Consider the following 71797-nt stretch of genomic DNA (forward strand, 5'->3'; position numbering starts at 1 on the left):
CTGTGTTTTTTTCATGTATAGACACAAACAAGGCATTCAAACGCAGTGTGTCATACATAAGTAGTATTAATAAAGTTGATATTCTTAAATAAATAATTTTTCTTATGGTAGTGATATTATGCAATATAGAGAAACTGTTAAATGCTTACAGTTTCCAATCCATTTTTATGTTGTTTAAAAATATATAGATACCAACTTACAAGGCAGATGTCGGGTGACAGGACTTGAACTTGTTCTGGGCACCACCAAAATTATATAAACCTAGCACCCATGCTGGTGGTGATTTGTCCCACTCAAAGATATGAAGAAAGGCAGGAAATCATTGAGTATTTATTGAACAAATATCAACAAAACCATTCAGTTGTTGACACCCAAAGTTTGGCATAAAGCCAGGGACTCCAAAACAAGATAGATAGATAACAAGTAATTCAATAACTCAGTACATCACCATGTCTTGCAGACACAGAAATAGAATGGACCTCAGACAGGAACCACAAGAAACACTGGGATATAGTCCTTAAGATTTCTTTGAGACAGCACACGTGACTAGGACTAGTGACGCAACAAGGACAGGATCAGAAACGTAGGCAACAGGCAGGTAAATTGGAATCCTCATCTTCTTTAGGGGTCACATGGACACAGATAATATGCATGGGCAAATGGCACTGGGTTGCCACTGGGGTGGACAGCCTTTGGTGCTGGTCTCACAGTCCTTTTATAACCCTCCTATAGCCGAGCAGACTTTTCGATGTCATGTGACTATTTCCAGCCACAAGTTCACATCAAACTTCAAAAAAAGCAACACCAGGATTATAAAGAAAGGGACAAAGAGGAAACAGCTTAAGCAAAAGAAAATGGTGAAACAAGCCAAGAAGGTGAAATTTGCCCTATAATTCCCTGCTTGACGAGTTGATGATTTTTAATGATCATGTTGCCACATTTCTTATTAGTAGGCTTACATGGTGGCATAATCTTGGTCCTTACTGGTGGCAGCCCATGCTTCCTTATAAGGTGACACTCCATGCTTCCTTATAACTGGGAGGACTAGAGTATAAACTTTCCCACCAGTGTGCAAAAGATGATTCATACCCATATTCTCTTCAAGAACTTTTCTGTTTTTGCAAGGGGTAGTGATCTGAGAGATGGCCTTCTTTGTTCTGGTGTTCTAACTCCTTTAAGTGTTTCTTTCAGTCTAGGTGTCTCACCAACTGCTTTAACACAAATATATTAACTCCTACATTTATTGGTTCTATATGTTGGTATAATACAAAATGTGCATGAATATTCTGCATGGTTGCATTATGTAACATGAAGTCAATATCACATCTTTATATACTATATATATAGAACATAGGAATTATGATCTATTCTGTAGAAGAAATTTACCAAAAATTCAGTACACCAGTTATGGATACATTAATAATTAGCATTCATTAAAACTATTGCTGAGTGACTGTTACCATTGGCCTGGAAGCAATAATGGCATTACCTTGGTGGAAGTCTAAACAAACATGGGCCCCTTCTGTGCTTCCAGATGTACAGGAGTAACCAATAGCTTTTTCTCATGCACACAAATGTAAGTTGACACTGCTATATCTTTTGTCAATTTTATAAACCCATTTTAGGGATGTCAATGGGAGTCATCATTGAACCATTGACGTTGAGGACCAAGGGAATTAGAGGGTATAGCCATTTATGATGGTAAGTATATTGGTGTTCTGGTACATCAGGGCCAGGGAGTAGTGAGAGAGTGCTAGAGGAGAGATATGTGAGCACTAGGCGAATTAAGGCATGGTTCACTATGGACTAGGGAAGGCTAATTGAAGCACCTGTAACCAGTTAAGGCCCTGTCAGGAACCTAATTAGAATGCTGTATCACATTAATGTGTGACTCCTTGTAGACTAGTGAAGGTTACTGCAGGCCAATTGAAGCACCTGTAACCAATTAAGCCCCTATCAGGAATCTAATAACCCCTGGCCCGTGATTCAAGGCAGACAGTGTGGAGTGAGGAAGAAGAGAGCACTGGAGTTTGGAGCTGTGTTGCTGAGACTTAAAAGGAAGGAAGACCCTGTCCCAACACATTGGGGGATTCCCTCCGCCAGCCTCAAGGACAGAGGGTAACCCTAATCAAGGGGGAAGAGAATAAGAAACTTGCAGGGATTGAGAGGGGCTGAGGCTCAGACCCAGACTTTTTCCTTGCTTCCCTTCTCTACCACCTTCCTGTGCCACTAGCTGGGACATTAGAGCAGGGACAATGGGTGATAACCTAGCCCCGCACCAAAAATAGCACAGGAGCCATCATACTATGATGTTGAGGGTGAGATTTTTGTGCTGAGAATATAACACAGGGTAGGTCATGACCAATCTATCCCCAAGCTGGAGGAATGGTCGAAGCACTGGTGCAAGCCACCACTACCCAGCAGGAGACTGTGCAGCACCAGCCAGGATCAGGCCATACTATAGGAACTAGTAAACCAGGTAAAGGATGTTAGAAAGATGAGCCGTGGCTATGAAGGGATTATACAGGCTAGCTACTGTCTACAGAAAACAACACAGGAGGAGGAGGTGATGGGGCACTTCCTGACCTCTGAGAGAACAGCCTTGTGGTTGGGCATCCTCACCCCCTACTTGTGCAGGGAGGCCCAGAAGGCGTACTATGATATGACCACAGAGGAGTTGGCAGACTACCCCCCCAGCTAAAGGCAGAGATTCTGGCCAGCTCCAAGGTAACGACAATTGCTCTGGTTGGTAGGCAGCACCGTCAGGGAAACTGCAAGGTAGCACAAACCGGTGGAAACCTAGAGACAGCTCCCAGCGCAAGCTGAAGTATTCCAAGGTCTGGAGGGGAGACCAATCCAATAGAATCAAGCCAGGTCAGTCCTGCACATGAGTGTTTGGGTGGGACTAAGCCTATGACCACCCACTGTATGCTAATGCCGTATCATAGTGATCTGTTTGGGAGACATTTAGGAGCAGCTAAGACTGGGTAGAGTCCTAAGGAGATTATACTGGCTGGGTGCATAAGCAAAAGTCCAGGCAGTGTTATTAGACTGAGGCAAAAGAAAGGAAAGACAAAGAGCATGGGGGGGAAAGTACACCTGTGGGAGGCAATATGACAGCAGGAATCAACATCTCAGGTGCTGTTTGGGATATAGATAAAACCCTGGTGCAAGATCTGAGGGTTTTTTCTGCAGCCATCTTAGGAAAGCAGCAGCCATGAACAAAGAAACAGGAAGTGACGTCCTCACATTCCATCTGTCTTAGTCAAGGTAGCTCTGCCCTTTGCTACACGGCTGTGAATCTGTTGTTATAAAGGTAGCTAAAAGCAAATCTTTAAACTGCCTGGTCACCAGTCGCTGATAAGACTATGGGCTGTGTTCATTTTACTCCATGTTGTAAGGGAAAGTCAACACCTGAGACAGAAATCATATTTTCTATATTTTGTATTCTTTTCTCTCCCCTTTTGTGTATACATTAGTTCAGTTTTGGTTTGAAGGAAGCAGGATCAGATTCTAGCAACTTCAACTAACTTTTCCTCCTTTCCCCCAAAAGACATTGTTCCCATTGTTAATACCACCACTGTCAGATGAGGGAGAGGGAGAGGGAGAGCTTTCCTTATAAAAAGTAGCTACAATGAAAGGGAATAAGCAATATGGTTAAAAGAAAAGTCTCACCAAAGGCCAGGACTATGCTAATGGATTACTTTGCTGTAAATACATTGCTCAGGGATATGAGAAATCCCCACCCTGAGCAACAAAGTTACATTGACCTAAGCGCTGGGGTAGTGTAGCCAGATAGAACCCCCCCCCCTCCCCTTCTCCCTCTGACATCCTTGGGAGAGAGAATCCTTGAGAGTGAAACTCTGTCTTCAAAGGCTCCAGGGCCTCCAGAGGTGACAATGGCTCTGGATGCTAGAAAGGAACCAGATAAACAGGGCAATTGGGCCAGCAGGCGATCGGGGCCTCGAGCTGCCCTTGGCTGGTACCAGTATTGATACGCCTACACACACCGTCCCAGAAGAGGAATCTGCTGCCCCATCAGAAAGAATGTCCAGCCCTAATGATTTAGTTACCTCCACCTCACAGGTGCAAATTAAGCTTTGGACCCCCTGTGGGAATGGGTGTCACAAAGACGTTCCAACTTAATTGGCATTTTAATGACAAGAAAAGCGTCTACGTGACCACAGGGGTATAAAGTTGGGCCCTGTGCTCCACTCTAATTGGAGATCCACCCATATACCTGCTGGTCAGGCGGTCTTGGATCCCTGAGACTTTAGAGACTCCTTCATCTCATATCGACTGCTTCCCATTGGGATTGAGAGAAGCGCTGGCTTCACCAGAGTAAGGATTGCAGGGGTGAGAATATACCTGCTAGGTGTCTATTTTTGCGCACATTCAATAAGAGCTCAGAGAAGCAAAAGGGTTCCATGGTACCTTTAAGTGACTGTTATTGTATTTTCTGTCTTGTCTTTGTAGTGGCTGCGTTATCTGCAATGCAGCAGTAACATTTAACAGCTAAGCTTGCCTTGTAACAATAAAATAGTAACTGTTTAAGCTTTTAACCTGACTCCTCCTGTTGCTGTAACAGAACCAAACACAATAAAAAAGAACCATAGCCGGTCAGGGGTAAATGCAGTAAGAGCTGAGCGTTGAGTTGTGCCGCCTCCACAGGGCAGACTCTTGGGGCGCCCGTCAGCCTCCCTGGCTGCCCGCTGCAAAGTGACTCTGTCCTAGCAGTCAAAGACTCGGGTGTGATAGGACTCACAGACCACTCATTATCCCGGCCACCGGCTAACAGGTAGACAGCATTATGTCAGTAGGAGAGCTTCTCCCACCAACATGCCTGCTGCCTCTCGCAGGGGTGGATGAACTGTGCCGACAGGCGAGCTCTCTCCCATTGGCACCGAGCATCTTCACTAACATGCTGTGGAGATGCAGTTGCATCAGTGTAGCTTTGTGGATGCAGCGTTGCAAGTGTAGACCTGCCTTCCCGCTTTTAAATTTGAAAAATTGTAACCAATCTTTTCCTCCTTTTTCTGTGCTTTCAACAAAGCTTGCATAGAACTGCTAATTACAGGTGACCTGCATAAAGTCTGGAGTTCAGTCTCTGTTCAAAAGCCTCTCAAAGTTCAAATTCTTGTTTGAAGCTACTTTGAAGCTTCTGTTATCTACACAAAACACGTCCTCTAAACAGACTTCAGCAAATTCTTAAACTGCTGGCTAGTCCCTGAAGATCCTGGAGAGAGAAAGCTGGTTGCTGGGCCCTCTTTCATTCTCACCCAACAAGACCTCCCAAAGCAGGTCAAATGTGGCAGCAGAAGAATAGTAAGGCTTCCTCACATCTCTTCCTCTGGGATATGGATGAAGAAGCAATCAAGGTCCTTCTCTGAACATCGAAGGAAGATGTGGCTCAGGTTCTGTTCTCAAGTTGGACAAAATTGGGGGTTAATTCTGATGTTTGAGACATTTACTTTCCTAGTCCCTGCAAGTTGTCCCTCAATCTTGGACAGAGTACCAGATTCACTCCGTTCACGTGTGTGACAGAAATGAGACGTGTCACAGCGAGCAAGAGGAGGAGGGGACAAGAGGTGCAAGGGCTATGCTGACACACTGAAAGACTGCTGATCATAATAGAACTTCATCTGTCTGGCTAGGAGCTTTCTTCACGCAGGGATAGTTTGGAGCTAGGATTTTGAAAATGAGCATTAGGGGGATTTTATTAGCCAAGTGCCTGGTGGTGTTATTCTTCTGTGTAACAGGTGAGTTTGCACCGGCTTTTTGCTCTTTCAGGCTGGCTTTGCTTAAACTTTGCACTTCAAAGCATTTTTAACTGCAGTAGATTAACACCCATTCCTTGTACCCAGAAAAGGATGCTGGACTTCTTAACAGGGTGATGAATTAGACCCATCTATGCCACAATTCTAATTGACTCTGGGATCCAGTTACAATATGACCACTTTTTTAAGTTGGATGGGACCTATAACTGGCTCCAGGGGTTTCACCCAGTTATGAGAATTTGGGGTCACGGCATATTTGAAGCCTTTTCCCCTGACTCAGTGATAGTTCATGAGCAAATTATTACCAATATATTTTAGATTATTTCTTCAGTATTGTTTTTAATATAGAAATATGTTATCAAAACTAAACATGACTGATTCCTTCCTCTGCCAAACACCCTCTATATAATGCTAAATAGGGAAGCTTGGGGCAGGACGGGTGATCCGATAAAAATGCTTCGCTCTAACTTACATATCATGGGCCACATTCTTCCCCTGGTATAACTCTGCCGAAAGCAGAAATGAATTTGTCCCCTGGTCTGTACGAGGGTATTGCTATTGTTACAGCAAGTGCAGGGCAAATAAATCATTTAAAGGGCCCCCCCAAACTGTACTTAACCCTTGTGAAGATCAGATATTTGAGGACCTGGCAATGGGGACTTTTAGGGTAAAATTCTGGCCCTGATCCTTTGCCATTGACTTTAAGAGAGCCAAGATTTCATCCTCAAACCCTTAGGGCTCAATACAGCCAAGTTATCAGTACTCTGTCCCCAGTCCAGGCAAAGCGCTTAAGAACATGCTTCACTTTAGGCATGCGAGTTGTCCCTTTGACTTCAAAAGAACTATTCACGTGCTTAGATTGAAACATGTACTCAAATGCTTTGCTGTTGGGGACAGAATGCTCAGCTCCTGGTAGGATCAAGCACTGCCCTAACTTTTCCCAATGGTAAAATGGAGATAATGATATTAACTTACCTTAGAAAAGTGCTTTAAGATCTTGTGACTATTAGTATTTTATTTAGCCTTCAGTCCATGGGAACCCATAAGCTATGGTTGCTATTATAATTTTTGTAATAATACACTGTAAATGATTTTATCTCCAAGTTAACAATTCTTTGTAAATGATTTTATCTTCAAGTTAACAATTCTTTATCTGATAGGTAGGTGTAAGCATGGAGTTTTATCTGATGTCCTCAGTGAAACACTTTTTTGCAATCCTCTTCAAGAGAGACTTCACTGTGCATCATGTAGATCTGTTGCTCTTTTCTAGAAAATAACATTTCATTAAAGAGAAACAAAATTGTAGACAGTGCAAGTATTTTTACACATGAATGTTGATAGAAAGGATGATATATACAAATAATTATATAGCTCAGTGGAGTTAATCTTATTTGTAAGTTACATTAGGGACATACTTATTGGTATTTAACCTTTTAAAAAGACTTGGATCTAAAAATGTAGTTGTAATTTGTAAACTAAAATCATAACAAGAAATAGTGGATCCAGTACACAAGAATCATTAATGAATGATGTGAATAAATCCAACAGTAGATTATTTATGATGGCTGTTTAATATTTTCTATATAGAATTACTAGATAAATAGGGAGTATGTTGTTGCTATGGACTTAAAACATATATTTCCTTGAATGGCTTTATTTGTTTCAAGTGCTTGACACTTGAAAAGTGAGTGCTTCTTTTCTCAGACGGGTAAAGTTACTGTAAGCACTGCTCCTTTTAGTTTAGTGCATATGCTACAAAACTACAAGAGAGCAGTTTGTAGCTAGATTCTCATCACTTGGTCCTTGGCAGAAGTATTTCAGTTGGCATGATCACAAATATTGTTTCATTGTCCAGACAGATGACTTACTGTTGTCTGGGATGTTCAGGCTTCTGTTCCAATGATATGGGAGACCAAGCAAACTTTAAAGCAAACTTTTAAAGACCTATCAGAATTGTCTGTCAATTAGAATACCATTTGAGCTTTCCTTCCTCAGGATTTTGATCAACCTTTTCCTCTTTGCCACATGCAAAATATAAATATATTATTATAGAATTTGAAATAGAAATAATGACTAATAATCACTCAAATCTCTGGGAGTAATTCTGAGGAATTGCAAGTATCTAAATTAAATGTATGTTTATTTGTTTAAAAAAAGTTTTACAAAGATTTTTGGTGCTCCTGTTAACACTTATTGGGGAATGAATAGTATTAAAATAGTTCCACTTCCAGGAGTGAGTGATTTCTGAATGTTCCATTAGGAATGCCAAATGCTTTTTAAGAAACTTGATAGCACAATAATAGCTTACCTTTGAGATGGTGCATGCATTACAGGAAACTCTTCAATGTCTCACAGGCTGTCCCTCTCATTATTTTTCTGCACAATCATGTATTCTAATTTTTTGATTTGACTCCAATATTACTATTGAACAAAGCAGTGATTATTTTTCAGTTTTCATCTCTTTTATATATTTTATCCTATCCTAGATATAATGAAAATTGTATAATGAAGGATTATATATTTATAATAAAAGATTTTTATAGTTTCTCTCTAAGGGGGAAAGAACCTAGACTATGTAAAAATACTTCAGCATAGCTCACTATGTCTATCAGTACTGTATAGCTTCATTCCATAGATTAGAGAGGAATAAGCAAATGGAAGATAAAATAATCTCTGGTTATGAATGAAAGTTTTGCTGCTAACAAATGTATCTGAAACTACAAGCATGTATTTAACCTATTACTGATAATTTCAGTATTTTTAATCAACTTGCTTATCCAGTATGGACTAAGAATCTACACAAATGTCTATGTGGTGTCAACTTCCCGTTTGAAGCCATCTTCAGGCTAAATCTGTGTTCTAAACTCCCAATCCACTATTTTTCTTCAGTAGTAGTGGCTGTGATTCCATTTGAGATAAATGGGCATGAGATCTTGTGACGAAACATACCAGGGGAAGAGAAACACTTCCTTATCAGTAACAGCATAAATAATTTTATGCAGCCTTTGCCTTTCTTAATAATACCTATAGCTAGCCCTTCTGTGACATCTAACATCTTCAAGTAATGAACAGCCACTTGCAGTAGCATCCTTGTGATCTGTTTTGCACAAAGGGAACTGAACTCAAAGGTGGCCTAAAAAGAGTGAAAAACCTGCTTTTGGGCCCATGTTTATCAGGAGAAAGTGTCAAATAGAGCTCTTGGAGAGAAGGTGTGAATGCTGGGGTCACAGCTATGAGGGGGCCAGGACCTCTTACTCCCACCTTTGTCACTCATTGGGTGTGAAGTTTAGGCAAGTGGCTTAGATCAAGGTTTTTAAAAGTGACTAATGATTTTCAGTGTTCAACTTGACACACATTTAGGGAGGCTGACTTTTTGGAAAACCCTGAGCAGCTGATCTTTAACTTCTCTCAAGGTCAAACTGAGACACCCAAAATCACCAGTCACTTGAAAGTCCTGGCTACATCAGAAGTGTATTAAGTGATTTTGGCTGCCTCTGTGCTGGGTGACCATCTTGAGGCACATACAATAGAGCCTGATATGCAGAGAAAATGCACGCTCCTTGACTTGGCACTGCAGGTGCTCAGCACCTTTGAAAATCAGGCCCAAGGGGGTCTTAAAATGACCATCTCCAAAACCTTGGCACCCATAATCCCACAAACCCTTTCTGAAGATTTGGCCCTTAGCTTCTCCATTGTCTCAGAATTAAAATGGGGGTGTTGGGAGGCTTAACTAACTAATGTTTGGGGGTGACTTTGAGGGCCTGAGATGAAAGCAGCGACATAAATGCATACCTCGTTAATGAGATGTGGTTTGGGTACTAGGAGAGAAGTGGGGAGTTAATTCTCAGGTCTGCATTTGTAATCAAGATACTGAACTGTATTGTTCTCTCTCCTGTTTGAAGGTTCTTCAGATGAAGTCTATAAAGTTCTGGATGATTTTGCTTTTTTGACCATTTCTGACTTCTCTATACAAAAGACAGATGAAATAAGATGGTACAAAGATAATTCGGTCATTATGAAATTAAAAAATAACGACATCACAAATTATATGAAGAAAGAAGCATATAATATGTCCCAAAATGGGACCCTGCAAATTCAGCGCCTGGTGAAAGAGGACAGTGGAAATTACAAAGTGCAAGTGTACAATGTTGAAGGAAAACTGAAAATGGAGAAGAACTTCCGTCTGATCATTCAGGGTGAGTCACCTTCCACATCCTTCCCAACTTAACTGGGTCAACCCCTTGTTCCCATTGTCTCCAGCTGAACAGGTCTCCATCCTGTTTTCCATTGGTCTCAAATTTTACAGCAACTTTTCATGAAAGGGTTAGCTCTTCTGTGTCTATTTCCTTTCCCTGGTCCTGGGTAGGTTCCTCTTCCCCTCCCCCGCCAGGTGGGTCTCCCTGCTCTCTTATTTCACTCTGTTCCTGCTGCTCAGTCTGCCTTCTGTCTGATTTTGTCTCTCTCACATCAGTCACGAACTCTGCTAAGCAAACAGACCTGTGCCAGGATCTATGAACAATGAAGAAGTTAGTCAGGTTTCACTGAGCCTTAGTTTTGCCACACAAAATATCCATAAACAGTAGTGCTATATATACGCTTGAGAGGGATGGGAGGCTGGGGTGTAGCTTGGGAGAAAAAAATAGTGCTAAGACTCTTCCCAGCTCCTTTCACAGAATAGTAGTCCACTTAAGACACCAAAATGAGATGTCACTCACAATGGATTGTGGAGGTGTTTGAAATGTTTGAATGCTCTGCTGGGTTTGGCTCCCCCTATATTTAGTGTGACCATCTGTTCTATTTTGGCCAGGACAGTCCCTTTTTAAAGCCCTGTTTGGCCATCCTCTTTTTGGGGGGCAAAAGTGGGCATTTGGCCTGTTTGCTGTTACCAATTTAATATGTTGGCAAGTACAAATAGCACAAATACCTGCTTTTGTTGAAAAAGTGACATGCAGAGGACTGTGCAGGATAGTAAACAATGATGCCAACCCCATACAAGGGGGCAAGCCAAGTTGGGGGGGAGTAGGTAGGCTCAAGTGACCAGTGACAGCCTTGCATAGAGGAAAGAAAGGGCTTGAGGGAGAAGTGACCCCAGGCTTGTGTGGTGGGAGAAGTAGGGGACAGGGAGGGGTCTGGTGAGTGGCTCAGGCCAGCCCCATGTGGTGTGGAGGTTTTGGACAAGAGGGAGGGCCAGTGGCTGGGGCCAGGCCTGAAGGAGAAAGGAGGGTTTAGGTCAGCCCCCGGTGGTGTCCCATTTTCCCTTTAGTAAATATGGCCATCCTACCTAAGTGAGGTTCACTTATATCCATGGACTCTACTAGGCTCCTTAAGCTTGTGTTCTTCTCCGTAAGACACACGTTCTGCAGCCCAAAAAGACAGCTCATGAGAGTGTCAGAATGTGTGCTGTTGCCCAGTTCAAGCCTGATTTCACTACAGACGGTAAAACCTTCCTTAAGCAGCCGTTCCGGGGACTGCTAGTGCTAGGCTGCTTAAACAGGGAGCTGTGGGGCAGAACTGTGCTCTGCACATTTGGACTATGTTAGGTGGTCTCCTGAGACAGACAGCTGCCTAAAAAACTTGGAACCTTGCACAAGTTTCTGTAACATGAACATTTTCCTTTATTTTGTTGTCATGCCTTTTTTTTTAAGCTACAAGTTTGCTACATCCTGCATTAATATATTGATCTGTTGCATCAGAAGCCTAACAATTAGTAAATGATTCAATAACTGGCCTCCTATGTATTTGTAATTAATTGGAGTCTACTGTTTACTATTCGCCTGGTCCATCCTTTATGACCAGGTCTGGTTTAATTTTTTTGTAGATACAAATTTTGACAGAATTTTGAATGAAAAAATAGAGAAAATGTTTGGAAATCATTTCTTGTTTATTGATCAATTATTAAAACTGATTGGAATTTTCTGAATTTCAAGTAGTTGATGAAATGTTTTAAATAAAAGAAAAAAGGAGATTTAAAAATAAATAAAAGAAAATGGCTATAGGATTCATTCCTGATTTTTCTACTAATTCGACTTATAAGCTGATGGAAAAAATTGCAGAAATCTTTAATGTTTTCAAAGTTTTTCTTGGTTGGGATAATTGCTGTTTAGATAGAGGTGACCAGCGCCAACTCAGACATCTTTGACAGCATGGATGACACTCTCCTAGTAGAGATTCTTGTGCCTGAATATATGTTAGGATAGTATAATTGCAAAATGAGGCACTTAACGAAGGCACCTCTTTGCTCTTGGGAGTAGCCTCAAAGTGTTTATGGTCCTTTCTGACCCTAAACACTATTAATAGATTTTATGCATTAATCCAGCCCTGACTAAAATCATACAATTACTTAAGTGTTAGCAGGATCAGAGCTATACTTTGTACATACACATACACTGTATTCAATAGATGGATTACAGTGTTTTCTTGATAGTTAGCACTATCGTTGGAGAGCAGTGCTCTGAAAAAGGACTGACTTTAAACTAGCATTACGGGTTTCCATGCATTTTGCAATGGCTGATTTAATTTGTTCAGTGCAACAGTACAAAGATGTTTCTCCTCTTCCCACTCTCCCTCTCATCCCCACTCGCCTCCCAGCTGATGTGCCTGCAACTTCAACTTGGACTCAAAGTCAGAATGCAGGTGAGCCAACAGGCTAGCAGGGCCTGTGGGCAAGGTTTGTGTATGTGTGTGTGTGGGAGGGGGGGAGGGTCCACTTTGTGGTTCTGGCAAGTGCAGGACCTTGGGCAGAAGGTGAGGGCTGGACAGTCAGCCCTCAGCACCACCCATATTCTGCCCCTTCAGCACTGCCCAGAGCATGCTGCCCAGGGCTCAGTGGCAATTTAAAGGGAGCCTTTGAATTCCTGGGCCCCGGGGCAGTTCCCCACACTGGTCAGCCAGCCTGTCAGTGTGGGCTATTTCTGGCTAATGTACCATCACCAGTAACAGAGGTTCTGCAATGGGAGAGCCATTACCAATTCATGCTGCATAACAGGAAACAGAAAGCAGCTTATTCATTGCTTCATTGCCTCTGTAGTACCATACACTTATACCATCACAGCGAGGTCAGGCAAAGATGTAATTTTTTTAAACTGACATATCTATGCCAGGATAAGCCCAAGAGCAGGTGTACTTGACTGGCATTAAAGTTCTTTTGCTGTTATAGCTTATTGCAGGACTGATGGACACTGTACTGGCAGAAACACTTCTATGTTGATAGAAGCTGCATTTACATCCCTGCAAAACTTTTGACTTCGAAACCGAGATCACAGTGATAACATTGCTTGTAAAGTTGAAAAATAAACTTTTGATGATGTTGATTATACAGAGAGGGATGCCATGTGCCTGCAGAATATGCTATAGGCTGAACCTGTGAATGGTATCAAAAGTCTTCTCAAAGTCTTTGAAGCTTCTGTAGAGTTGCCGTTGCCATGCTAACCATTGTTCTATTATGTTTTGTAGCGTGATGATCTGGTCTGTGGGGCCATGCCATTTCAGAAAATGGGAATGCTTTTTTCTGAGAAAAGCTCTCAACTGCCTCTGATATATGCTGCCCAATTATCTTACTTTGCTTGGTACAGACAAAAGTGAGACCACACCAATTATTGCAATCGCTGAAATTCCTTTTCTTTGGTTTTGTAGGATAAACTGAGGCAGTCCATGGTATTTTGCTAAGAACCCCTATTTGATCCTAAATTTGAGACAGGCCTGGGAACATACAGCACAGACAGCTAACAGGACCCTGGTCACCCTGGCAACCACATTCCAAGGGGCCGCATCCAGATAAGACACTGGCTGGTACCAAAACCTTAACTTTGTTAAGGTTGTTCTCAGTGCCCAAGGGCTATGCCAACGCGAAGCAATATCATTCTGCAGTAAACGCATCATAATTTGAATAGACATAATTGCCATTAAAATGTCTTTTTTGTTTTATGTTGGCTTATTTAGCTCGTTAGGAGTAATTTCCTGTATTAGAGATAAGGTGTTTAATTGGCAATGGGCGGAGATATTATGTAATCTTTCATAGGTTATTGGCTTATGTGCTCATTTTGTCTTGCTGCTAGAACCTATCAAATTGCTTCTCCTCTGTCTATGTGCCACCTATATATTCTATTGTAATGTTTTGTTTAACCAGGGTTCACCAGCCCAGCCTAAAGGCTGAGGGACACTCCACCAGCTGTGTGCAATAAATCCTCTTGCTTGTTTTCACTGTACCAGAGTGTCCAGGACTTATTTCCAACAGTATCTTCACTATAATCCCCTGGGTTCACTCCTCTGGCATTTTTTTCCTTTCCTAGACTGACGTAAACAGATAGATGCTGCTAATGCACGCTTTGCCTTGAACAATTCTTCATTCAAATTATCTTTGCCAGAAGCTTTCCCATTTTTTAAGGATTTGATGGCTTGAATGATCTCTTCCTTACTTGGAGTGTTGATGTTGATACCAAGATCTTCTTCTGCCTCCTGAATGTTTGCTTTCTCTTTAGGTGGCTCCCTGTTCAGCAACAGTTTGAAATGCTCTGTGCAGCACATTTCTTGTTCTTTTTCTGTTGTTAATTGGTGGCCTTGTTTGTCCCTGGTAAGAGTGTTTGTTGGTGTCTGTTGTTAACCACCAATAAGCTGTGGCATTCAGTAGAATGTTCCTTGTTCACCACACACAGCTGCATCCTCTGCTTGTGTTGCTAGGTTATCAATATAATGTCATTTGTCTGCTCTACCAGGGGCACAACTAGCTGTTCAGGGAAGGGCATTCAAGATATGACTTTGGGCCCCTCTCTCTTCTCACAGCTTATCTCTGGAGTATTACTGCTTACCTAACATTATTTACACTATCTTCTCAGTGTATTAAGGAATCATTAAGTAAATTTGCATAGTTTTAATTGTACCTAGTAGGTCACAGGGGTGAAAGTAACAAATTTCTCACAGGTACTGTCATATTGCATCCCCTAGGGGGGTGCTCAGAGCAGGATATCAGGGGGTGCGATATAGCACTACCGGTGAGAAATGTAAGTGTGAGGTGGAGTGGGGGCTCTAGGCGGAGGGTTGGAATGGGGGAGTTCAGGGCAGGAGAGTTTGGGGGTGCAGGAATTCAGGCAGGGATCTGGGGATGGGGGGGTCATGGCAGGGAGCTGAGGGGTTTGTTGGTCAGGGCAGGGGGCTGGGGAGGTGGGCTCAGGGCAGGGGGCATGTGGGAGGTTCCAGAATCAGAACGAGGGCTGAGGTGGGAGAGTCAGGGCAGGAAGGTTTTGAGGGTTCAGGAATAAGGGCCGGGGGCTGAGGGTGTGGGGGCAGAAATCAGGGTAGGGGGTGAGAGGGTCAGGGCAGAGGGCTGGGAGATGTAGGGGCAAGTGGGGGGACGACCAAGGGCACCATTCTGGGAGGGGAGGGGGGCTGCAGCTGCACATACTGGCTCATTGCTGTTCTTTCTCTTCCTTTGATGATCAGGGGGTGAAGGGAAATGGGCAGCCAGGAGTGAGAGAAAGTCACACAAACTATGCACTTTCCCCTTGCTCCCTGATCGGCAGGGAAAGAAGAGTGGCAGAATTCTGGCTATATGTGGCTGCAGCTCCCCCATTTCTAAAGGGTGTGTGTGGGGAGAGGGGGTCCAGAGGCAGAGACAGCCCTGGACCGGAGGGGAAGGGGCACGCACACCCCTAGCCAGACCCGGTCGCTTGCCTGGTTGCCTGCTTCTTAGCAAAGCAGCCTGCAGGAGAGCCCTGGGGGCCTGGCTGAGAGCAGCAGCAGCTGAGCACTCTACCCAGCCTGCCGGTTTCTCTGGATTGGACCCCCTGTGGCTGTGGGCTGACATGCCAGCATGTCCTGCATGCCCCCTACTTGTGTTTGACTTCTTGGTGGGCCCTGCGATACTGCTCATGGGTATGTCTACACTACCCCGCTAGTTTGAACTAGCGGGGTAATGTAGGCATACCGCACTTGCAAATGAAGCCCGGGATTTGAGGTGTACCGGTAGTTCGGACTAGGAAGCCTAGTCCGAACTACCTAGTTCGAGCCCCGTGTAGCCGCACTTCACGGGATTCGAACCAGCGGGGTTTTAAAAATGGCGGCGCCCCACTTATGCAAATGAAGCTCGGGAAATTCAAATCCCGGGCTTCATTTGCAAGTGCGGTATGCCTACATTACCCTCCTAGTTCGAACTAGGAGGGTAGTGTAGACATACCCTTAGTTTGCTTGTGAATGTCACAATGTCGAAAGAGGGTACTGCCAACGACTGGGTCATTCATATTGCAGAAATCAACAAGCCTCTCTCCATTTGCATTCATGGTGCCACTCTTACATCTTTCCATTGCTCTGTCATTGTTTATGTTGGCTTACCGACCTGGGCATTCAGGTCTCTCGTGATGATACTTAGAGACTGTACCATGCCACGGCCTAACTCTCCCTGTGATGTAAGGCAGAAATTGTCTTTTACTTCTTCATCACTGTCTTTCATCAGAGCCCAGCACTGTACCAGGGTGATATTGTTTCCCTTTCAGTCTGGGTCTCCTAAGTCTGCTGCTGATGGACTTCTACTCAAGCAGGGAATGCTCCCCACCCTCTTCTTCCAAAGGATGGCAACAATCTCATGGTGTGGTCCATCATCTCATCCAAAGTATAGCAAAGTATCTCCCGAGGCTGTTGTGAATCTTCCTAGTTCTAGCCATCTGCTCTCGCTGACACCCAGGATGTGTAAATTGTCTCCTCTCTGCTGTGGTCTGAGCGAGTTTCCCTATTTCGTACTTTGCCCATGCCTTCCAAAAAAACCCCAAGTTTGGTCCTTGTCTTGGTGTTGAGCACTAAGTTCCCATGCCAGTGGCTCTCTTTTGGCTTTTACCACTGGCAGGCATATGGGTCATTGACTTTTAAAGGTCATCACACACCGTAATGGTTTCTTTCTCCATCACTGTTTCTGTAATGCATTTTGTTTTGTAATGGGTCAGGGTTGTTAGCCCTGTGCCTAAGTCACAACCTGGAGGATTGGCATTGATGTTTTGCCTGCCTCCCTCACCACCAGTCCATTCTGGCATGACTGAACCTACCAGGAGCAAAAAGCATCTGCTGGCACATTCTCTGGGGATCGTTAGAGCACCATCCCTCCACGCAGCTAATACTTTTTGCTGCTCTTGTAGGTATCCTTTTCAGTCTTTGTGCTGCCCAAAACTGAATGCAGAACTGCAGAGGCAGGCATGCCGGAGCAGCATTGAAGGAAACTTTTATCACTTTATGATGGAAGCCTCGAGATAAGCTTACCCACACTTCTTCCACATCACCTTCTTCTTTCATAGCAAGCTCTTCTCTCATAGTAACTGCAATGTGTTTGCTTACATTGGACTGATGGCCTCCTGTATGGAAGAGAGGAAATATTGCAGTTTTCCTGCCTCCCAACCAACCACCTTAGTGTCTAATAGCCAATGGAGTATCAGAGGTCTGTGGGTGCAGATAGAGCAGTAGTTGATGTTTTGCTTTCTTTGGGCTATTTTCCCTGTTCTAAGCTCAGTTTTTCATGCACAGTTATAGGTGGGAGGTGTCACATGTCAAAGCTGTATCTATGTTACCTTGCTCAGGGCCCTTTTCCAAGTCGTTAATGAACAGCCAAGACTGCTATTGCCAACTCTGATTCTGAAACAAGGGAGAGGTGGTCAGTGAAACCTGCAAGTTGACTTCAGGCTCTGTATGGATGGAATAGATTTCCTGTAGCCATGGGCCCTGAGACCAGAGTTGTTGGGAGGGAATTTGCAGTCATCACAGTCCGCAGGATCCCCTAACTCATCCTACCAGAAGGGATGATGCACCAAAAATTTTGCAAAGGGAACGTGGTAGTTTGCTTCTCCCTTTGCCCTTACCTGAAAGGGTCCTCCATGAACTAGAGCATGATACACAGTCAGACCTCAGTAGATCAGGAGACAAAAGCATCATAGTGGTGTGAAGTCAATGTTTACTATAGTGTATAAGTAGTATGATGGGAAATAGTGTGTGTGTGTGGCATGTGTGTGTATGTATGCGCATGTATAAATTCTTGTCCACTGTGTTTCAAAGGTGAAGAGGGAATGAGACAGAGAAGAAAATGACAATGAGTAACAATGGCGTTAAAGCGGTGAGGAGTCCTGTGGCACCTTAGAGACTAACTGAAGTGTAGGAGCATAAGCTTTCGTGGGCAAAGACCCACTTCGTCAGATGCATGTAGTGGAAATTTCCAGAGGCAGGTATAAATATGCAGGCCAGAATCAGGCTGGAGATGACGAAGCGGATCCAATCAAGGAGGATGAGGCCCACTTCTAGTAGCTGATCTGGAGGCGTGAATTCCAAGAGAGGAGAAGCTGCTTTTGTAGTTAGCAAGCCATTCACAGTCTTTGTTTAATCCAGAGTTGATTGTGTCAAACTTGAAGATGAACTGTAGCTCAGCAGTTTCTCTTTGAAGTCTGGTCCTGAAGTTTTTTTGCTGCAGGATGGCTACCTTTAGATCTGCAATTGTGTGTCCAGGAAGATTGAAGTGTTCCCCTACAGATTTTTTGTACGTTGCCATTCCTAATATCTGATTTGTGTCCATTGATTCTTTTACGTAGGGACTGTCCAGTTTGGCCGATGTATATAGCAATGGGGCATTGTTGGCACATGATGCCATATATTATGTTAGTAGATGTGCAGGAGAATGTACCAGTGACAGTATGGCTGATCTGGTTAGGTCCTGTGATGGTGTTGCTGGTGTATATGTGTGGGCAGAGTTGGCACCGAGGTTTGTTGCAAGGATTGGTTCCTGAGTTAGAGTTATTATGTTGCGGTGTGTAGTTGCTGGTGAGAATATGCTTCAGGTTGGCGGGTTGTCTGTGGGCAAGGACCGGCCTACCTCCCAAGGCCTGTGAAAGTGAGGGATCATTATTCAGGATGGGTTGTAGATCACTAATGATGCATTGGAGAGGTTTTAGCTGGGGACTGTAGGTGATGGCCAGTGGTGTTCTGTTGGTTTCTTTCTTGGGCTTCTCCTGTAGCAGGAGGCTTTTGGGCACACGTCTGGCTCTGTCAATCTGTCTCCTCACTTCCTCGTGTGGGTATCGTAGTTTACAGAATGCTTGTTGAAGATCTTGTAGGTGTAGGTCTCTGTCTGAGGGGTTGGAGCATATGCGGTTGTACCTCAGTGCTTGGCTGTAAACAATGGATCGTGTAGTGTGTCCAGGATGGAACCTGGAGGCATGCAGGTAAGCATAGCGGTCGTTAGGCTTACGGTATAGGGTGGTATTGATGTGACCGTCACTTTTTGCTAACTACAAAAGCAGATTCAGACTAACACAGATACCCCTCTGATAATGGCGTTAAAATTTATATTAAAAAAAAAGTATGGAGACCAGTATTGTGTTGATTTTTCTTTGTTGTTATCACATCACAACACAACCTCTCCCCCCACCCCGTTGGGTTTAATTTGCTGTTCACTCCCACCCACTCCCTTTAGGCATTGTTACTTTTCATTTAATCTCTCACTAAATAACTGTGTTTCAGATTAATTTGCCTCAGATCCTTTCACAGAATCACTTTGTTACTTTCTGCCCATTCCTCTCAAATCCCTCCAGGTTCCTTTGTATCATTCTGTGGATCTACCTGTTGTGTTTTAATAGTGAACTTTTAAAAAATTAGAACTCTTCAAAGCCTGATTGTCTCTTTTATTCTCTTTCAGATCATGTCTCTAAACCAAAAATCACATGGACATGTTCAAAAAAAACTGTGAAAGTAATATGTGAGGTGAATCAGACAGATAAAGCTTCTATTCATTTGCTTCAAAATAACAAAGCTGTCCCTGGAAATAAGCCAGCTTCTGCAAATGGAAAACTGAAGATTGAATTTACATACCGGAACACCACCTTTCCTGCAAAGTTCCAGTGTGAAGTTAAAAATGACGCTGACAAGAAAACTGTTGAGCAGGAAATCAGATGTTCAGGTACAAAGTTTATAATGTAGAAAAGGTCTCCTAATCACAGTCCACAAAGCGTTACAAACTTACAGTTGTCTCCAGACTGCTGATTCTAAAACCAGGGTCAGCCCAATAAAATAACTAAGAGGGAGTTGGCATCCTTTAGGTTTTGCACAATGCACAGCACTGCTACATAGTAGGAAGCAGAAACCAAACCCCCTTTTCCAGTTTTTTTTTCCAGAACCAATAGTAGCTGCCATTTCATGACAGACAACTACAGCTGCAGAGGTCATTTAGAAACATGTTCCATTCCCTCTGGGAGCTGGGATTAGGTGGTGGGGCTGTGACTCCCTGGGTTGGGGGATGGGGCATGGGCAGGAGTCAGGGTGCTGGGGGGAGGGTAGGGCTGGAGCAGAGCTGGAGGTGAGGCAAAGCTGCGTGGTGCTCCTGGCCTGCCCCTCTGTGCAGATTGGCCCTGGCTGTGCCAGATCCTCCTTGGAGGACGGGGGAGGAGGGGGGTGAGGGGAGTGCTGCACAGTTTGGGTGGCACTGACCTAGAGGGAATTATTTTATCCCCTACCAAAGCACACAGATGCTGTACAGCAGAATACAAATAAATCTAATCAGAATGCTGTAAATTGCCACCATCTATAAAACCACAGGCAGGAAGTACCATTTAAAAGGCAATCTAATGATATGACATGGAAGATAAGCATGGGGTAGCAGAATCATTCTGAAACCACATTTGGGTGGGGGAGCTTTAAAAAGAAGGACAAAATGGATGAGTCTTGTGGGAGCAGAAGATCTGTGCTCAGTTCGGCTATGTTTACACTCGCGGCTTCTTGTGCAAGACCATCTTGTGCAAGGGTTCTTGTGCAAGAAGTCTTGCGCAAGAAAACGTCCACACTGCCATGTGTGCGCTGTGCTTTTGTGCAACAGCGCCCACGGCAGTATAGATGCTCTCTTGCACAAGAAAGCTCTGATGGCCATTTTAGCCAGAGGGCTTTCTTGTGCAAGAAATCCCTGCCGAGTGTCCACACTGCCGTCTTGCGCAAGAGGTCCTGTGCAAGAGGGCTTACTCCTGTTAAAAAAGAGTGTAGCTCTTGTGCAAGAAGCCCTCTCTTACCACGCCGTACTGTAAATTTCCTTGTGCAAGAGCGAGCGGGCAGTGTGGACGCTCTGCGGATTCTTGCGCAAGAATGGCCGTACTTGCGCAAGAAGCCACGAGTGTAGACATAACCTTCATGTCTTGGCCATAGACTTTCTGTGTGACCTTGGGGAAGTCATTTAGTCTTTCCGTGCCTTTCTTTCCCCATGTGTAGAATGGCAATACTTCCCCCTTAGCAGGTGAACTGCTCAGGCACTGCAGTGAGAAGTGCTTGTAAATAAGTAAAACCAGTCAACTTTCAAAGGGGGTGAGGAAAGGGTCCTACACTGTGGAGCTCACTGCAGTGAAAGGATGATTTCTGCCCCCTTTGGCCCAGTGGCAGTGCCATGGGCCACCCATTTAGCACCAGGCCCACCCTGATCTGCGTCTGAGAGGTAGCAGCTCTGCCAGCACCTGGTATGATGGCACTGGCTCTGCCAAAGTGAAGCAGAGGCTAGCGAAAGGGGGAGAGAGGCGGCAACTCCCAGTCACTTATGGGAGAAAGGGCAGGAAGTGGCTTCTCCTGGTCACAGCGGGCGTGCTCTGGAAGGAACTGGGGTAGGGATGCTGACACTGCATGTCCAGGCTCATTCACCTTCTTGGAGAGCGTGGAGGTGATCGTGGGTGGGGAGGTGTGAGAGACACACAGCACCGGGGTGTGGATATAAGACCCACGTCTCTGGTCCCTGTTCTCCCAGCAGCAGCTGGGCAAGCAGCCCCAATGGTTTCTGCTTCTGCTACATTTTCAATGATCTCCATGAGCTGCTGCAGCCTCAGCATTTTCCTGAGGGCAGCCCCCTGCAGTAGGCAGCCCACTCTAATGTGAGGGAAGATATAAGACTCGAGAAGCCACTCTTAAACATAACCAGGGATAATTGGCAAGATCCAGAGATGACGCCACCACAAGGCAGTGTTGCATCGCTGTTTCTTACAGTCACATTCATTTGTGTATATGAAATGCTTGGAGTTTCTTGCATGAAGCACCTTCTTTCATCACTCAGGGCCAATCCTCGCTGTCTGTAAATTAACATCATCATCATAATTAATGTCTATCACTTGTATAGGGCTTTTCATCCCCAGATTTCCCAGTATTTTACAGAGAAATCAGTGTCGTTCCATAGTTCCGTTGGCTTCAGTTGATTTCAGTTGAGAGTGTGGCTCTCCGTGTCCATTGTGATTTGGCTGCTGACCACTATCTCTCATGTATCAGCAGCTGGGTATTTCAGATTGTCTGACATTCTGGAATGTATTGGTTTTTTTTCTGTAGCGTCAACAACTAGTGAGAGCATTTGTCACAACGAGACCACATGTGTCATATCACAAGAAAGTTCAAAAAACACACCACAGGTTTCTTCCTGTGCAAATTAGAAACACCAGGGATGTGGGGAGGGGAGGAAGGGCAAAGGTCAGCTGGCCCTGTCACATTAAAATTTCTTCAGGTCTTAGTTAGCCCTGGGTGGCAATGTGGCACAGTTGATAAAGCACAGGAGTAGGACTCTGAAGGCTTGTGATCTATTCCCAGCTCTACCACTGGCCTGCTAGGGGACTTTGGGCAAGTTAGTTCACCTCCCCGTGACTCAGTTTTCTCATCTGTAAAATGGGGATAATGATACCACTGTACTGAAATCTATGATGAAAAACAACATATAAACGCTCAACATTATTATTACTTGAATCTCTTGTTTTAAGTGGGCTACTTAGCCAACTCAAATAACGATGATGATATAATTGTATACAGAGTGGCTGTGTCTATACTGGCACGATCTTGCGCCAGAGCTATGCAAATGAGGCTCAGCGTGGAATATTGCCAAGCCTCATTTACATAACTAATGAGCTGCCATTTTTGCAGAAGAGGCTCTTGCGCAAGACGGAGCTGTCTACACTGCCCCTTCTTGCGCAAGAAAAACCCTCTTGTGCAAAGCTGTTATGCCCGAAAATAATCAGCATAATGGCTTTGCGCAAGAGGGTTTTTCTTGCGCAAGAAGGGGCAGTGTAGACAGCTCCGTCTTGCGCAAGAGCCTCTTCTGCAAAAATGGCGGCTCATTAGTTATGCAAATGAGGCTCGGCGATATTCCACGCTGAGCCTCATTTGCATAGCTCTGGCGCAAGATCGCGCCAGTATAGACACAGCCGATGGGGTTTTTTTGGGAATATCACAAAGCACTTTACAGATACTGAGTAATTAAGCCTTGCAGCAGTCAGCCTGAGGTAAGTAAGTATTATTATACAAGGCATCCCTCTATACATTGTCCTGTTATATGTCAGTTCTGCACTAACGTCGTTGACGCTTGTAGAAATTGTTGGGTTATAAGTCCTCCCATTCCCGCTCTTCCATCGCACACAAAAAAAAAGACCAATTTGTGCAAATAGAAGTCAGCCACAGGAAAAAATTCCCTGCTTTATGTCATTTCACTGTATGTCCACATTTTTGGAACGTATCTTGGACATAAAGGCTACGTCTAGACTGCAAGCCTCTTTCAAAATAGCGTCTAGACTACAACCAGTACTTTTAAAAAAGCAAGCCGCTTTTTCAGAAGTGAGCACCCAGGCAGTCTGGATGCTCTCTTTTGAAAAAGCACAGTTTGCATTACATAACGCCTTTCTTTGAAAGAGCACTTTCAAAAAAAGGTGTTTTTCCTTGTAAAATGAGGTTTTCCAGGATTGAAAAAACTGCTGCATTCTTTTGATTTACTTTCGAAAGAACACAGCAGCGGTCTAGACCCAGGGGAAGTTTTTTTCAAAAAAAGGCCACTTTTTTCGAAAAAACCTGTAGTCTAGACAAGCCATAGAAGGGATGCCCTGAATCCATTTTATAAGAGCGGGAGGAAGAGGAAACCCTGGGATAATTAAAGACAGATTTCATAACATAATACTCAAAGCATGTATATCTTAGCACACTTTGGTATACCAGTCACCCCCCTTTTGTAAGCAAAACTTTGGATTTGCAAATGTGAATGGGAGCTACTCTACATTAGGGATTTGTGCATCAGTACAGGTGAAAAAACTTCTAATGCAGACAAGTTGTACGTTGTAAAGATTTGTAACATGCACTGGTTTTGTGTTCAGTGGGTATGCAAAACAAGTCTAAATGACACTATGAAGGGGAGGGACGGGCAGGGCTATGTCTTACATCCTTCCTGATGTCTTTCCTGCTACCCACTTATTTTTAGTTCATTGGGCACAAGGTTTGAAGTGCTTACGCAAATACAACCATAATCTACTTCAATGAAGTTCTGCCAAAGGAAGGACTGAGCCAGGTTTTGATCCTCAGTATGAAAATGATTCATTTGCATGCCCACTGAAGACAAAAATTGGTGCCTGATACTGCACTTCACATTTCTATTTGGCCAATTGACCTCCAATGCACAACTTTACATTTATGTTGAATTTAGCCCCCCTCTGTGTCCCTTCTGAAAGGGCTTACTCTTGAGTGTATGCAATCAAAGAGACACGTTCCAGATGCAGAGGGGAATTCCCAAAGAGATGTGATGCTGGAGGGGGAAGTGGAGATTCAAGCAAGCCTATATGGCTAAAATAAGGAACAACTGCACCAACATCCTCCCTTAGATCAAACTAACCTTTTACTTCGTGGTTACATAAAGTCCAGTTAGTTTTTCTGTTTCTTCACCATTGATAATTGTTGGGTAGCTCTTGCCTTCAAGTTTCAGCCAGGGCTGGAAGAGCAAGCTCTGAAATGCCAGGAGACAAGCTGTTCTCACAGTATTTTCAGCTCAGCAGAAAGCTCTCCTGAAATAGTCTGTTTTTTATCACACTCTGAGCCCCATTTTTGTCCATTCAAAGCATTTTAAAAGTCCTTAAAAGAGCCAGAAGAGCATTCAGATCTTTGTATGCCATTGTAGAACAAGACTTTTGAGGTTTGACCATCACTAGCAGAAAGATGCCAACTATTGTTGCTTAAGTCAAAGTTCTTGGCACTTCAGTGAATTATACCTTTAGCTCTCATTACAACCCACCGCATTGAACAAAGTGAATCACACACACATTTCATAACTCTATATTCCATGAAAACTTGACAAGAAGCAGAATTCTTTGTCGGGGGTTCCCAAACTTTTTGACCCGGGGCCCAGTAAATCCATTCATGAACTTTTGGAGGACCGGTAATGGTCATTTGCATATTTGCATATTCATTAATAAAATGATGAATATTCAAATAAGTTGTTTCTGGTCCTCCCAAAAACCCCAGTGCCAGCTTTAGCAAAGCTTTTGATATAGTTACTCACAATATTCTTGCCACCAAGTTAAGGAATATGGATTGGATAAATGGACTGTAAGAAAGACAGAACGCTGATTAGACGAGGGTTTCCCAAACTTTTTACTTTAGTTGGAACCCTTTTTTTCCCCCCAATACTGCTTTTTGCAGCCCAAAAATATAAACACATAAAAAACAAACTGAGAAAATACCAGACATATAACATGTCTGGTATTTTCTCAGTAGGTAAGTTATATTATTAATAGATGTACCAGTTTGTAGTTTTGAACTGCCTGGCTGGTAAATGTGCTCAGGCTGCATGAGTGTGTCTACAAGCCAGACAGTTCGCAACTACTCGAGGGGTGTGTGTGTGGGGGGGGGAACAATAGAATCCCCGGGCCGGACTAACTCATGCTTTGTGCTTTGCAGTGGGGAGGGGGGAACAGGGGCAGCGTCCCAAGATCTACATATGGCCAGATAAGTCCCTCTCCCCGCAGGCTGATTCATTCCCCCCCCCCCCCCCGTTCCCCCTGCTGTGCCTCTGGCCAGCCCCACTTCCCCCAACCCCTTCCCAGGCAGCCAGGTCCCCCCAGCTTCTCCTCCCAATCTCCCTTGGCCAGCCCCGCTGCCCGCATCCAGCCCTCCTTCTGTCAGCCGCTTCTTCTCCCCCCCCCCCCCATCTTCCCCGGCCAGCTCCCTGCCCCCATCCTTGCACCCCCTGGCAGCCCTGATTCCACCAGCCCCCCAATCTCCCCAGCCTGCCCCAATTCCCCTGTCCAGTGCTGCTTCCGGTGGCCAGCTCTCCCCTCCTCCTCACCCCAGAATCCCCTGGCACCTGCACCTTCCCTTAGCCCTGCACCCTCCTGGTGCCTCCCCCTTCTCTTACTGCCCCTGCCCCCTTTTCCCTCTCTTTTCCTGATACCCACCCCCTCAGCACTCTCTGCCCCATCCCCTCCTGCCCCTCTGTGCCCTCACACATGACTTGCTCCATCCCCACCTCTCTCATGCCCATCCCTTCTTTCAAGCCTTCTCCCAGTACCTCCTCCTCCAGCCCCCAATGCCCTTCCCCTCTCCTCTCCACTCCCAGCATCACCTTGTCCCTCCTCCCACTGACACCTCCCCTCCTGCCCTTTCCCTCTTTGTCTGCACTTGGCCCCCTGGCATTTGTCTCTCTCTCCTGCACCCTGTCCCTTGGTGCCTTCCCCTTCCACTCTTCCCCCTCCCCCTCCACGCAAGCCCACCACCACCGCCGCTGCCGCCTCCTCGCCTCCGCCCAAGCCCATTCCCTACCTTCTGTCTTCCACATTGCGGGGCCAGAGGCTGCCGGAGCTAGAGTGGCCATGCCACGTGCCTCCGAAGACTTTTAAAATCCCGGGCCGTGACATCACGTCACGCCCGGGCATCCTCCCCACCCACGTGCAACACCGTACATGGGCAGAAGCAGGCAGTGAAGAGGAGCCGTGCACGGCGGGGATGCTCTGGGGGCGGGGTGGGAGGACGCGCGCGGGGAGCTGGCGCGGGGGACCTGTGCCCGTGCCAGGCAGAGCCAGGGGAGAGACCCAGCCCCCGGCTCTGTAACTCACCGGCACTTCCAGGTTCAGGGGCATGGGGCCGAATCAGCCTAACGCCGGCCCTGCTGGCAGCCACCAGCCATGCTGAGGCCCGGTATTTTTTTCCTGCGGCCCGGTATCGGGCCGCGGCCCATAGTTTGGGAAACGCTGCTTTATGTAACCATGAGCTAATGTTTTAACTTTGTGTCTTAATTTCCCTCTCTGTAAAATGGGGATAATAATACTTAACATTATCTAAGAGAGGTGTTTATGAGTCTTAATTTATTGTTTGTGAAAATGCTTTGAGATGCTGGGACTAAAGATGCTGGGACTTCATGGTTTTCATATCATAAGCGTCACATCTGTACATTCTCTAAATCATTGGGACCAAATTTCAGACACTGCGTTGTGACATCCCCGTCTTCTCTCTGAGCTAGGGTCACTGGACATTGTTCTCATACTGAGCATTGCTGGAGGTGCAGTGTTCTTTGTCATTTTTCTGGCACTGCTGATTTACTGTATCAGGAAGAAGAGAGCAGAAAGATACGACGAAGAGGGTAAGTACTTGAAACTTGTGAATTTTGTCACACTGAAATTCTCCACTTCCTTTGTCTGTTTTAATCTTGGTTTTTGATGGGTGTATTTAACAAGACAATGCTATTTTAGCATTATTAAGGACTATTATTTACCAGTTAGGGGAGAACATACTGTCCAAAAGCTTGTCTCAGAGAAGCAGCCATGATTATTTTGAACATCCTTGATCTAACTGTATGCTTTAGAATCTGAACATACACTCTTATTAACCAGCATCAGTTATTGCATTTGAAAATGTAGGCATGCCTAGAGAATGATTTGGGGAGTTCCATTTTTTTGGATAGGCAGCCCAAGAGACTTTAAAGAGACCAGATTTTCAAAAGTACAGAGCATAAGAGAGAGGTTTTTATTATTATTATTTATTCATCCTCTTAAAATCAAGCCCCAGTATGGTATCCCAAACACAGAGATATGCGAAATCACTAGCCAATTTGAAAAGTTAGGTTATGAGTTTGTGCTAATGGTCACAGAAAAAGAAGAAAAGATTTGCAATGAGAGAAATCAAATTAAAGAATACAACAGAAGTATTGGCTATAAATAACAATGAAATCCTCATGACAGGTAAGTCATATCATTAGGGTGAACAGGGTTTAGCTAGGTTCTCCATCCTCATGATGAGATGTTTTTAGGGTGCAATTGGCTTGACCAGCAACCGGAAGGACCACACATTTCCTCATAACCATTCCTTGGAATATTTCTAGTCTGACTTTGCAGACCTGAGAGGTATGGACAGTTCAGCAACTGCACTTTTGGGTGCTCATCTGAACCAAACCCAAACTCCAGACCTATTAGGCATGTCTTCACTAGAAAACTAAGACATGTTAGAATATGACCTTGAGGAGCCATGAATGTAAGAACAGCCATACTGGGTCAGCCCAAAGGTCCATCTAGCCCAGTATCCTGTCTTGTGACAGTGGCTAATGCCAGGTGCTTGGGAGGCAATGAAAAGAACAGGTAATCATCTAGTGATCCCTCCCCTATTGTCGACTCCTGGATTCTGGCAAACAATTTGTTTTAGTGACCATGTTTAAATAACTATGTACCCCAGCAATTAGACAGGGACTGCTGTGTTTAATATTTTGCCAATATTTTGTCATGGATAACCTTACAGGAACCAAAAATTTACCCATGATCCACTGACACAATATTTAATCTGACTTGTCCCTGTCCTCATTGAGTGTTGAGGTGCATTTAACTTTGTGTTAGTTAACATTAGGTTCTTTGGAATGGTTCCATATGACTTTAGGATCAGTTCAGTATCTGAGCCACTGGGTCACTCAGTCCCTACGTTAAATCACATATGGCCACTGGTCTTTCAGAAATGGCAATAAAATGGCCAAAGACCATTCGTCTATTTTCATCCATGGGAAGAACATTTAGTCTGGGGAAAAGGTATTAGATTGATGGCCCTTGTGTGCGGGGTCTTCTGTCTACCTGCAGAACAATGGCAGCATGGACAGCGGCTGGACAAACTTCATTTATGGAGCCCCCTGATGTCCCTCCAAAGATAAGGGATGAGATCAGTATCTTTGAAACACATCCTGCTTGCTGGTAAGCTGCGGTAGCTTTCCAGCAGAGTGGGCTCATTGAGAATAGGAGGGGATGGAACTGACTGAAATACCCTAGAAGCACTGTGACACCTACGGACGGGGCCATCAAGGTAGTCACGGAGTAGAGGGCAAATCTAGTTTTTATTATTTCATTGAAATAAGAAGGGGGCCCAACACCATACTACTTACATTACAAACTACTCAAGCATTCGATGCTTGCCAGTGTCAAAGCCTCTTTCCCTCGGTGGCCGTCACTCACCAGAAATAACAACACCACGTTCCTTTTTGAATCTTTTAATTTTTCTGTTGCCCTTCTGGTTTTATTTTCAAAATCTCTGGATAACTAAAAGGCTTCAGTGTGATACTTCTGCTAATGCTAAACCCTGCTGCAGTGTAAACCTTTGGTACCTGTTAGAGGAACAGGGCCCTGGAAAGAGCTCAGCAACTTGTTAAACTAAGACAGGTGTAGACTGCTCTGCAAACTCCTTCTGCAACCCGCACAGATTATTTTCTGTTTGTTTGCACATGCTGAGTCATTAACTAATTGCTTGGTGTTTTGCAGAAGAGGAGAGATCGATGCAAAATCAAAAAATGAGTGATGAATTAAAATATCGGGACCTTCCTCAAGTTCCAGCTCATGCTCCCCAGAGGCAGCCACGCCAGCAGCAGAGACCCGCTCCACAGCCTCATCCTCCACATCAGGCAAAGCTTCCCCAGCCTCGGCCACGCACTCAGCCAAAATCTCCAAGCCACATGAAAGAGAGACAGTAAGCATTTGTCCTGGAGGAACAGAAATCGTCTCATGACCAGCTCTGGTGGGACCCACAACAAAAATTACTCTGCAAATCTCCAGCAATCCCCCTGACTGGCCACTTTTATTGTAAAAGCTCACACTGTTTATATTGAAGGACTGATGGAAAGGTTCAACGATGGAGATTTGAGGTGATCAAAAGTCATTACCTTGCTCCAAGTGACTCCATGCAAATGTGGGGCATTTAGTGCTGAAATCTGCTTCGCTTGGTTTTACCTCTCCTTGCTCTTTTCCAGTCTAATTTGTTTTGGAAGGCCCTAAGACTCTATTGAGATGTCATTTATCACATCTAGCTCTTTCTCCCTACTAGCCGCACTTCTACCCAAACACCCCTCCGGTTGTTGCAGCCCAGCATTTGATCCCGTAGAGAGGAAAACAGTTATGTTAACTGTAATGAAGGTCTGATAGATAGAGGTGTGCTGGAAAGAAATGGTAACTCTATGTCTTGGCTGCAGTGACGTGACCTGGTTCAGAGTTCCTCTGGCAATTATGCTTGCCACGTGGCAGGAGCCAGTATGCATTGCTGTGAGAGATTCCATAATACTGCAATACCTGCTACCAACCAAAACCAAGTAGTTTCATTAATAATGACTTTCTCTGAACCTTGTGGGCTCTGTCATCCCATGGCCACTTTGTCTTCTCCAAACAGGCCCAGGTGTGGTGGTCTGCTCAGCCACTAAGATTGGTGTGCCACCTGGAGCCAGTCACATGTTGCAAAGGAAGGGAATTCACTGTCTTGTTTTCTCTACACTATTGTTTGCTTCTAGAAAAAAACTGGAAATGCTGCAGCGGCATTTTCCGCTCCTCTGCCAGAGCCCCATCCACACTGAGGGACTTAGGAGGCCTCATGTGCTCCATTTCGGTGAAAGAGTTGGTTTGCATCTGATGCCACCTCATCTGTCTGATACACCTGGATCAGAGTTCTGAAAGAAAATATCCTTAGACTGATGCGGGTCAGGGGAACCTGCAGTTCCAGTGGCAACTGAAAGGTGTATAACCAGGGTATTTACACACAACTGTGGAGACTTCTAGCTTTGACAAAGAAGGACATGATTGGCTGGCCTGCAGTCAGCACCCATGTCTGTGCATATAATGGGAAAAACATTCTTGCTTATTCCTCTCCCCTTTGGCAAGTCTCATGACCTCTCTGATTCGCCGAGGCCCAGTGTTTCTATTTTATTCACTGTATTGTCTGGATAGTAAAAGCAGCCCCTCTGGTGTGAGTGACAGCACAATGAGCATGAGGCAGGTATGGAGACATGAGAGCTGATCTCAGTGGCACATTGGCTGGAGCTTGTTACTCCTCTCATGGAAAGTAGATGATCCTCTGAGACTCCTGTGGTGTTAAAAGGTGTATCCTTGTTTCTCTAAAAAAAAATGTGCCTAGTGATGACCTGCCTGGCACAGGGAAGAGACGTGTGGGGTGGGGGGGACCTGCATATCCTGCTAAGAGGCCAGTTGTACTTTGCTCTTTCTTCAGAAGCAGGTCAGTACAGAGGAAAATGTTATTCACTCCTAATCCAGCTTTCTGCAGTGTGTGCTAATGGTTTGACTGTTTTAAGGTTTATTTTAAAAAATGGCTTGTCCTTTATTTTGTATACAATATATACCTAGTACTGCATAAATAAAGACTTGAGGGCAGACAATACAATGCTAGCCTACACTGCTTCTGGACTCTGGATATCTGGCTTTCACTTAGTTATCCATAGTGACAAAAGATGTGTGATCCTCAGTGGCCACCATCCAGAATGACACACTCACACATAGCTCTGGGCTACCCCTTCATTGTGCACTGCCAGCAGGGATGGCGTGGGGGTACCCTGTGTCTAACCCCAGCTCCCTGTTGTGAGCAGGAGGAGTCACTGAGTCCAGCCTGTGTCCTGAAGGGCATACAGCTCCTGTCCTGGAGTGCAAGATGGTTAGCTATGCCCATTCCAGTCCATTAAAGTAAAAGGTCCGTGTTGTCTTCATCCTGGATTGGCCTTATCCTGTGATCTCAGCAAGGGAGTTCTTGCTCAGTGAGAACTGGGCCCTAAGGTGGGTGAAGGGTTCATTCTGTGCCCATCTGACATCCCCAAAGTCAGGTTGGTGGGAGGGGATTCTGTGCCCAATCCTGATGCCTAGGACAATTTTGGGGTCAAAATGACATTTGCTGCAGCATTTGCCTTATGAGCAGGTTGTCCCACAATCTGCCCTCTCCTCTCTCAAGGTGATGGCCACAAAATAAAGTTAATTGCAAGCTGAGGTTCAAGATGGCTCTGGTGGCTTGTTGAAGGCTCTCTGCTGCCAGTAACATACTATTACTTCCTGGGAAGGTGGGACCAGGGAGTGCCACGGAAGTGCCCCCTGTGAACTAATATTAGTGCTGTGCTCCGCAATGAGGAAGAGCCTGCTTCAAGTCCATGCTGACTCACTCACTGGGTTGCAGGGCGCTCAGTCTGCAAGCTAAAGCACCCTGGTGGCTGTCAGTGGTCTGCCACACAGGAGACCCGAGTTTGATGCCATTCCTGGTCTCTTGGTATGGGGGGGCTGCTGGGTGTGGCCCACTGTCCTAGCACCAGTGCATGTGTTGCACTGCCACGGGGAGACCTGGCCCTGATTGCCGTGGTCTTTCCTGCGCTGCCAAGGGCAGGGCCAACATGCTAAACCTCTGGGCAAAGTACGTGTCTCTGCTAAGTTCACAAGCTGTGATGCAGTTGAGTTTTTTAAATCAACAGTAAGCAGTCTGCTGGCTTTCTGTTCTCACCCTGATCTCCGAGTGCTGCCTTTCCCCGGCACAAGCAGAGACCTGTGAACTAGCTCACTGTTGGCAGGAAGCACAGAACCACAGGCTGCAAGTGCACCCGAGGTTTCCTGTAAATTGCAGCACATCAAGTCATTTAGCCCCATGCCTAGAAGCAGCGTTGGCTGGACTCCGCTGCTGAAAGGAAACTCCGTACAGCCTTGTAACGCTGAGCACTACAGCATGGGGAAGATCCAATCGTTGTGCTGGTACAAGCCTGGGGGGTGTTATACATCTGCTGCAAAGGGGCTGTAGTTCAAGGCTGAATAGGGTGAAGTCACTGGGATGGGAGGAGAGGATAAAGGGCTTGTCCCCAGTCCCTCGGTGCAATCCACTGACGATGTTCTAAGAGCTGAACGGGTTTCTGCGACAGTGCCTAAGCATCACACTTACCAGAGCTCCAGCCTGCAGGGCTCTGGACTGAGGCCAAACACCTGGGGGCTGTGTCTACACTGGCATGAATTTCCGGAAATGCTTAAAACAGAATAGTTTTCATTATAAGTATTTCCGGAAAAAGAGCGTCTACATTGGCAGGCTGCTTTTCCGGAAAAGCATCTGTGGCAATGTAGACGCGCTTTTCCGGGAAAGAGCCCCGATCACCATTTTCGCGATCGGGGCTTTTTTCCGAAAAGACTACTGGGCTGTCTACACTGGCCCTTTTCCGGAACAGTGTTCCGGAATAGGACTTATGCCCGAGCGGGAGCAGAATAGTTTTTCCGGAATAGCAGCTGATTTTGTACAGTAGAGCATCGTTGCTTTTCCGGAAATTCAAGGGCCAGTGTAGACAGCTCGCAGCTTATTCCAGAAAAGCAGCTGATTTTCCGGAATAAGTGGCCCAGTGTAGACACAGCCCTGTTGACTCCAATGGGATTTATGCCCAAGTAAGGGCTAAAGCAAGAAGTGCAGGTTTGGTCCTATAGCTCTATGGCTGATATAAGAGATATAAGCATCACGGCTGTTAGCTGAATGAGTTAGTTCAAAGCTAACAGGAGTACAGCTACGTATGCTGTAGTCACACCAACATTGCAATAAGTTCAGTGATATTTCTTTTATAATCTGTACTTTATTTAGCAGTTACCTAAGGAAGGAGGCCTGGACATCAGCAAGCAATCAAATGCATCCATGGGTTGGAATGTAACTGACATTGTGTTTGGAAGCCTGGTTTTCCTACTTTGGGCTACGGTTATTTCCCTAGGCTTCCCATGTGCACAGCCCACCTATATAGGCCAGCACAAACAACTAAGATAGGATTTTTTTCCTTTTACATTTGCAGCCAATCCCTGTAGTCCAGCAAACTATGTATACCTAACCCTCGGTGTTCCCATGGGATCCCTGTAGTTGGGTCAAGCAGCCAGGACCAGATCAAAATTTTCAGTCTCCCCTTCCTCATTGAAGTCCCCAAATTCTCCAGGGAAAATGCCTTGAAAGCAGGAAAATTCACCCTCCAATGATCCAGAGGACAGCTGGGAATCCATGTGCCCCAATGTGACTCTGAGTGCTGATGTTCCAGCTCCTCCAGCATGTCAAAGAAGTTGGCCTTGCCAGAATTCTGTCATAAAGGGTCAAGAAGATGCTAATAGCTCTTAGCCATTCCTGTGCCCCTCTGAAGTCTGCTTGGCCTGGCCTGAGGACTCCTCTTTGGGAAATACAGAAGCTGTGAAGCAAAACAAGGTTAAGAAGCAAAAAAAAAAAAAAAAAAAAACCTCCAAGAAATCAAACCTCACCATCTGCCATTGAATCCCTTCGTAGGGCAAAGGCTCAAAGAAAACCATATGTCTGGCTCAAAGAAACCATAAGTCTGGCTCAAAGAAAACTCAAAAATCCAAACACAGGAATCAGATAAATCCTCTAAAGCCTCTTCCTGAGATGGGAACGGCACCTTCCATTTTACCTTTCCCTTCAAATAAATGCAATCTACCAGGCTTCATCTTCACTGAGAGTTCTTCCAGCAGAAAATAGGCTAATGGGGAATTCATTAGCATAAGTCATGATCTCATTAGCTTATTTTCTGCCGTTTCTTTTGTGCAAAAAGAAGTAGTGTGTACAGGTTTTTTTGTGCAAAAAACCCATTTCATGCAAGATCCTTATGCCTGTCCTGGAAAGACATAAGGATCTTGTCCAAAACAGTCTTTTTGTGCAAAAAAACCCACGTCCACATGGCTCCTTTTTTAGCAAAAATTCCTTGTGCAAAAATCAATGGCATAAAATATGCTAATGAGTTTGTGACTTATTAGCATATTTTCTGCCAGAAGAACTTGCCGTGAAGACCAAGCCACAGTGTTTTATTTATCTCTCTAAGGCAGAAACATCCCTTCCCTGTACCTAAATGAACACTAGTACTGAAACCAGAGCCTGAGTTCCTCCCAAGGCTCTATACAAGCAAATCTGACCCGAGGATTATTTGCAAAGCACAAGTTCCATGAACGGCGCTCCCATCTATGTTTTAGAAAATCCATCCCATCCGGTTGTTGTGAGTAGAAGTCCCAGTATCTGCTCTCGTCAAAGTCAGCCCCATGTAGGGTAGTTTTGAAGCTGAGGGGAGAGTCGTATATTTTTGTATAGAGCTGGGCCAGTGATTAGGGCACTAGTCTGGGTTTGAAATTTGGGCTCAGTGCCTGTTCGGCTACAGAATTCCTGTAGGATCTTGGGCAAGTCCATTAGTCTGTCTAGGCCTCAGTTCCCCTTGTATAACATGCACTGATAACAACCCTGCCCTATCTCACGTGGGAGTTCTGAAAGTAAATACATTAGAGATTGTGGAGTGCTCAGATACTGCGATATAAGAGGCTAGGTAAGTACCCACTGCAAACCCTCATCTTCACCTCTACACGCATTGAAAGTAATGGGCTAGCTGTTGAACTTCAGCAAGGCGCCACTGACTGTAGAGCAGAACTGCAATGAGTTACACCAGCTACGGATCTGCTCTATGCCTTGGAAGCTCTTTGGCTGCGTCTAGACTGGCAAGTTTTTCCGCAAAAGCACCTGCTTGAATTTCCGCAAGAACACTGACTTCCTACTGTCTGAAATCAGTGCTTCTTGCGGAAATACTATGCTGCTCCTGTTCGGGCAAAAGTCCTTTTGCGCAAAAGGGCCAGTGTAGGCAGCTCAGATTTGTTTTGCGCAAAACAGCCCCGATCGCGAAAATGGCAATCGGGGCTTTTTTGCGCAAAAGCGCGTCTACGTTGGCATGGATGCTTTTCCACAAAAAGTGCTTTTGCGGAAAAGCGTCCATGCCAATCTAGATGCTCTTTTCCGCAAATGCTTTTAACGGAAAACTTTTCTGTTAAAAGCATTTCCGGAAAATCATGCCAATCTAGACGTAGCCTTTGTGTTTCTGCTGCTTAATTATTTCTTTTCCACCAACACTTGTGGTATATACCTGCCCTTCCCTGTCCTGCCCACCTCTCTCGCTGTCTCAGCCTTTCACTTTTAAGATCTCTTTCATCAGCAATGTTGAGTCCTTGCTAGCATTGAGTGAGTTCTGTGTGGCTAAAGCCTATTAGCGTCTCAAAGCAACACAGGTCTGTTTTCACTTCCCCTGTCAGATGTGTAAAAGATAAGCCCCCCAGTGGTTTGAATATGAAATAAAAGTTGCCAACAGGAGACAGTGGAGTGAGAAACTGGGGCAGGAAAGCGGTAAATTTAGGGTTTCTGGCTGCTCATGCACCAGCTGCACTAAGCCCGTGACCACCCTCATGCTTTTGCATCACTGGGTGCTGCAGTTGGAAGGCCTCAGCCATTTCTTGCCTTTGTCTGAAATGCATTGTATAAGATGACAGGAAGAGATAAAAAAACCCCAGCAGAGCAGTTTTTGTAAGTTGCGCTTTCCATGTGCCTCTCCCCCTACAAAACACCAGAGGGGAGAGGTATCCAGTTTTCATATCAGAACTTATCATGGGGCCCACTGACTGCGAAGGCACCTTCTTGGGGCCACATCTGAGGATTAGCTCCCTAATTCAGTCCAACCCCCCATCTGCTGCTTGCTACATGACATCACATCACTCATGCAGTTTCTCTCTCTCTCCCTCTGTAACACAAGGGGCTGGGAATTCATGTCTTGGCCCTCTGGCTACGTCTCTGTGAGTTTCCCCCCTTCCTGGGTATCCAAGTCCCACTGGACCAGTAGCCCATTTGTTACTTCCAGTCTGCCTTTCAGTCCAAGGCCAGGTCCAGTGCTGCTTTCTCAACAGCTGACGGGAGCCCTCCTAGGCCCACCCAGTAATCCAGGTTTCAGTTCAGGGACCCTATACCTAGTAACTGCCGGTTGCTTTCCCTCAGACCCCATCGCTCTTTTTCTGAACTCCTTCCTGCAGGTTCCAGATCCCTTCTCTCTGGGTTAATCTGCTTGGACTCCCTCCTTATAGGCAACTTATCAAAACTCTACTCTCAGGGAGTGACTGTAGCCTACCTCCCTTGTAGCCCCTTTCTGCTGCCAACTTCCTGGCTTCATACTAGTCCCTCTTGTTACTCTCCAGCTGGGCTCTGTCTTCAATAAGTCCTTCAAGCATTGGCTCTGCCCATTAGCCCATCAGGCTAATTATCTTAATTTAACCGGCTTTGCCTTATAAGGGGATGGGCACCCCATCTTAGAGCTGCCCATTTCTAGTTCTAGCTTTTATTTCCTGGTCTTCTCCACAAGGCTGAAGTAGATTAAAGAGTCAAATACTATTTTTGGGAGCAAGTAGAGATCCAGATAATGTGATGACCATAATGTGATATCTGTGATCATGTGATAGAACTGGGCCTGAGTTAAACCCTTTTGAAAATACAGCTGAAATTTGGGAACATAGTTATCACACTTTGTAGATAATCTCTAACTCTACAAAGGGATGAAGCCTGGATTCTCAGTAGCACCCCAACACACAGAAAAATGTGCATATGGATCTGTAATATACCCATCTCTGATTTATAACTATCTAGACAGAACGAATACTCATATGAAAGGTTCAGGAGGGCATTCCCCCCTCCTGCTATGTACAACACTGTACAACTGCTAGCTGCATTGTACGGAATTTTTTATGCTTTCTCCAGATGCACCAGTCATAGACCACTGCCAGAGCCAGGCTACTAGACTAGCTGGCTTTAAAATAGTCTAATCTGAAATACAGCTGGTCCCCGAGTTGCGAATGGTCGATTTACGACCGTTTGCATTTACGACCGTCCCATTGAGTGGTCGTAAAGGCGGCCCCGAGTTACGAACACGACCCGCGCTTACGAACAGCGTGGTTGCAATGTAACTCAATGGGGTCCGAGTTACGAACATTTTGAGTTAAGGCCAAGTGTTTGGTCCGTAACTCGTTCGTAACTCAAGGAGAGGCTGTAGATTATAGACCTGTATTCACAAAAAGCAGGCACAGGCTGAGGGACATGCTTCCAGAAGCTCTCGAGGTAACAGACCATCTGAACAGTCCCCACAAGTGACAGAAGTTGGGGATTTGGCCTAACCAGTTCAGAGAGACTGGCTGGTGCGAGCGGTGGGCCTTGCCAGTGGATAGGATGAATACGCTGGAGAAGACTCTTTAGCAGCTGGGACCAAGGTTGAGCTTCTGACCCCTGTTGGAATGGATGATGCTTTCTTATTCCCAAACTTTCGTAGTTAGAACACAAGTAGAATTGGAATAGGCTGTGCAGTAGGGCCAGTCCACCGGGCTCCCAAGTATTTGGGGCTCCCAAACCCTTTGGTGATTTGGGGAGGCTTTTGAATGAAATACTGTTCTGAAAAGAAAACATGTAACTTGAAGTAACAGGTGTCTGTTCACATTCTGCATTGCTTGAAAAGATGTGATACATGTGATACAACAGCTTTTGGCTCTCCCATGGAGACTAGCTCATGTGAACACCTGACTGGCATGTGCCACCCAATCAACCACATGACAAGGTGCTAGTGATGCACTGCAACACCTGCGTGTCCTCCTATACACTGGCTTCCTGCCTTTGTTTTCCAGCACTCGGGCATAATGAGCATGATGAAATGTAGCTTTATTTTGTTCTCAATGTATGATTTCATTAGTTGGCTGATTCGATTTGATTCCTATACCTGCTCTACTGGTAGATGTTGCATAGGTCAAATGGAGCTGGACATGGGAAAGAGAGAGAGGAATGAAAAGTGCAACATTTCTAGACACTGCACTCTCCTTTAGGGGAGTATGGCAGTGAGGGCACCAAATGTCCAAGGCACATGCTCTAGCTCAAGGGAGGAGAACCTAATGCTGGAGCCCCCATCTATTAGCCTGGGCCCCGCTAGGCTCTGGTGTGCGAGGGGATTGTGGGGCCATGTCAGTGGGTTTTTTTCTTTTGCTTCTCACTTGTATGTGGCCCCCGACTGATTTTTCTGTGGGTCAGCAGCCCCAACCTAAGAAAGGTTCTTCACTTCTGACCTAGCTGTATGTAACCAACGGCGTAATTTAGAAGAGTTGGCGCTAGATCACTTACATCAATGTTAAAGCATCACCAATGAAAAAATTAAACAATCCAGCTAAAAAAGTGAAGGCAGTGAAAATTTCTGCAAAAGAGGCTCTGCTTATACTAACCGCCCCCTTGAAAAAAAAAGCTGACAAAATGCACAGGTGCCAGCTGGTAGAGAATGCAGTTGTTCATTTTCTTCATGGTTCAGGCTGCTGTGAGCACATCTGGCCATTGCTTAAGTCTCTCCACTGGCTTCCAGACAAATTTCTGATGCCAGTTTCAGGCTCTGGTCCTAATCTTTGAAGTAATTAACGGATCAGTTCCCAGCTATATCAAACCCTATAGTTCAATCTATGAACCACTTAGCAGCCATACTAGTATGGGGCAAGGCAGATTACACAGCTCTGGAAGAAGTGAATGAGAGCTGGGGACAGAGCATTTTCAGTCGACAGGACCTAGCCATGGAACACACTTCCAGAGACGATCAGATGGACCCACAGTCTGACCATCTTTAGGAATCATCACAAAGCCTTCCACTTTGAGAGAGTCTTTCTGCCCGACGTGATGCCCACAACATGAGCTCTCACATCTTTTCCCAGCCCCTTACAAACTCCTCCCCAAAAGTCCCTCCCAAAAAAGGACCCTAAACACACCTTTGGTCCCAAAAAGAGAGAAATGCCAGAGCCTCCATGAAGTCCACTATTGATGTTGCTATTATTGTTGATTAAGTGAAAGGCATTCAATCACCAAACACCCATTCAAGTCAATACAATCCCTTTGAGGATCTGGGCCTTAGAAACCATGTTAGCAGAAAGCTCTGAGGCAGACAGAGCTTACAATAAGCCTAGAAAGATAATAAACTTGGGCCCTGGCAGATGAACAGAAGACATGAGCTCTGGAACTGACAGCCTTGTAAACACTACAAGGCCCTTTCTCTAGTTCCCATCTGGATACTAGTGATGGGTTCTACTGGCTTTCTGGGATTCAGAGGAGGAACCCTTCTGGATCAACAATCCCCTCCCACTCCTATGGAAAAAAAAACCACCATTACAGCTGTCTCCCTTAGTGCAGGAGCAGCCAAGGTGAAACCTGTTTGGCAGGTGGGCCCTGTTAACTTACCAATTACTAGGAATGAGTTAGCCTGCTGAGGAGCTTTATGGGCTGGCTCTAATCTGGAATGGGAGGGTGTCTGTTATGAGACGACGTGGCTTATGCTGCTGCTAAGACTGTAAAAGAAGCGTGTCTGAGTGTTAAGGTGGGTCTTAACATGTCTGTTTGGTTCAGAGCTTAAACTAAATGAACCCTGTGAGGGATTTACTAATCAAGAGGGTCAGTATCTCTGTTAGTGCAGGGGTAGAGGGAGAGCAAGGCTGTGCTTGTAGGATTGCCAGGCAAAGTGTTCTAGCTGATTCTCCTTTGCTGGTAGCAGGTTTGAGGAGAAAGACAGCCTCTAAGGCCTGTCTATGTGTGACTTTACAGATGCACTGGATTTACCATCAACAAACAAAGTTTTGGCAGTCTGTAATGTACTCCGGGCCTCAGCACAGTCCTGTCTAGGAAGCAGCCAACTGAGAGGTATTGCTATTTACTAATCAGATTTGCTGTACTTTTAACTAATTTAGAAAAACATCAAAAGAAACTAAAAGGGAGGCTAGACTACAAACTGCACTAACTCAAGTGAGCGCCTTAAGAAAGCTGTCAGCTTGACTTGTGTGTCCCTCCAGCTCACTAGCATAAGCTCTGGATTGAACTTCAGTTCTCACCCACCAGGAAAGCTGGAATACCATGTGCTATACTGGATAAAATCTTGGCTATACCACGCTGTGACCTAGTTGATGAGGCAAGAGAGCGTGGGTCTGTCCTAAGTTGCTTGTCTTAAGTCACTTCATCACCTGTGGTTCCTCTTTTCTCCTTCTCATCCTTCTGAGTTTTTTAACTGGTGAGCACTGGGGTCTTAAGAGTTTGGACAGAAGAGTTCGCTTAACTGTGCTAAGGCCTTCTTGGCAATAACTTCATCTTTTTACATAATGGTATGGCATCATTCTGAGGTCACTGTGACTAATTAGGGACTTGCAGGCTTTACATTCCTGCTCATTCACTGATGCAAAAGAATGTTCATGGTGCCATCTAGTGGAAAAAACAAAGGAAATGTCCCTTTTCCTTCATAACTAACCACATTGGAAGATCTTTATTTTTTCTCCTCTGTTTCTGTTCACTCAGATGTCTTCTTTTAAATAAACTGATGACATCCAAAGGTGAAAGCATTCAGGTACCTCTGAATGATAAGCATTTTCTTAGGAGAGGGGCTAGAAAAGCTATTGTGGGGAAAAAAACCCACTTTATAGACCATTAGCAGGTGAGCCTCATTGTTGTCTGGGCAAAGTCATTTTGCATTGATGACACTTGTAGGAAAGTTCAAGAAATTAAAACTAATGTAATGGAATTTTTTATTAATGGGCTTGAAAAAAGGAAGTAAAAGAACAGTTACATTTGTAGGATTTCAGCATCAAACATATAGTACCTTTGAATCAGAAACTCATAAAGTTTCCATTACTCTTTCCTTAACTAATTTGAATTTTGTGAATTGTAACATTAAAAATTTTCTTTGCACTAAAATGACAGTTGAATAGGTGACTCAGTTTTAATTTTGTTAGAAAATCTTTGTATTAACTCTAAGCCATAATAAAAAAGACTTTTTTCTGACGGGGGGAATTACTTAAACTTTTCACCCAGCGTATTTCGTTGTGAAAAGTAGTGTATTCAGATAATTTAAGTGGTAGAATTGCTTATACAAAATTTGATATCTGTAAGTATGACTTTATTTGGCACAATCAAATCCATAAACAAACAAACTTTTCAAAATACATAATACATTTAAGACTTGCATATTATGGATCAATTTGAGAAAATGGCCCAATCAAATTAAGTGACAAATGCAATTTTTGTTTTGTTTGCAAAAGCTATTCTGTGAATGCACAAAAAAGTGAAAGTAAGGTAGCGGATAAACTATATGATTTGCAGGCATAATTTAATTCTGTAATTGTTGAAATTCAGGCATAAAAAGGTATAGGTACAAATCTAGAACTAGTTGTGTTCTACTTTACTAGTAACATTAGTTCTTCCTTAGAACACTGAGCCCAAAGTTTAAAAACACAATATATGGCCATCAGTTTTTCATTGACCTGCTAGATTCAGGGTAGGCCAATATTGCTGTCCCCACCATCTTATAGATGGAGAAAGAGAAGCTGTGAGACTTTTCGCCAAGGCTTTGTGGCAAGACAGAGTAGAGTTGGGAGTAAAACTCAGAGGGCTAGAAAGCTAGTCCCTACCTCCGATCACTAGGGATGCAGCCTCTCAATCCTACAGTGGAATTCTTCTTTAGACACTAAAAGCCACCAGCTCTTGCAGAGGGAATGGATTTTGAAACTCAAACCCTGGCAAGTAGAGGGAACTGATCAAATGCATTGTTTTGATATAACTACAGGATGAATCTCCCTGGTCCGGCACCCTCTGGACCTGGGAGGTCTCTGACCAGGGTATTTGCCAGACCGGGGAGGTGAGTGGGGGGGGGGGGTCTCCATTCTTGTTCCTGGCTGCTCTGCTCACTTCATGAGGATGGGAGCTACTCTGCTTCCCTCCCTTCCCCATGGCTGTGCTGCCACCTGGGAGGGGGAACTCCATGCTCTGCCTGGTCACCCTGCTGCTGCCAGGAGCTCTCACCAACAGCCCTGTTGCGGCCCAGGACTCTGTGCTCCTCCTGCCCTAATCTGGTGATGCTCCTGGCCCCACGGGGTCATCCTGTTGATGCTGGACCAGGGGTGTTGCCAGACTAGAGAAGTCTGAATTCTAGAACGTCAACCTGTATTTGTACTCTTGTAAAGCTGCAGAAATTCACTAACTGGCTTGCTTAAATGTTGAACTCTATCCATCACCCTTTGTTGTGCATATTTGTCCATCTCTGATCCAGAAGATACTCCTTTGTCTGATTTAAGAGCAAATGTCTGAACTTTAAAGGATCCTATGATGTTTCCCTCAGGGCTTTAAGGCTACCTGCCCTTAGCATGAGGAAGCTTTGTCTGTGTCTGCCTAGGATCAGCTCCCCAACTCCATTGGCATAGCCAGGATGGAGCAGGTGGATGGGCTCCCTTCATTCCTCTTACCTGCACGGGCTCTGCTGTTACTCTAAGGCAGGGTTTCCCAGTATGGGTCGGGATCCAAATATGGGTTGCCATTATATTTCAAAAGGGTCGCCAGGGGTCTCCCCAGGTGGCTCTTAAGGAGCCAGTCACACATTTTTTTTTGAATTGCTCTGGGTCCCCAAGTCAAAATAGGTCCCCATCTGGAAAAGGTTGGGAACTGCTGCTCTAAGGTTAACAATAGGCATGTTCCAACCCTTCCCAGCAGCTCCCTGGAGTGCCCAGCCTCTGGTCCGCTGTGGACACTAACAATATTCATAGATTTGCGGCTTCCACGGAAGCTGTACTCTCCAGCTAACCAGTTCCTTCCCTCAGATCACTGCTCCATTTGGCATACAGCACTTAGAGATGCTTATACAGGCCTGTACAAAGGAATTTCTGGAGGGGGTGCATGTGTTTTTTGGTAAATGTGGACCGCAAGGGCGCCAATGCACCCACCCATGGTCCCCCAAGTAAGTATGCTCCAGCTAATCAGGGGAAGGCAGGAGTGGAACGCTGCCCGAACCTTCCTCCTCATTGCTCTGGCTGGCCGGGTGAATGCCAGTGCTGATTTCCTCCTCCCTCCACACCACAGGAAGGAGGCCCAGCGCCCCCCACTCCACCCCACCCCCATCCCCATCCCCATCCCCAGCCTTGCTTCTGAAGGAGGAGTGGTAGGAAATCAGCCTCAGTCGGCTGAACCACGCTTACTTGGGGGACTAGGGTGGGTGTGCATGCACACACACATATACGCACACCCGTGTATGGGCGTGAAATGTATAGTACCTAGTTCCCTTGTCTCCAAATATTTTTTCGTACATAAAATGAGAACAAATGAGATGCATGTTTCTGCAGCATTGCTCCTAAAATTCTCAAATCTTGTAAAACTATCTTAATTAAGACAGCTGTGTTCACTTCTAGAATGGGAAAGAAGCATCCGTTATGTTTTGCTTAATCCAACTTACACTAAATAAAAAATATCAAATAATTGTTTAAGAAAATGCCATCAACAGATCATATTTTGGTTTGGATACTCTACTGCCATTGAAATCAGTGGGCACCTTGCTTAAACATTTGAGGCTAGATGATGCCTAATATCTAAAAACAGCAAACTCACTCTAGTGTGGTCAAAATTAGTGAAATACGCTAAACGTGTTTCAGACAAGCAACAATGAGTACAAATTAATTTTAAATAGACAACTTGCCCATTCCTTCAATCCCTCTGTCAGAATTCCCTTTGAATTCAGTAATATTTCAGCATGTAGGTTTGCAGAATTAGGGTTGTATACTATGGCTAGCAGGTTCTAAAATATAGCTTTTTTTCCTTACATTTATAAAGTTAAAATAATCTTTAAAAAAATATTACTACTCCTGCTAAAACTCTACTTCCTTCTCCCCAAAATTGAACTCAACAACTCTTTTAATTCTCCTTATGAAAAAATCTCAGGACCTCATGTCATCCCAGTCACCTTAATGGGCATGTGGGAGGAGGGAATAAAGATTTTAAATATGAAATGATAATTTAGTTTCTCATTAGGAGCCAGAGAATAATAGAGAAATTGTTACTATTATGAGAAATGCCCCAACAACAAAAGTGTGGAAGTCTGAAATAACCCTTTGTGGGTACAGGAAAACATTCATCTTCCAAAGAAATTTGCCGTGTTGAATTTCCAGTCAAAGGAATACCCTGATAGCAGAGGGGTTAGACTTCACAAATTTAAGGCCTGAAAATGGCAGTTGTGGTCTTCAGCAGCTCGCAGAAAAACATTAGAACATAAATTTCAGCTTGACCCTGCTCTCCAAGGTTGACTGTACCTGTATCTTCAGCCAAGATCCAGGTCAGAGAGCTACTCCCATCACCATCCTGGATATATCCAAGTTTGCAATGAGTCCACAAGAGCTACCTTCCATTATCCACTAATAGTGAGTCAGTAGAATCCCTCTATTATAGCCAGCATATGTACCATTAAGTTAATGGTTAATTTCCTGCTCATTTATACCAGTGCAACTGTAAGGCACTCAATAAAGAACAGATGAGAAGTTGGCCCTCTCTTTAAAATGTATGTCCCAAAAAGCATTGAAGAACAAAACTGGTCCTCGGCAAGGCTGCAGTCTCTTCCATAAGATACATCAAGTATTTCTCAAGCTTACATACACATTGGGGAAACCCATACAGCCATGTCTCACAAATGGAGGTAGGGTTGCCAGATGGTTGAACAAAAACACCAAACACCCCCCACCCTCCTCCATAAAAGGGAAAAAATTCTGTTGAAGGGGAAAAAAGGGGCAGGGGGGAGACCAAAGTTGTTCAGCTAAAAAATTAAAAAAAGGACTCCAAGGACTTAAGCCCCCCCCCCCCAAATAAAATTAAAATAAAACAGCATTAAAACAGCATGTCCCCTTTAAGAGTGAGTGCAGGGATGGGAGCGGTTTTGAGCACTAAGCATTGCTTCCCCTAGGTCTTTTGGCCAGCAGCCATTTTGTGCTGGCAGACTTGGGGAACCAGGTAAGCATGGGGCTGGGGATGTTGGGGGGCAGGGGAGGCTCGGGGGGAGGGGGAAAGGCTGGGTGCTGAGTGTTTGTAGGGTTGCCAGGTGCCCGGCATTTTTGCCTTCTGGCTGGGGAAAAATTCAGGTGTCCGGTATTCTCTGCATTTTTTCCTGGACAGGAGGCGAAAATACCAGACTGTCTGGGTGAATACCGGACACCTGGCAACCCTAAATGGAGGTAGTCTCCATGTGCAGAGGAGGGAAGGACTTATTCTGGATCCCTACCTGACTCAGATAAAGCAGCTATGCTAATCTCTCTCCTTGATCACTAGGGTGTTCACAAAGCAGCAATCCAAGACTGGGCTCAGTCAACCCCCCTCAGAGGGGAGCTATTAAGCTGTGAGCTTAGCCTGAGTGAAATCATATTACTGAACACTCACATGCAGAACATGGCGCAGTTGGGCACAGGGGAAATCTACACTGCAGCCGCCCTGGAGAGAGTTTTGGGTTATGTTCCATGTCTAGTGCATTAGTGGAAACCTGGAGGGTGAAATTAAAAAACAAAACAAAAAACAGACAGCTTGGGTGATACAGAGCTGTGAAGAAACAGTGAGGTGAAAGTGTTGCAGACAGTGGGATCTGGTGTTGCTTATGGCGCTGTATAACTAACAGTGGTAACCCTGTGGTCCAGGCCTGCTTCCATGCAGATGGCAGCCGGTGGTGTTCCCTTTCCTTAGCAGCTCTTGTGCACAGCTATGTCTACGCTGGCAGCTTCTTGCAGAAGAACAGTTGTTCTTTCGCAAAAACTTGCCAGATGTCTACACTGCATGAGTGTTCTTCCAGAAGTAAATGTACAGTATAGCATTGTAAAACAGGGCTTCTTCCAGAAAAGTTATTCCTCTCCCCAGGAGGAATAAGCCCTCTTGTGCAAGAGCTCTTCCAGAAGAGGCCAGTGTAGACAGGCAACATAAATTTCTTACGCAAGAAGCTCCTATGGTTAAAATGGCCATCAGAGCTTTCTTGTGGAAGAGAGTGTCTGCACTACCATGGATGCTCTTGCACAAAAGCACATGCTAGTGTAGACGCTCTCTTGTGGAAGAATTTTTGCACAAGAACTCTTCTGCAAAAGAGTTCTTAAGCAAGAAGCTGCCAATGTAGACGTAGCCGTGGAGTTTAATGCAGCCTGAAGATTTTAAATCCCCTTGGGTGTGTCTATGCTACATCTGGAAGCAAGCCTCCCAGCGCAGGTCCTCAGGCTCAGGATAGCTGGCCTCCGGCTATAATCAGCTGTGTAGACAGTTCTTTGATGTTGCAGCTCAGACTGGTGTTTGCACTCTCTCTCAACCTCCACCCTACCTCCAGGCTTCAGAGCCTGAATACTATCTGGAGCCCTTTATGCCTTCATGGCTATTTAGTGCCCTAGCACAAGCCCTGCTGCCCAGTGTTTTCCTCAGGAATTGAAACTCAAGAGGGTGTTTGAACATACGAGAGTGGGGGAGGGGCAATGTGGGTTGAGACCGTGAGGGCAAAGGTGGGCTGTATGGCATCACAGTAAAAACTGGGGGGAAAAAATGTTTCACAGCCATTGTATGAGAGAGCTCGTTTTAAAATCATCACAGAAATTAAAGTTGGCTACTCAAGCCTCCTGTGAAGCATTCCATCAACATCCTCCTTGGTTTCTTCTTGTAATTGCACAATTCTTTGGTGTCCTCTTGTATGGTCATTACTTCCAGTCCTTCAGGATATGCTCACGGTCAGGTAGAAGGTGACATCTTTCAGAACCCTGCTGATGGGGGAGGGAGGCAGGGGAGAGCAATGGGGGGGCGTGTAGGGATAACATTAAAGTATTAAAAATGATTCCCCAAGTGGAAGTGACTCCCCATAATTTGTTCCCCACAACTTAAGTTTGTGTTTTATATTGTGTCATCAAGCTTGATAAGTGTTTAGATTTATTATTATTGTTAAATGTTTAGATTTATTATTATTATTGCCCCTTTAGAATATAATTTGTTCGGAATGTAATATTAGGTCATGTAAATTAGAACTGTTAAGAATATAATTATGTAGCCAGAAACAGCTCCCCTCTCTGTGTCCCAGGGAGCCAAGCCCTGTAATTGATTAAGGGCATTGTTACACAATTGATGCCTGTTCTCTTCAAAGCATTGTGAAGCAATTAACCCTAATCGCAAAGTGAAACATTGTATCTATAACAATAACTAACTCAGCACTAAGAGAGAGAATGTTTTAAGAAATGCCACCCAGAAACTTTTGTGGCTTTTTGTAACTACAACTCTTGTATATGTCAAGTTATTATTATACAAAATACTGTATGTGAAACATTAATTAGGGAATGTATGCAAGAGAGAGAGTGCTTGGACGATGAATAAATGGTTTTGAGAGGTGCCAGCCTGAGAATGTAGCAACAAAGAGCTGAAGAAGGCATCAGGTGCCAGTGCAACCAAAAGGTGTCAAGTGGAGAGAACCAAATACTGGAGGTCCAACCTATGAGATCACTGACGAGCACCTAGCAGCCACCCTGGACAGCAGCATGATGCAGCAATTTCCATAGACTGGCATAGGAAGAAATTCCTATAAGAACTGGACTAAAAGAACTTGGAGTCAGAGTCCAAGGTTCTGCTGCCAGCCTACCAGGAGCTTCAGATGCGCATCTGATCAGGACTTCGCTCCCCACTACCATCACTTGTGTACAGAGTACCTGGCCAGTATTCTGTCACAAGCAACTTCCAGGCTGGTAACTATAACAAGTACACAGAACCTGAATGAATGGATTGAATGAATGTTTTTTATACACACACACACACACACACACACACACACACACACACACACACGTATAAGGGTTAAGTAGTGATAGGAATAAGTAGCTAAACAACGTTGTTTGCTTCTATCTTTTCTTTATTCTTTATTATTATCTTTACAATAAATGTGGCTTTTTGCCTTATCCCCCTCATAAGATCCTGCTTGCTTTTATTGGTACAACAGGCGGTTGCCCTGGGGGCCCAGAGATTTAAAAGATCTTGGGCTCCTGGCAGCTGCTGCTGCTGTGGCAACTGCCCCCTTTGCGCACCCCCCCCCCCCCAAAAGTCAGTGGCATCTGTAAAAACTACGTGGAGGTTGAGTAGAATCCAAAAATCGCTATTGTAGATTTGTAAGAATCAAGTCTATATTTTATCATCTTGCTCAACAAACACTTCTTGTCCTCTTCATTTAAGAATTCATTGTAAGTTCCTTCATTAGTCAACTTTTGGATTGAAGTCTTTGCTTTTTCCAGTATGTCTTCAATGGATATCTCAGATTGATCCAAGAGTAGCTTCTATTGCTGGATAAAGATCTACTACTGTTGCAGCAGATGTCTACATGTCATTGTTTAACGACCCAATTGTTTCAACAATAGACTTATAAGGGAGATAATGGTGATTGTTACTCAGGTCAGACTATTTTAGTATTCTCTATCAGCCTCACTACTTCAATCTGTCCTAGCTTGGTAGATACTTTCCAAAGCCAATAATAATGGTTGCAGTAATTTTAAGACAATATCCAAATATGGCTCATGAGAGAGCCAACTACTTTTCCCAGGTTGGACTAATTTGTACTTCAGTCCCAGGGTATCTTCCATTTGTTTCCAAGACATTCAGTTCTTTTGGACTCTTGCTGGGAAAAAAAGAGTATAACAAAGGCATTAAATTACTAGCGCTAGCTAGAGTAGATGGCCTCTGGGGTGTGTGGAGGAGAGATTAGACTTACTTTTCTCTGAGACAGGCTTATACTCCACTGTGTCTTCCAGATAAGTTTGTAGCTCCATCCAATGCACAAGCAGCCATCTGTTTGGGGTTCAATTGACAAGCATTTAATTTTTCTAAGATATCACAGCTGCAATTGATACCTTCCATAATCTGAACATCTAGAATGCATCTACTGGCCTATCAGACATCAAGATAATGTATACAATAACTTAATATGTCCACCTATTTGCATTGGTACATTCATCAGCCATGTATGCAAATTTTTTGAATATGGTGAAAGAATTCATTTTTTTTCAACTGCTGAGTCTTTCAGGGTTGCACTGCATGCTTCTGGAGAGTCAGCTGAGCTTTTTCTTTAAAAAAAAAAAAAAAAAAAAAAAAAAAGATAGCAGTTGACAGTCTTCTTCAGGACTAGGGATATGAAAGGTTAACTGGTAAGCTTCACCCCTAACTGGATGCTTACTGGATAAGGGCCATGCTTACCTATTCTAGTTAATTGGTGGGGGCTGAAGCAGCCCCCCCTCCCCATCCTTTAATCAGTTAACTAGTTAAACATTACATCTATCTGGTTAACCAGTTAAAAGCAATGTAAAATCCCTATTCAGAATCAGTGTCCAACTTCAGGATTAACAGGAGCAATGCACTTTACGTTGGTTTCCAGTTTGTAGTGTGTTGTATCTCTTGCTCAAATAGAAAGTATGGTGCGACAGCCATGTTGGTTCAAAAACTGTGGTGTGTCTCCAGCATTCTTAGCAGCCTCCTTAAGTTCTTTTAAAATTGGCTTTCGCAGTGACTGGCTTATGAGGCTTTCTGCATATTGATGCAGTCCAGAGGCATGGTGTTTTCCAGCCTTTTCATGTAGGTTGTCAGTATCGGTTTGGCTGATCACTCTGGCAAACCAAACTCTTCCACTTTTACTATATAAATTCATGATATGCCCACATCTTAAATACTATGTGAAGTTCTGATCACCCTCAAAAAAGATATATTGGGATCGGAAAAGGTACAGAGAAGGGCAACAAAAATGATTAGGTGTATGCAACAGATTCCATTTGAGGAAAGATTAAAGACAGGGACTTTTCAGCTTGGAAAACAGACAACTAAGAGGGGGTATGATACAGGCATATAGAGTCTTGACTGATGTGGAGAAATTGAATAAGGAAGGGTTATTTACCCCTTCACTTAAGAGAAGATCTAGTAGGCAGTGAGTTTAAAACAAACAAAAGGAAGTATTGCTTCACACAATACTAGTCTCATGTGGATTTTTTTTTTTTTTTTTTTTTTTTGGCCAGGGATGTTGTGAAGACCAAAATAATAATAAGGGCTCAATAAAGCACTAGGTAAGTTCATGGAGGATAGATCTATCAGTGGCTATTAGCTAAATTGGGCAGAGACTGTGACGGGGTGAAGGAACCCCGTCACCTGCCGCAGGTTCAGCCCTGACATCGCAGGGGAACCTGCCTCTGGACAGCCCCCGGAGGGGGCCGTAGAGGGCAGCGGCCGGCCGGCCGGAGGGCGGGGTAAGCACCGCGTGGTGACGCCCGGTGATGGGGTTGCCTGATGTCACCGGCATGCCGGGGAAGGGGGACACCGTGCGCTCGGAAGTAGGAGAAGACGGCATGTATCCTAGTGAAAAGGGGCTGGGTGCAGCCTGAGGGATGTGGAGGGAAGTGGCCAGGGGATGGTGCTAGTTGCAGGAACCAGCGCAGAGCCCACGGGGGATAGGAGTGGTGGCTGGGGGATGCCTTGAAGTCCCCTTCAGAATCTCAACCTAACGCCTCCTAAACAAAAATTTCTACTATTTTTGAATACTGAATTGAATATTTTTGAATGCCTACTATTTAGAATACTGTACATTCTACTAAATATACAGTGTTTCAGCTACCTTGTGAGTTAAATAGGTTCCCAGGCTAGCCCACAAAAGCCTAACTGCCATTTATAACATCGTTTCTATGGGAAAATGTGTTTTGGGTTCCAAACAACCACCTTACGAACAAACTGTTGTAACACAACCTGTTCTAAGTTGGGGACTTCCTGTGCTGTGTGAATGCTTTTAACGTATGTAGTAATGTTTCAATTTCAATTCAAATTTCCAACCAACTAAACTAGCAACACTGTGTGTAACTGGGGAGGGGCGGAGGAGTTGTTGGAAAAATTCAGGGAGGTGTACACCTCCCCCGCAGGGGTGTCTGGGGAAGTCCCTGCTGCTGCCCTACATCTTTGGATGTGGGCTGGGAGGCTTGTTCCCAGATGTGGTGCAGTCATGAGGCCAGGAGAGGGCGCATAACAACTGTTCTTTTAAAAAACAAAAAACAGTTATTGTCTATTGAGCAGTCTGAAGTCAAAACTCTCAGCTGTTTCTGTCTAGCCTTGGGACTTTCCTGCTCTGAAACCTTTGAAAGGGAAATTACAGATATATACTTATGGTGCTGCTTCAAACCTGTTTTGCACTCTATTTTCTAATGCCTTCAAATGTACACTTGAGTCTCTCCTTGTCCCTTCCACTCACCTCTATACTCCAACAACAATGGGAGATGCACATACATATACCCGTGGGGACTAACACTTCAGCTACAACTATGCACCCAGCCTAAAATCACCCTGAAGATACATAGGCACTTATAGAGCCGAAACACACCATGAATAGTGGCAGTTTATGAGGAGACCCAGCTACAGCCCAAAACAAGAAACATTTAGCTAAAATTATTCTGCAATTTGAAAAAAAAATGGAATCTGGATTCAAACAGTTTCTGGTATCACAAAAGCACAACTCCAGCTGGCTGATGTTTTCAATCTGATAGCAGCCCTAGTTTTGGCCTTCTCTGCTGGGCACCACTTCAGGTTTCCTTGACTTGCACTCACGCAGAATGTGTGGACATTTGGAAAAGCTCGTGTTTACTACTGAGTTCTGGCCAGCACTGGTCTTAAAAGTGCTAAAATGCCAGAGAAGAGGCTGTGCACAGGTGATTTCAAAATTAGCAGGCACAGGAAGCTCTTAGTGCAGAACAGATGTACTTGTTTTGGGTGTTTATTCAAATCTAACCCAGACTATGAATGTTGGGGATCTGTCCACTACCAATAGTGAGATCCTTGTAGCATATAGGCGGCCCTTGAGTATACTGTACATCCAACTGTCCTATAAAGTACTTCCCACATATGTGAACCAAACTTGCCTGCCTAGCTATCATAAATATACCCATTAGCTGTTTCCTTATGCTTGTGCACCTTTTCTCCCTCCATGCATGTATGTGTGTACACACACACACACTGCTCTAGCATGAATTCATACCATGAACACTTCATACTCAGCAGCACTGCTTCTGCAGGTGCACACACCTCATTCCCATAGCATATGCACACACCTTCTTCTGAACAGACAGCCCTTTGTGGCTATGCCCTGTTCTTTGACCTATTCTGGTTTTTTTCCTTCCCTACTTCCCCGTTCTTTGCCCCTCCCGCTCATTCAGGCTGTAAGTTACTACTGAATCTGCATGAACAATAGAGCTGGTGAAATGTCTCTGACAAAAGCTTTTCAGGTGAACTATAATTGAACTCCCCTCCCCTTTTTTATTCTTGCAAGAAAAATATTTTCAATTAAAACTTCCCTGCCTCATCTAAAAATTGAGGAAATCCCCTCTGATTTTTTTCACAATACGTAGAACCTGTTCCTTTAAACATTTCTGAATCAGATTTTTTTTTTTCTTCAGAACGGTTGGTCTGGCCAAGAAAAATATTTTGATTCTTCTTGACAATTTGTGATGAACAACCTGTGGTGAAATATTGGAGTTTTCTGAATAGCTCCAGTGAACACTCTCCCTCACAAACACTGGGTGGCTGCCTTAGGACAGACAGCTTGCCCAGGCCTGCCAGAGCATTCTAGAGCTGCATTTAATGGCACATCAGCAATATAGACACTGCATTACTAAGGCATGAAGAATTGAGTGTGATGTCATGTAAGTTTCTCCCCTGTCCCTCTATTTGCATGAGGTATTTGTGTGGAGGGAGCAAATTACAGTGAATGACACCTGACACTATATTTCATGTCAGGGTTTTGTAGGGGTCAGCAAGGATTTCCAGCAATGCAAAACTGGAGCAGAACTTTTTCTTGTATTGCTTCCTAGTGTGCCTCATCTTTCTTCGGTTGGCAACCCTTTGCCTGTGTAATGGGCCTCCCTGCTGTCAGCTGTTCTTGTGACCATTAGGTGGAAAGGCCTGTGTGTGAGAGGGGGAGAGGGAGGACTGAGATTTGGCAGGATCACAACAGTGAAACCAGTAGGGATGGGAGAGGAATGGCGGTACAGGGGTGATGTGGCTGCATGGGTTGGTCCCACAGTATAGTTGGGAAATCTTCCATTCAGGGCTCCCATGGTAGGTGCCTTGGCTTAGACTGTATTCCTGCTAGTTTATTCCCCACCCCCACCTCATCCCAGGTTTCAGCAGATATAGGGTGTAAGGCCAGATTTGACTGTTGTCTAGTGAAGCTCAGGCCCGGGTTCAAGACCTAGTCCATTATGCTATCCCAGTAATTCCTGGGAGAGGGAGGAGAGGGGAAGGAGCACCCTGGTTCCAGTGCCCCGGTATGTGAAAGATGCGTGGGAGAGGGGAGCAGACAGAGGGCCTGTGGGCTGCAGATTGTGCCCACCACTGAAAGTTGATTTCCTGTGGTGGGTGCATTGGGCCCTGCGTGTGCCTGCCTCCTTCACCCAACTCTGCTCCTGGTTCACCCCTGCCTTTGCTCTTGTTTCTACCAGGCTCCTCCTGTTCCTTGCCTCTCCTCCAGTTCTTGCCCTTCTGCCAGTAGGCTCTGACCTGTAGGCAAGGTGCCTGCATCCCGGTCCATAACAGTTTGGTTCTTTGCCTTGTGTTATGCAGATGAGGTTCAATGTTCCCTGTAGACTGAGTGCTTGGGCAGCCACCCAGGAGAGATTCAAATGCTGCCCAGCTGATTAGCAGAGCACCTTCAGCAGGAGCAGGCAAGGTATGGCCTGAGGACTGGATGCGGCCCACCAAGCCACTGGATCCAGCCCATGAGTCACCTGATCCGGCCCATGGACTGCCCCCACTAGAAACCTCAGGTACAAAACAGCCAGCCACTTGCGAGCAGCCCCTTGCTGTTTTAAGTGGTTAGCTGCAATCTGTGGCTCTCTGCTCTGGGCATCTGGGGGGAGTGGGAGGCTTCACAGAAACCAGGAAATGGGAGCTGAGAGATTTTGCTAGGGGTAGGGACACTGCATGAAGCCATCTCCTCTCCCCAGAAAGCCTCGTGAAGCAGCCAGCCATTTTGAGCAGCCTGAGGCTGGGCCGGCAGGGAGTCTGCCTCAGGGTACTGCAGAGCTGCTAGCTGGAGCTGCCAGCCTTCTGCATCTTCCTCCTCTCTTTCCTCAGGCCAGAATCTTCTCCTGCACCCTGACCCTCTCCTGGATCCTGCAGCCCCTGCCACAGACCACAAACCCCTCCTTCACCCAAACTACCTCTCACGTCTCACACCACCTCCTTTACCCCAGTCCCTTACCCCAAACTTCCTTCTGCACCCAACTTCCATCCTAGACCTTGCACCTTCTCCATAGAAAAGAGCAGTCCCTGACCACTTACCAAAATCTTGGAGTGCCCCCCCCCCCCCCCCACATAAAAAATTATTGCCCACTCCTGACCTACAGCATCCTACAGCTGCCAGCATGTTTTTATTGGCGGTGCAGATCTGCACATGCCTTGGAGCTCAAAACACAATTTATTTTGCACATGGATGGAAAAATTATAGGGAACATTGGTCAGGATTATTTCTTCAACTCCAGTTTACTTCTTCTCCCTAACTGCAGCTTCCATAAAGGAATTCATAACTGTGTGTTGCTTTGTGGCAGGTCAGACCAGGCTCACATTGAATAGTCCACACTTACCAAATAACTTGATTTGTAATGAGCTTTCGCCTGTTCCTGTTTGAGAGGAGCATCTCCAGCCCCTTTGTTCCAATGCTCCATTTACTTCTTCCCAAGGATTTCTAGCCAAACTGAAGATTATAGCTGGAAGCAGCTCATCTATAGGAGAATAATGGCTCCAATCTTCCACCACTGTGACTGACTTGAGAGCTCTGTGCATAAACTAAGTAGGAACTGATGCAAACCTCCTTCCTCCTAAAAAGCTCTCTGATACCTCTTCAGGATCCTGTGGTTTGCTTCCTGTGAGTTAGAACAAAGCCAGCTGTCCTGTGTAGTGAGGGGAGAAGGTTAGCACAGATGACAGAGCAGGGCGAAGGAGAAGTAGAGCATGTTTGCCCTGTTTGAAGATTTCAGAGATGAATTACTTGAACTGGAAGGACGTGTGGCCATGTTCTCAGGACTGGTCTCAAAAACACAGAGACGAGCACAAACAGTTCCTAGGAGAGAGTTCCTTGAAACCTCCCCAACAGCAGTGGGGATGTATGTATTTAAATTCCTAAGCATGTGTTGGTCCTTCATACTAGTTTACTCTTTAGTTTTATCCTTGCTTTGAAAGCAGATTTTTGAGACCTCTTGGAAACCAAGGGCAATCACTCACACATTTCCAATACGGTGGCCTAGAGAGGGAAAAATTCTCTCACCTCCACACTAATCCTAGAGGAGCTTCAAGTTGAAAGGCCCGCTACAACGATAGGGCTCTTCTTGGGGAGATCTAGACTTTGATCAAATGGCCTTCCCTGTCTTATCACAACTTTAGCTTCTGGGCCGAGGCTAAGTGCAGAGACATGTTGCACTGAAGGGGTCTTCATCTCGAAGTGAAACAGAAGAATCCATCTGGTGATCAGTCACGTTGATATAGCTGCTGCTGTGCCACTATCAGGACACACCATTCTAAAGCTATGTTAGGCTAAACTGGCTCCTCTAAATCCCTACAGAACAAATGTAGCGGGGTGATGTAAGAGAGGCAGGGTTGTTGGAGAGATCCTGTTATGCAAGAGGAGCAAAGCCTGTGGTATAATCCTGGTCTCACTGACTATAACAAAGAGTCCAGTGATTCCCACCAGATGCTGACCACCTGCACTCTTTAAAGTTCCCATACCACTTCTCCTAAGAGTAACAATGTTAATCCAAGCATCATCCCCCGCTTCCATCACAGGCACTTGCTTTCTGTCTCCATCAAGGCCCCTTTCAATTGGAAACAGTATTCTTTGGTTCCCCACTAAGGTGGATGCATGGTGTTGCTCCACACTGGTAAATAACTGCCACTTTCCACCTCAGAGGTGGCTGCAATTGAGTAGTCGTTGAAATGACTGTTACATAAAGTTTGCGAAGTGTTCTGTGATCCTTCCAAATGAAAGAGACTAGAGGAATGTAAATCGCTATCATGAAGTTACTGATGTAGGTTAAATGGAATGTGTATCCACGCAGAGAAACACTGAAGCAGTCAGAGACTCTGGAGGGACATATCCTTTGACATCCAGCATCCTGGTTTGGGCATGCCTTTCCCTCTCTGCTGGCTTCTTCCTATGTTTTCTTGCTTGCTCCCTGATCTTTCCTCTCCTCCTCCCTTCCTGCCCCCCTGTAATCAGATAGAGGAAGGAAAGAAGAGAGAGAGGAGCTATATTGCTTAGAACTCTAACTCCTTAAAGAGTCTTATTAATCACAAAAAAATAAAAATAAAAAACAACAATGGTCCTGTAGCACCTTAGAGACTAACAAAAATGTGTCATCTGAAAAAGTGGGTTGTGCCCATGAAAGCTCATGATACTATTTATATATTTTTGTTAGTCTCTGAGGCTATGTCTACACTGCAGTGCTATTTTGGGACACTGTAGGTATCCCAAAATAGCTATTCCGCGTCTTTTGAGCACACCCATTATTTAGAAATATAACAGGCTCGCTATTCCAACATCCTGTAAACCTCATTCCACGAGGAGTAAGGTATGTTTTGGAATAGCGATTTATTTTGAAATAAGTGCTGTGTAGATGGTGCCAAATTTTGAAATAAGCTATTTTGAAATTAACTCAAAATAAGCTATGCAATTTGCGTAGCTCATTGTTTTAAAAATTTGTTTAGTTAGACTCTGAGACTTAGTCCTCACCAGAATCAGTACAATGTTGTGCCATGTCCTTCTGAAGCAGGTGTTTGATATCCATGCTGAAGTGTCCTCCAGAGGTGATTCTTTTTGGCTTAAAATTAGTACTGCCTGAGCCTCAATGCTCAACGGTTCCCTCTACTGCAACTCCCATGTTTACAAACAAGTTTTGTGAGAAATTTCCCCATGTTTTCTGCTTCTAGCTGGTCTAGAACTATTACAAGAACAAATGTTAGCTGGCATGTTAGCACTTCTGCCTCAGGCCAGGCCAGAACCAGGAAATGCAGGAGTTCAAGATAGTAAATTTGTGATCATGAGCAAGTAACTTACTTGCACCCTGCCTCAGTTTTCCTTCCTGTAAAATGGGGATAATGGTTATGTACCCTGGAGTGGGGTTGTGAGGCTTAATTCTTTAACATTGTCAAGTACTCTGAAGACCTCAGATGGAAGGTGCTATAAGCTGAAAATAGATCTCTCATTTCATATACCTATCAAAACTGCCTTTTGCAGTTGCAATGGCACAAAGGAAATGCTATTACTCCTTCCAGCAATAGCTTGTAATTTGCATGATGTTTTTCATTCTGTATCAGCTTCAGCAATTCCCAGAGAGAGATGTTCTCATCTGCCAATAACAATGCAGCAGCCTCCAAGGTCTCTTCCATATCAGATTTGTGCAAGGGTTCCTATTTCTGACTTAAGTGGCCTGTTCCTGTCGGGGATTGTCTGTCAATGGAACACTGTGGCAAATGGGCACGTGTTTGTGTCTTTGCTTGGGAGTGGAGGAGCCCTGTGCCTTTTGCAGCTACAGCAGCAGAAATGTGAGATCAGTTCTGTACTGGGGATAATGGGCTGTGTCCCTGCCCCCTTCCCCCCCCCCCCCCCCCATTCTCTGCATGTGTTAATCTGTAGGCTTCCTCTGTCTTACTGTGGAAAACCAGTGCATACCTACGTGGTCCCAGATGGGGACGCATGATCTAGTACAAATATGGAACAACTCCACGAGCAGTAGTAATAAAGGTAATACTCATTCCTGAGATGGTGGTGTGTACACAGTATGAGCAAAGGGACTATTTTTTTATCAGAAGGAATATAATTTTTTCTGCTGTTGCTCTCCATGGGAGCTGTATTTGTTTTTTATTCTGGGGACTTTTTTCTTAGTTCAGCCCCTCTTCTTGCCTCACTCCCTTCTATCTTTTTGGGAGGAAGCTCTGGACATCCTCACTCCCTGATTCTGGAAGCCAGCGCACACTGCAGGGGACTCTCTTGGGATGATGGTGGGGAGCCCCAGGGGCTCTTTCCTTCTTCACTCTTTCCACCTCCTGCACCCAAGGCTTGTTTTCTAAGGGACATGGCAGTCAGCTCCACCTCCTGCTAGGAGACTGGCAGACTCTGCTCCCCAACAAGTGGGCTGTGCCCACGAAAGCTCATGATACCATCTACATGTTTTGTTAGTCTATAAAGTGCTACCAGACCATTTGTTTTTTTTTTCCTGTACAGACTAACTTGGCTACCCCATGAAGCTTCTGAGATTTTACTGATCTCCTGTTGGCTCTGTCAGACTCCAGTGATGCTGCGCAGCATGGCATGCTGTTCTCCTTTGTGTTTACAATGGATTATGTACATGCCTGGGAAGGAGGCAAGTGAGCACTCAAGTGATGTAAGTTTGCTTCCTTTGCACCGAAGTTTTTAAGAGCCTTGTTTTTCTCCAGTTCACTACCCTTGATGCCACTGAGTTGCTGTTAATAGATATGGGTGGAGCTAAGAGCACATCCTGGGGGCCAGAGGCAAACCCTTGGTTGAACACAAGCCAGTGTCCATCCTTACTGGAGCTTGGCACATAGAACAAAGTAGTCATGAATGTTCCTGTGCCTAAAGCTTGCCAGTGGACTTCAGTGGCTACTGGGACCTATTTTATTCACACATTCAGGTGAACTGGCTTTGACTCCCTAAGCTGCTCACAGAATGCAAGCTGTCAGGTCTACCCACATGAATAAATAAGCATGGGTATGTCTACACTACCCCCCTAGTTCGAACTAGGGGGGTAATGTATGCATACCGAACTTGCTAATGAAGCCCGGGATTTGAATTTCCCGGGCTTCATTAGCATAAAGCCGGCACCGCCATTTTTAAAAGCCGGCTAGTGCGAACCCCGTGCCGCGCGGCTACATTAGCAAGTTCGGTATGCATACATTACCCCCCTAGTTCGAACTAGGGGGGTAGTGTAGACATACCCCATGAGAGTATTACACTGGCAGTGTTCTCAAGACCATTTTGAAGAGCTTTTTTTGTTTACACGGTAGATTCATCAAACAGTTCTGCATGTTTGCAGATAATCGGCGACCCAAAAAGGAGCATCCTTCTATTTGTAAAACAGGGCATCCAATCGGGAAACAGATGTTACATCATGTGAATAAAATGAGCAATCACTTGTTTCAAACAATGATTAGGAAATGAAATCTCAGCAAGTAATTCATGAATAATCCATATGCTAAAATATGCTCACACAAAGTAGTTGTCAATCCATTGTGAATAGCAATCACATTTGTAAACATACAACCTGCTCCTAGTTAATCCAGGAATAGAAAAAGAGATTGTCGGGTAATGTATCTGCAGTGATTTAACCAGCTTTAATCATATGTGACAGCAACTTGGCATGTGATGTTTTGGTCAATAAATTTGAATTAGTCTTTTCTGGTAGGGGGTGGGTCTGTCACATCCCCACTCCAAAATTTAGGGATGGTGGTTTCTTCACTCAGCCTGTGATCAACAGGAACATCTCTCCTCCAACCCCCATCCACAGACATGCCAATAGCTCCCTAGAATAGTCTGCATTTTTCTTCATATGAGCTTGTATCATGTGCAAAAACATATCAAGAAGAGCTAGAAAAGAACTGTTAGGTGACATCTGCTCCATGTACTTCTGGTCATTGCAGTATTATATGTAGTGAATATTTTCTGGACAAATTTGGATGCCTGGGGTGCTAGGGCTTCCTTTGTTACACAGTGCAATAAAATTGCATCGTCAGTGAGTTTTCCTTTCAGATATTCAGCTGAAATGTTTAATTTTTAACCAGATCTACAAAGATTATCAATAGGGGCAGGGAATAACCTAGACAAATGCAAGCTATTCAGTCTGGGGTGGGGAGAAAGTAATTTGAAACAGATCTTCAATAGGCGGCTGATAGTTGGAAAAAAGAAATGCTGAATGAGAGCTGTGTGGAATGGAGAGCAAGCGTGCAATCTGATATGTTGGAATCTACCCTAAACTGATTATGGGCTATATATCAGTATGTAGAAAATCACATTACTGGGTGTGAGGGGAGATGACAGTCTGTCTCTGAGATGACATAGCACCTCGCATATGGTGAGGTGATGGGTGCACCAGTACAAAAATAGTTTGACAAGTGGGAGGAACTGAGTGAAGAAGAGCAAAAATTACTATTGGAGTTGGAGTAATTTATACACTCTCTCTGCAAGTTAAATAACTGAAGGCTGTGCAAAATGTTTAGTCTCCTGCCCCTTTAAGAAAACATTTTCCCCAGCAGCCGTGCGCATTCCTAAAGCCTTCCCTGATCTGGGGCTGCACCTTAGCCAAGTGATGACAAAGTGGGTGACATGTTTACATCAGTATTTACACTTTACAGAGACTGTAGTTATGTGGTGCCTGTGGGTGGGTGGGTCATGGGTAGCGGGGATCTAACTAATGACCCCGGGATATAAAATCATGAGCTTCCACTTCCTGAATTGTAAGAGCCAGCAGACTCACAAATGGCTGCCATCCATCCTTAGAGCAGAAGGAGACTCATGCTACATAAGTGTGGATGACACAAAGAAAGGGTAGCAGTGAAGACCTCAGTAGAACTTGGAAGAATATGATGAAAGGGAGTGAAGGTGGGTGGAAAATATTGGGAGGAAAACACCCTAATTGGTGAGGACGTTAGGAGCCTTTACAATAATATAGTTGGTACTCCACTGCTGGATTAGACATAGCAAGAAGACCAACAAGATAACAAAATTGGGTGTGTGTTTATATATTCTACTGGGAGCACCGATGACTGCTGTTATGTTAAGGTTGAATAGTAGTTTTCCTTCTCGTCTCCCCCATCACTCTGTTTTCAATTGCTCAGAACTTTCTGAAACTTCCGTTTTTTCAGGCTGTAATTTCCTAGATTTGGGCTCTGTTGGAATGTGAATTTTTCTGGAAAGTTTGAGGAAATGTGGTTCAGTCACTCTTCAAAATGAGGAAAGAGAAAATACTTTTTCCTTCATAAACAAAGTTCTTGCAACTCTTTTTTTTTAAACAGCCCTGCATCCAAAGTTGCTTGAAACCAGAAAGTTGAAACTTGGCAGGGAATATGGTGGTCACCAAGGAGAAGTGCCGTGGCTTGCTCCTGGAAAGTTGGTTTTGGTTTGACCACATTTTGGTCTCTTGAAAGTCATACTGAGCAGTCACAGTATTTTTGCTAAGCTCAAAGAGCAAAGCTGAAAAAGGCTTTGTTCGTTAGTGGTTGGTGCTACTGCATAGTGGCGAATCTAGGGAAGTGTACTGTGGAGTTTGCAAGACACAAAGTGAAGCCCTGGCCTTACTCCTGTGGCCCTTGTAAGGAGTGAAGAGACAGAGATTGTACTTTATAAGGTGGACAGGAGATACCACTGCTCTGATACTCATGAAGAGTTGCAGTGTTACTGCTCACAGGAGAGGCATTCACTGATCAGCTGTTCAGGAGAGGGGTTCCTTCCTGTGTGGGCTTATAAGGTACAAGGCATTAGCATCTTGTTAGCAGCATGGTAGAACTCTGAAATCTAGCCAAATAGGTCCAGATCCTTAAAGTAATTAGGAATCTAACTCCCAGAGAATTAGGTATCTACATACCTTTGAGGATGTGATTCCCAAATCTGGAGTTTACATTACACATAATGCCTGTATGTAGGCATGTCAAAGTCCCAGAGAATGACATGAGAGGTTACTTGCCTTACAGTGGATGGTTTTGCAGTTTTATTTACATGGATCCCATTGTAGGTGAATGGGTAGCAGATGGGTGATAGGAGGCCTATGTGAAGAACAACTGTAGGACAGCCCTGGCAAACAACACATCTGCTCTACAAGGTAACATGATGGAAAAGCCACTGGTAAATGTATGAACTGAAATGCAAGTAGCTGCCCTACAAATCTCAGAAATAAAGCTAGCTGAAAGTGGTCTAGCCTAAGAGGGAAGAGGCAGCTTAATGCAGTCTGTAACCCTTTTAGAGAGTTTCTGAAAAGCAACAGCCTGTCCCATAGACTTATCATCAAAAGTTAGAGTTTAGATGGTTTACAATATGGCTGTGTTCTGGAAAGACAGCCATAGGTAGCTGAGAATGTTTAATGGCTGGAAACTAGTCTCCACAGCTGAGTCATGAGGTTTAGGAAAAAATTACTGGTAAGTGTATAGATCCCAGATCATCTCTGGTTTGATAAACATAACTTTGGATGTGGCCTGACACTAACCCTGGCCTTATGGAAAATGGTATCTGGAGTGCTTGCTATCCAAGCCTAAATTTCACTTAGCCTGTAAGCTAAGGAATGGTTACCCCCCAAAAGTCATTTTAATAGAGAGGTGATAATAACAAACCTGGTGTAACAGTTTACAAAGGAAGGCTCAATGAAAGATAGGCACACTGTACTCAAGTTCTAGGTAGGGAATGGCTCTTGAACTGGTAGAATTTCTAGAGTGGGCCCATTAAAAAACTAACCTGTTGGGTGGGGGAAAAAATGGGATGACCTTCAGCAAGCGGGGAATATGTAGACATAATGGTGAGATTAACTCCAACAGAGTTCACGAAGAGTCCTGAGTTTCAAAGACAATAAATAAACAGTCCAAAATAGAAGGCCGAGAAGAGTCCACGGGATGAACAGATCACAGTGAAGATAATTTGCACTCATTCTGATATGTCTTTCTAGTAGAGGTTTCTCTGCTCTGGACCTAAATTTCCTGTACAGCCTTTCTGTCCACAGAACTCAGCCACTGATTGATCCAAGGAGGACTAATGAGAAGGCTTCAAATGTCTGAGGAAAGCATGAGGTCTCTTTAAGTCAGAAGACCTCCTAACCGCTAACGTGGTGTCTCTTGTAGCCAGACTGTTTACTAAAGCTGGTTTCGAAGTAGGAGCAGGTTGCTTCTGAGGAGAAATGCTGGTATCTGTGAGACGCTGTACATTGTGTTCTCCACCAGAAAGACTTGTAACTGGGCCTCACAAGCCCTCCATGTGTGCATAGAAAAAGAATTATGTCTGGGAGATGAGACTGCTAAACAAAAACTTTCTCCTATATGTGTCATTGGCAGGCATAACAGTGTATTGTGCCTCAGACCAAAGTAAAGTTATTGGAGAAATTCCCTGTTGTTTCTTTTCTCCCCCCCCCCCCCCTTTACTCATTGTGCCACCAAATTATGTGCCCTTAACTTTTAGGCAGGGAAATAATTTTTCTCTGCAAAATTCTCATGCATCAGCACCTGGTATACTCTTCATCAAATAAACCAGCTTAGACAAATCTGAAAGGCAGCTTCTCTTTGGCCTCAGCGAGAGTCTGGAGTGCTAATGTGAGTCATCACCTTATGAACAAGTGTGTTGAGGATTCAAATCTGAGCGCTTGGGTTTCCAGAATGCAGTGAGTTATCATGTGCAGTGTATTTAGAAGGAGACCGCCCTGCATGGAATGGCTTGGGGAAGGAATGGTGAGAAGAGAAGTGCATCTGCTATAAGATCCCAAAGCAAGTTGACTCTCCTATTATTTGGGCGCAGAAGTGCAATAACTCTCCCTCAGTGCATCTGCCTAGTCGAGTCTGCCCTGGGCTCCCCTCATTTGGTTATAGACACAGATGCTTCTGTTGTGGGTATTCTGTGAACAATTTAGTGTCTGGCTCCCACCACACCCTCCCACCACCTCCTTCCTGTGCACGTCCTCTCCTCCATGCAGACAGGATTGTTTTCTACTGGGCTGAGCAGTAACTTGATCCCTTTGGTAGTTCAGTCAAGGGGCTTCTGTCTTCCATACAGCCATCTGCACCCAATTATAGGATGGTTTGAGTAATGTGAGAGTGCTGGGGATGGGCTGTTCTGCAGGGATGGAGCTCTTCCAGGCTTCTTTTCCCCCTATACACTGGGAAGCTCAGTTTGCACTGAAGGGTCTATTTAATGTTCTGAATTACTGAATATCTTATGATGTGAGAGAGTCGAGCGCAATCTGACATTCAGGGTTGGGGCCCCCCCATATTCATCCTTAAAACAAACACACTGGCTGTGCCTACATTGAAACACACTCACAGCAGCAGCAGTTTTCGCTGCTGGGTGCTCAAGGCTTTGGGAAAAAGTGAGTCTTGAAGCTGATGTCAGGCATGGGCAGTGGTCAATGATATTGAGACCATGTTTCTTCCTCCTCCAGTGGAGAGTCACCTCACCCTGTGGGCTAGGTGTTAAATAGTAGTACAGTAATTCCTCATTTAACACGATAGATGTGTTTCTGAAAATGTTTGTGCTAAGCAAAAACATGCTACGCGGGGTCAATTTTCCCATTAAAAATAATGGAAAAGGTGGGGGTTGTGTTTCAGGTAGTGGTGGCAAAGTCAATTTTTTGTAGGTGCTGCGTCATCAACGTCAACATTAGATATCTAGCAACACAAGTCACCATGCTTTGTTAAAACACAAAGATAAACACGTGAGCGAGCAGAGGAGCGCTGTTACCACATGTGTTCATCCACTCATGCGTATTACCACTGTTTTCACCAACTTATACCACCATGAGAAGTAGTCCGCCACTTGATTATTTTCGTGTTATTTTGAGGACGGTCGCGTTGTTTGAAAAATGTTCCCCCAAAAAATCATGTTATTGCGAAAACGTGTTAAGCGGGCATGTGTTAAACGAGTAATTACTGTAATACAAACAATGATTTGCCATGAGCTTCTGTGTGAGATTGAGGGAGACACACCTCAATTAGAAAGTCCACCTCCAGACGAAAGAGCTGCAGATGTGTACCTGATCCATGCGGTTAGAGGAGTCAGACATTTTGCTAGCCACGTCACTTCTTTCCATACGGTTGGCTATGGAAACTGACATGTCTTCGCTACATCCACCCAATGAGTCAAATGTGGCTTGAAGTGGACTTTGATTTTGAGGTATGGGTTTGCTTTTCCTCTGACACTGGCATGTGAGCTGAGAGCCTGTGGATGGTGTCTAAATATTTATTGATGACTTGGAAAAAGAGGGGGGGCAGCGAAGTGGCAAAATTTGCAGGTGGCACAACATTTTAGATTAGAGAGGACTGTAAGGAGGCAGAGGGGAGCAATTCAAGTTAGGTGAATGGGCAGATGAAATCCATTGTGGACAATGCAGGATTATGCTTGTTTGAGCTACTCTTACACATTGCTGCATTCTGAATTGACTATAAGTACTTGAGAGAGAGAGCTGAGTGTCATTGTGGATAGTTCAGGGAAAACATCTGCTCAGACAGCAGCAGTTATTTAAAAAGAGAACAAAATGGCTGACTGTATAAGAGATGGGATGGAAAATAAGTGAAAACCCAAGACTGCTAATACAGATCAATGCAGCATGCCCACCTGAAGTCCTGTGGGCAGCACTGATCTGCTTTCCTCAAAAAAGATACAACAGACATATAAGGGGTCCAGAGACCAGCAATGCACATGATTTCCTCATTTTAAATTTGATGGCTGTAAAACTGAAAAGGTTTCATCTGTTTCATTTACAGATGAATGCGAAGGCGCATGGCAGAAGTATTCAAAATAATGACTGAAGGTAAATCAGGCACTCCTATTTACTCCTATCTTATTTACCCTCTAATACAGTAGTTCTCAAACTTTTCGGCCTGCAGCCCATCTTGTTTAAAACATACCTTTTCTTGGACCACCAGTCAACCATCCATGATGACAAAATGAGTACAGGAGGGGATGGGGCTGCAGGGTCTGACTAGGAGGATGGGGGCAGGAGTGGCCTGAGGTTGGGGGGGGCCTGGGTGGAAGTTTGGGGGCAGGAGTGGGCTGAGGGTGGGAGGTCTGGATGGAAGGTTGGGGCAGGAGTGGGTTGAGGGTGGGGATCTGGGAAGGAGGGTGCAGGAATAGGGTAGGGCATGAGGTCTTGGCAGGAGGGGGGGGGTGCATGAGTGGTTTGGGAGTGTAGGGTACTTACCTGCCTCCGTACTTCCCATTACTCCAAGACACCGTCCCCCCCCCCCCCCCCCCATTGGCCATGATTCTAGCCTCCAGGTGTTCTGTTTCCTGCACTGCTGTTCTCTTAGCCAGAGGGAGAGGAAGCAGCATGCATGAAGCCACTTCCTTCCCCTGCAAGCCAGATCCAGCCTGCAAGGATCAATCCCTACCCCCTGCATGGAAAGCTGGCAATGGCACTCCAACCTCACAGGGGAGGGAGTGGGACTGGAGCACCAGCGCAGGCTCCCTGCTGTGGTGGGGGAAGGAGGGGTAAGCTCCAGGACCACAACCCACCTGCAAGACAGTTGCAGACCACTAGCAGTCTGTGGATCACACTTTGAGGACCACTGACTGCTCTAATAATACAAAAGTGAGGAGACACTTAGGGCAAGTCTACGCTACAAAATTATGTTGACTTAAGTTATGTTGGCATACAGTCAACACAGTAATTCACTTATTTTATGGGTCCAACTACACTCCTGGTGTCAACAGTGCATGTCCTTACAGATTGTACTGTCAGTGTGGGGCGCTGTGGGATGGCATATGAAAGCCAGTAATAGTCTCTGTAAGCAGCAGTGTCTACTCTACACTGACATTACAGCAACCTAATTACATGGACATAAATTCTACTATGTTTCTTGTGGAGTTAATTCCACAGAGCTGGACAGTTATGTTGTTGGGAGCAAAATTTTAATATAGGTTGACGTAAGCTGCCTTGTGTGGTCCTAACTGTGTAGTGTAGACCGAGCCTCAATTTCGTTGAATGGCAATACATTGACACAATGCATAATCCACTTACGGAACTTATTGCCACAAGATATTGCTACCAAGAATTTAGCAGAATTCGATAAAGGGTCAACTGTGTATGTGAATAATGAAAACATCTATCATTAATTAAATAAGGGTTATATTTTGCCATGTTTTAGGACCTAAGCCAATCTCTAATTGTCATGTAAGGGCAGATTATTCCATCACTGTCTACTGTGGAGGTTATTTCATCTTCTTCTTAAGCAGCAGTTCATGGTCACTGTCAAAGACAAGATACTGGACAATTGGTCTGATCTGGTATGCCAATTACCATAAGTATGAACAATGGTGGGGCTTTTAAATAAGTGAGAGCTTGAGTAATCACTTGCTTTGCTTGCAAGGCCAGACTTCTGGTTTGTTGTTCTATTTGAAGAATAACTCAGGCATAAGGTGCTGTGGAGTGGTTTTTGTTTTGTTTTTCTACACAAATGATTAAAATCAAATTCAATGTTTAAATCAAAATATTTGTACTTTTTCATTTACCTGTCAGGAGCTGAGTTCAGGGCTTTGTGTTTCTCAACAACCAGTTGATAACTTTCAATTGCAAACTATTTTCCTGGGCTGCTGTAAAGGGTTGTACGGTAAACAGGCCCCAGCCTATGCAGGTTAATGTAGAAGGAAGTGGTTTCCAAATATTTTGTTCTGTTACTTTGACCTCTGCACTGACAATGAATCTGTCACCTGTATAAGATCCTGAGCAGCTTTAATTGTGCTGTGAAACAGCTTTGGAATACTTTCCATGGTTGGCTTCTCTCTGCCAGAGCAGGGGGAAAGGAATTCATTGTTAACTCTGGTGTATATGGCATTGCTTAGTGAAATTCTTTTAGGGTGGTTAAGCCACTCAAGCAAGACAAGTCTTAGCCTCTGATATGGTTAGAAAATGTGACCTAGTTAAACCCAGCAGTTTGAGTGTGATGAAATGAAAGTGACTTGTGTTTGCTGAAATTTGATACCAAAAATAGGGCACTAGATTCTTTCCTTGCTAGAAGAGATGCATTACAGAGTATGTGTGTATGTGAATACATCACCATAGCAACCACTGTCCCACCCCTCCCTGCTCAAGAGCATTACCGCATTCTGCTGAAGGATGTCTGATGCCCCCTCTCCCATCCCCCAGCCTCTTCTTCCCTCACCCCCACCTCTCCTCATACTGCTCCATGAAATCAAATTAAAGGGTGAAATGAATTTTGGAGTTGCTGCTAGGAGCCAGGAAATGTACATGCATAGAAAAAGAGGCCTGTATGTCCAAGCCAGAATAGCAGTGGACTAACTTGAGCCTTGTTTTAAAGACAGTCCTACTTGGAAAAGCTGTTACTATTACAAGGGAGCTATAAACCCACTGTGCCACAGTGTCATTGCTTTGATGGTAGCCTGAGGGTTGGACACTTTATTTCCAGTAGGGCTTTGTCCTCTGCAGCCTCTCTCAGTGTAGCAATACAATCAGATATGCTAATCAGATCCTTCCTCTCTCCCCATGCTTCCCTTCTCTGTTCTTGTAGGGGAAAGGCATTTGATACCACTTGGGAAAGACTGTATTTTTCCCGAGGAGCTTGTCTTCTCCTCTCATGGCATTCACAGGGAGAGGGCAAAGGGATTTATGCCAGCCTCTTGCAGAAGGATCAGCGCAAAAAAAAGTGCAGTTCCTGTGCTAAGTGCAATTGGTTGAGAGTTCTACAAGGTGGCTCTCATTCTTAATACTGAGGTGCATGGACCCAGCATGCAAAGCAGCCTGCCTGGCTGTTCTAATGGAGATGAAGAACTGCATGCTGGGCCTGTAGTCTCTGCACCAGAGATCGTGATTTAAGACTGAGGAGAGCTCCGGTTGGTTCCATGGGTAAAGTGAGATGCACTTACACTCTGTGCAACCCTTTGCAAAGTTTGGGCATTTCTGCAGTACTGCTGGGGGATACTGGCAGGTTTAGGATCTCTCCCACGTGGCAGAGGAGATGCAAGATTTGACTGTACTGAGTACAAAGGTGAAGCTCTATAGAAGCTGGTAGAGCCAGACAGCCCTGTAGCTCTTCCTAGATCCCAGATTAACAGCCTCTGTGTGCTGCCTAGTGTCACAGCATCCTGGGCTGGACTCTGCAGTCATGGAATGGACCTCTGACTACCCTGCAGTTTGTTCAGTGGCAGGCTTGAACGTGTCTCCCACCCTATGTGAAAGGCCACCCTATATGATAGGGCTCTTCTGCATAGCCAGAGAAAAAACTAAAATGGGTCTGACAGTCTCTTTCTTGTCTCTGGTAGAGCAGTGGTGCTGCACTTGTATATCATCAGATCTTTTCCCCTTCGGTGCCTGACAGGGCTTATGTATGCAACTCCCATTAACACTAATGGGCACTGCTAGTGTAAATCCCCTGGGCAGTGGGTTGTCTTTAGTGAAGTTTTTGATACAGTCCTGTGTGGGAAAACTAAATAGAGAAATTAAGACTCTGTCTGGTTAAGAATATGGTACCGTGGAGACAAAATGTGCCAGCCAGCTGTAAACAAAGAAGAATCAGTAATGCTACAAACACGCTTTAGGCGAGGTAAAAAGTAGGGATGTTACAGGGTCACTATAGGAACTGAGACTATAACAGCTTCATCAACAATCTGGAAGATATGTGGAACATAGATCATATTTGTTGGTCATACCAAGCTAGGACTTCTCACGGACTCAGCGGAGGGAAAATTAATTTACAGAATTATATGGTGTTTGCCATTAAAGAGAGATGGGATTTAATTTACATACATGTACAATACACTTGGGAAGTAAATTCCCAGCACAAACACAAAATGGAGAGAATGAAGATTAGAGAGAAGAGAGGCAGTGAAGGATTTGGGTGACAGTGGATTACTAACCAGTCATGAACTGTCAATGCGATGTGATGCAGCTGTTTGAATGGCTATTACTATTCCTTGCTCTCTCAGGGTATGTCTACACTGCAGTGCTATTTCGGGATACCAGAGTATCCCGAAATAGCTATCCTGCTTTGTCACAGCAAGCCCATTATTTTGGGCTTGCTATTCCGACGTCCTTGTAAGGGTACATCTAGACTACCGGGTTTTGTCGACAGAAGTTTTGTCGACAGTATCTGTCGACAAAACTTCTGTCGACAAAGAGCGTCCAGACACATTGAGTGACCCTGTAGTCTAGACGCGACCCTACAGGCAATAACACCTTCTGTCGACACAACTCTGTCGACAGAAGGTGTTATGCCTCGTAAAATGAGGTATACCAGTGTCGACAAAACTGCTGAGTTCTGTCGACGTTATGTCGACAGAACTCAGCGGTAGTGTAGACGCTGGTATAGTTTTGTCGACAAAAGTCCACTTTTGTCGACAAAACTCAGTAGTCTAGACACACCCTAGACCTCATTCTACAAGGAGTAAGGAATGTTTCAGAATAGCGCTTTATTTTGAAATTTGGTGCTGTGTAGACCGTGCCAAATGACAAAATAAGCTATTTTGAAATAGCATTGAAATAAGATATGCAATTTATGTAGCTCAAATTGTGTATCTTATTTTGAGTTACAGTACTGTGTAGAAGCACCCTCAGGGGGAATCCTTTGGAGGAGAAGAGGGGTAATAATGCCAGTCAGTGGTTCAAGTAGCCAGTACTGTTACTGACCCCTGGGGGAATAGCTTTAATGTTATGATTGGGGCACCTTGTTCAAATAGATTTCAGCTAATTTTGCTTCCTCTGAAGGGTGTGGGGAAGAGTTTCAGAGAACAGACATAATGTGGATACTATAATGAAATTATCTGGAGTAGTGGCATGAGTCTGACGTGGCAATGAGTCTAATAGGATCCTCATCCTTCTTGGCCTCTTGGTTGCTCTTCATGCTTACCATCATACTTTCTCCTCAGTACCTTGTCCTCTATTGGCCTTTGTGATTTCACCCACCCTTGAATCTCATTCAACCTCCCTGCTTGTTCTTTCAGTATCTCTGTTGGTGAGACAACTTGCTTCCTCTTCCCGCTGGCCATTGGGATGCTGCCAAGACTCTGTTCTGGGTTTGCTCTCTCTTTACACTCTACCTCTGGATGCTCAACCCTGACTTGGTCTCAACTTCCGTCCAGGCACAATTATCCTTCTCTGCTGCTGACCGCAATGTCACCTCCCCGCCTTTCTCTTTGACAGCTGCTCCTTACAGTTAAATTTAGCATGACCAAAAATGAACTCTGTCTCTTTCCTCCACTACGGCCCCTTTGTGCTACTCCAGCAGCTCAAATGAGCTGTAAAGCTGTGAGAAGTCCTGTAGCACATGGAGATATCCTCAGGTGGCAGTCATCCTAGCTAGCTCTATACCAGTCCCTCCTGTCTGCTTCCACCTACCCCAAGGCTGCTGTAACTTACATTGGCTGCCAGTGGCCTCCAAGGGTCAGCTACACTAGCAAAGGATCACTGGAGCGATACATGTTCCCACTGCACAGTCTGATTCAGGAAAGAGGGGCTGGTGTAGAATCAGCTGAGTCTTCTTTACCCGCCTGGGAAATCCTCATCCGCTCAGTCAGGGCAGCTTTACAACCCCCTGATATTATTGGAGTGCCATTATAGGGTTGTACTGGGGGGATATGATCTGACCTTTTAGTTTATGCAGTTCTGAGTTTTGCATGCATAAGTCCTCTGTCCTGC

General features: G+C 44.8%; 1 protein-coding gene across 3 annotated transcripts; it reads left to right on the forward strand.

The window, feature by feature from the left end:
* Positions 1–1406: 1406 nt before the first annotated feature.
* Positions 1407–32828, forward strand: LOC102451665 (T-cell surface antigen CD2). 3 transcript variants are annotated; one of them, XM_075909224.2, is made up of 5 exons: positions 1407–2118; positions 9680–9973; positions 19432–19692; positions 27010–27129; positions 29279–32828. In XM_075909224.2, the coding sequence occupies exons 2-5, from the start codon at positions 9793–9795 to the stop codon at positions 29485–29487; spliced, it is 771 nt and encodes a 256-aa protein (XP_075765339.2). In that variant the 5' UTR covers positions 1407–2118; positions 9680–9792; the 3' UTR covers positions 29488–32828. The 3 variants fall into 3 exon arrangements, with proteins under 3 accessions (XP_075765339.2, XP_075765337.2, XP_006124295.2); XM_075909222.2 differs by lacking the exon at positions 1407–2118 and adding an exon at positions 5036–5759 and having other exon boundaries at positions 27006–27129; positions 29279–29457; XM_006124233.5 differs by lacking the exon at positions 1407–2118 and adding an exon at positions 5042–5759.
* The last annotated feature ends 38969 nt before the right edge of the window (positions 32829–71797 follow it).

Source organism: Pelodiscus sinensis, chromosome 1 (genome assembly GCF_052426305.1).
Source record: "Pelodiscus sinensis isolate ZL-2025 chromosome 1, ASM5242630v1, whole genome shotgun sequence".
NCBI lineage: Eukaryota > Metazoa > Chordata > Testudines > Trionychidae > Pelodiscus > Pelodiscus sinensis.

Bases quoted from the DNA above. Each gene is read 5' to 3' on its own strand.
- LOC102451665 (XM_006124233.5), top strand. From the start codon at position 5,699: ATGAGCATTAGGGGGATTTTATTAGCCAAGTGCCTGGTGGTGTTATTC. The intron at 5,760-9,679 runs GTGAGTTTGCAC...TCCTGTTTGAAG, and splicing joins GTTATTCTTCTGTGTAACAG to GTTCTTCAGATGAAGTCTAT. The intron at 19,693-27,009 runs GTACAAAGTTTA...TCTCTGAGCTAG, and splicing joins GCAGGAAATCAGATGTTCAG to GGTCACTGGACATTGTTCTC.